Source organism: Nicotiana attenuata, unplaced genomic scaffold, assembly GCF_001879085.1.
Source record: "Nicotiana attenuata strain UT unplaced genomic scaffold, NIATTr2, whole genome shotgun sequence".
In the NCBI taxonomy this organism is placed as follows: Eukaryota; Viridiplantae; Streptophyta; class Magnoliopsida; order Solanales; family Solanaceae; genus Nicotiana; species Nicotiana attenuata.
The window spans coordinates 54,739-126,827 of record NW_017670587.1 but is presented as its reverse complement, the minus strand read 5'-3'; the positions used below and the strand labels follow the sequence as shown (position 1 = coordinate 126,827).

The 72,089-nt window shown below is 40.1% G+C and overlaps 1 protein-coding gene across 1 annotated transcript; it reads left to right on the top strand.

The window, feature by feature from the left end:
* Positions 1 to 30,068: 30,068 nt before the first annotated feature.
* LOC109241280 lies at positions 30,069 to 32,542 on the top strand. Its single transcript, XM_019408005.1, has 2 exons — positions 30,069 to 30,817; positions 31,508 to 32,542. Exons 1-2 carry the CDS (start codon positions 30,292 to 30,294, stop codon positions 31,993 to 31,995), a joined length of 1,014 nt encoding a protein of 337 aa, XP_019263550.1. The 5' UTR covers positions 30,069 to 30,291; the 3' UTR covers positions 31,996 to 32,542.
* The last annotated feature ends 39,547 nt before the right edge of the window (positions 32,543 to 72,089 follow it).

Below are 72,089 nucleotides of genomic sequence, written 5' to 3'. Positions count from 1 at the left end.
TACAGAGGCAGGTGATGACTTGGGGACACGAATTAGACTGGGCGGAAAGACATTACAAAGGAAGGAGTCTTAAAGCAGAAGTATACAGAATGGCACTAGCTGGTAGTATATACTATATATGGAAAGAGAGGAATGCACGAATATTTCAAGGAAGACAGAGGAACGCTGAAACAATTACTCGACAACTAGTTCAAGAAATTCACTGTCGAGGGAGCATGAAGCAAAGATTGAAGGGGAGGCTATTAGAATCAAAATACTACCCTACTGTTCATATGGATATGTAAATAGGTATAGTAGTTAGAAGGAACAAGAATGAGATGTTAAGCTGAATCTGGGACTAATGTGTAGATCAGGCTAAAGAGAGAAATACTGTGTAAATATTACTTGGTAAATAAAAAAATTTTAATTACCAAAAAAAAAAGATTTTTTCTATTATACGAGCTCTACACTTATAATCCTACGGGAAACGGCTCAAGGGCCAAAGCACAAATGTAACCCCGAAATACTCGGGGACTGTCATCGACAGTCAACTCGCCCGAGCCATCAAAAACTCGGACTCATAAGACCTCAAAGAGGCGTCCCCCCGAAACAAAGGCCAAGGACAATATACTCGGGGACTAACTTTTCGAACAAGTTTGAAAAGTTATCAGGGAACAAGTCCAAGGGACACCCCCGAAGGCTACGGCCAAATTAAAGGCTACGACCATACTAAATACTACGGTCATATAAAAGGCTACGGCCGAAATAATGCGGCTCGGAGACGTCCGACTTCCGCCATAAATTAAAGGCCTTCAAACACTTTGAAAAAACCGGTTAAATCAGGCTACCTTCGGCAAAAGCAAAAGGGCTTCGATAAATTCAGCCCTCGAATAATCTAAAGGCTTCGATAAATTCAGCCCTCGAATAATCTAAAGGCTTCGATAACATCAGCCTCTGAAAAAACCTCAAGAGGTGTTCGAATATATTTATACAAACAAACTATTAATAAGGTTCCGATTCATCGAACCTCCAAAAAACCCAATGGCTACAACAAACAAATGCTAAGGCATGATTAAAATTTTCACTAAGTCTTTTAGCCGAGAAGAGGGAAAAATTATATTGCCATCCTAGATGCCGAATCAGCCCAACTTAAAGAGCCTAAGGGCCAACCTAAAAGAGCCTAAGGGCCAACTTCGAAAGGCTTAAGGGCCAAAAACGCATAGTTCGAGACTCCGTTCTCACTCGACTTGGACTCAAGAGTCATGATATCCTGAGCACACATCGGATCAGTTTAAACTTAGCTTGAGGATTATTATATCTATCGATAAAGACCTAAGGGTTTATTATGTCCCGAGTCCAAACCAATTCTCGGACCAATCATTCAAGTTATACAATCGAAGTATTCTATAAATAAAGACAAAATGAAATCCAGCACAAGTCAAAAATGATAAAAAGTTCCTCTTGTATTTCCAAAAGATGATTACAAAAGATATTTACACAAGGGATACTTGCACGAAACCTAAATCTACTTCGGGGTCACATCTTCGGCAACTGCATCTTCAAGAGCCGCATCTTCGAGAGCCTCACCCTCAGGGACTTCATCTTCGTCTTCTCCACTCTCGGAGCCACTAGCTGAACCATTCTCATCAGAAAGCAGAGCGGAAACCTCTTCTTCCAAAATCTTCGCCCTTTCAATATCGACTGAGAGATCAAAGCCGCGAGCATGTACCTCCTCGAGGGTTACCATCCGGGACTGTCACCTAGCGTGGTCAAGTGCACTTGATAACTTAACTTCGGCCGTAGAAGAGATCTCCTTTGCCCGACCATTAGCCGCTTCAGCGTCGACTCGATACGAGGATATAATTACCTCAGCATCAGATTTTGCCTTGGCCAGCTCAGCAGCAGACTCAGCTTTAAGCTCCTCAATTTTGCAGCCTCGAGCAAGGCTCTCCTCCTTCACACTTTGAAGCTGATGTTCGCGTGAAGCCAGCTGCTCCCGAAGAGTTTCTTTCTCGGAGGCAAGAATGTCCATGCCTTGCCTCCACCCCAGGGTCTCGGCCTCCTTCATCTTGAGCTCTTCACGAAGCTGCTCCACCAGCTCCCCCTTTTATTGAAACTGCAAAGCAGAAGTGTTAGAAGACCGATCGGGCAAGTCCATAACAAAACTTCAGAGGGAATATTACCTCTTCGGTAAGCTCGGTCTGTTGTTGGCAAGCCTTTGCCAATTCGGCTCGAATATCGCTGATTTCCTCCTCTTTCTTGACATAGAGGGTTTTAAGACTATCCATCTCTTCCGAGATCTTCTTAAGCTCAGCCTCGCATCGAGCAAGATCAGCTCGAGACTTGGAAAACACCCTTTTATAGAGCACCACATCCTTCATAAAAAGGGGAAAAGTTAGACTTAGAATAGCAAAGCACAGGCGTAAAGGACGGAAAACTCACTTGTTTGAAGAGTCGACGAGCCTCATCAAAGATGAAAGAAGCATCTGGGTCGGGGTCATCTTTAATCCCTGTGAGGCATTCTCGAAAGATGTCATGCCCTTCGTGGCTCGCCCCCACTTCAGAAGATCTCATGTTCTGAGCATCTCGGATTTTCCCCTCGGAGAACTCGGGACCAGGCGGTGCGTCATCCACATTGATTACCCCTAGTGATCCACTCGGGGCATTCTCTTCTATTTGAAGGGGCTCGGGATCGGGCCCCTCGGCCTCGCCCTCCAAATGGCCTCCTAGGTGAGGTGCCTTTTTGCTGCCTAATGGCTCGGGACTTTGCTTAATCTCCCCTCGAAGATCTCTTCGGCTCTAGAGTGAACCACATCAGCCACTACCAGTTCAACAAACTTCGAAGCACCGGTGTTTCCTCTTTTACGAGCTACCAACAGGCAGTCGTCATCTTCTTCTTCCTTCTGATCCCGAAGGCGTTGGGCTGTTTCCGGGGATAAGGACACCGTATCGGCCTTGGACTTTTGAGCCGCACTTTTCTTGGGCTTCGAGGAATCTGCAGGCGATCCCCTTTTTCTTTTCTTTTCTTTAGAAGGCTTTGGGATCTCTTCTTCCCTAGCTGGGGCCGATCGCACAACAACGACGTCTCCGAGACCTGCATAAAAACGAAGTAAGTATTCCACTAAAGAAGTACAAGAAAGCAAACAAGAAGACTCACCATGATTTTTAGCCTCCCATCGGCCTTTGTCCAAATCTTGCCAGCAACGCTCCGATATGAGGTAGTGGAAGCCAGTTTTCGGCCCTAGCCTTCGAGGTCCGGGACCGCACCAGGAAACCAAGCAGTAGCTGCGCCATCGAAAAGGGGTTAGACCAAGGAAAAGATAAAGTTGAGGAAAAGAAGAGAAAGCAGGGCATAAAATAATCATCGACAAATATGTACTTACGTTTCATGTTCCACTTCTCAGGGAACGGCATCCAATCAGCAGGAATTAGGTCGGAGGTCCTGACTCGGACGAACGGCTCATCCACCCTCGGTCTTTATCCTCATTAATATTAGAGAAGAGATATTTGAAGGATCAGCGTTGCAGTTTTATCAAGCCACCTCGATAAAGTCGAGGACTGTATAGTCTAATCAGATGGTCGAGAGTGAAAGGCATCCCCTCGACCTAACTCGAAAAGAACCTGATCAAATGAACGATTCGCCAGAATGAAGGGTAAATCTGGCCAAACGTCACTTGGTATCGTTGGCAAAAGTCAAGAATAACTGGATCTATGGGACCCTGAGCTGGGATTGCGGCGCCCAGCGTAAATGGGTAGGTATACACGCTTAAGTATCTCACTTTGTATGTAGTGATATCCTTCTCGGGGGAAGGGATCACTACTTCTTTGTTCTCCCACTTGCAGTCCTTCTTTACTTGCACAAGCTCGTCCTCGGTTATCAAACAGACGTAACGAGACATGGGCTCGTATCAGCCTGGTGTCGATACAGGTTTCTCGATCTGGAAATCGGATATTATTTCACATGGTGGGGGAATACATTCCTCAATACGAGGGGGCACTACCGCTTTACTCTTGGTCGGTCGAGAAGATGAAGAAGCTTTATCTTTTTGGGGAACCGATTTAGATGTCTTAGCCATTATAATGCGGAAATTCAAGAAAATAGAGAATGTTGATAATGAGGTAAGAGCTAATAGAAGAGAAGGGAAAATTGAGGGAAGTTGAAAGAACTAATGAGACTGTGAGAACAATATGATAATAAAGTTTGCAAGATTGTGAAGTTAATCCATTTATGGAGGTCATTTCAGCGAACTGAGGAAGCCAAAAAGCCGACCATCAGTCGCCTCCAATTAATGACTTTGGGAACCGCACGAAAAAGCAACCTTTCAGTCACTTTAGCCACTGACATCACGAGATTGACATCAGGATCTAGACATCGAAGATCAATTCGTTTCTTATCGACCTACTCTGAGAAACGCGGGGACTATTTGTATACGGTCAAAATTAGAGGCCTTCGATTTACAAGCTCGAAGGTCCATCTTAGGCCCAAATCTGGGCGAGGGCGAGTTCGAGCCCGGTGGACCAGATTCGAGTTCGAAGACAGAATGCAATACTCGAGAGATAGGAGTATGAAGAGTTCCAAGGCTGAGTATGCTCGACCCCGAAATTATACCGTTATGGATTTACAACAGATAGATTCCTACCACGTCCCCAAAGTCATGGCGCAAATCCCGGAGTAGGATCGTACTATTCCGTACTAGGCGGTTAGACATCTGTATCAAGAATATTCCCTACTATAAATAGAAATATTCCTTATTTAGGGTTCCTCTATTATATAAAGGGGACCCCAATCATTTGTAACACCATCCAATCATTGAGAAAAGAATATACTATCTACTTTTTGCCTACTGTTCATCAGAATTGTCTTTTAGCTCTATAGCTCTTACTTTACTTTTCTTGCTCAATTGTTCTTATTGTCCTAAACCCACCTCGAGGTCACTAAGCTCGAGGTCATTGCTGCTGAGTTATATTGGTTTCATACATTTATCTCCTTCATTTCTACTTCATACTTCTTAATTATTAATTGGTATTGAATCTAACAACGTATTTTTAAAACCACAAATCAAATTTAATTGTTACTAAAACAGATTTTCAATGCATCATTGCCAAAAAGTCCAGCCAATTTATGGTCATAAAAAGTTATTCTCACTTATTTAACAAGAGCTAATCTAAAATCAAGAAATCGTGATTCGAATGGTGATTCTTTGACTATCATACATTGAGATCTAAACTCGTGAAATTGCGATCCAAATTGTGATATTTTCCTTAGAGACAAATCTTAGAAATGAATTGGCATAAATGGCCAACAGGAGGAATCAAACAGGTGCCAGCAAAGAATTTTCTTCTTTCTACCATTTGTTCCTTTTCTGTCATATATCCAATTAGTCAAATGTTATATTTCTGTCTTTGGTCTCTGCACGTCTATTTTCATGTTTGAAATTAATTAATCTAAACTTTGCACAACTCTATAATTGTCTGTCTGGTTCCCAGTCCAGTGGAAACATTGCGACAGAGGACAGGTTCGCATTCTTGACTTAACTAAGCTATAGAAATTTCATTGGTACCCGTATTATTGGAGCTCCAATTAATTCGGATTCTTACTGCATTAATCTCATCAACAGGAAAAATGTTTCGTAGCAAGAACTTTTTCATCAAAGACTCGAACTCAGGTGGATAGATCCTATCCATCTAATCGTGATTTTTGGTGGTTGAATTTCACTTATATGCAGTTTCATGCAAAGGTCAGATCTACAATTTGTAGAAAACGGGTTCCGTGGCATGTGTGAGTGTAGTCAAAGGCGGACACACATAATTATAGGGAAAGGTGTCATTGACATCCAAAAACTTCAACAAAAATTTCATGTATACTTGCAAATGTCTTCAAGAAATATGTAGATAATAGCATAGGTCCTCCTACCAATCTTTGTGACCACTGGTCTATTTATATTGAATGTCATAGTGTCCCCGGGAGCCGGGATTGCCGAATCCTAGGTCTGCCTTTGGGTGCAGTGGTGGAGACAACTTGGTAAAAAGGATGTCTTTTACCATTTCATTAATTTCTTTTTCTAAAACCACAAGTATATATGTAAAATAGTTTGATAATTTTCTAAAACCAAATTCAGATACAGGTCGAATTGGGATAACAGGCAACAACGAACACTACTTGCACAAATTTCGTGTAAGCAGAGGCGGATCCAGAATTTAAATTCTATGGGTTTAATTTTTAATATTTTTAGCATTGGCCCCATTATACTTTTAAAGTTATGGGTTCATATCTACTATTTTTGCGATTTTAATGAATTTTTACATATAAATTTTTACTCCGCGTCGAAATTATGGATTCAATTGAACCCGTAGATAATACACTACATCCGCCTTGGTATGCACGTGCATGTGAGAGCGATTCGTGCAGGAAACAACCGGCGAAATACTGCAATCGCGCCAACTATTAAGAACGATATTTAGATGGTCCATGCTCGTATGAAACAGCTAGCTGTTGTTTTGAGTGTCAGATTCATGTACATATTATACTAGTGTAATTAAACATATAGGACAAACAAGATGATTAAAAAATGGTTTTATATACACGTTAAAAAAAGGCAGTACGGTGCACGAAGTATCCTACTTTCACTCAGGGGCATGCATGGGCGAAGCCACACTTTCCTTAGGGTGGTCAATTGACCACCCTTTGTCGGAAAATTACATTGTGTGTATAGGTAAAATATTAGGTTTTAGAGGTACATAACATATATTGAACACCCTTTGTCGGATTTTTTTTTACTTATTTCAAGTTTGAACACCCTTGAGGAAATTCCTACCTTTGCCACTGCTAGGGGGGTGTGATGTACAAAGGCATATCCAGGATTCAAGAGCATGAATACACCATGAGCGCTAGAAATCCGAGTTTCCGAGACGGTGTCTAAGAGATATTTTTGGTTTAGGAATTTTAAAAGTCAAAATAAAGACTAAAAAAGAGAAGGATAAAAAATAAAAATGTGTAACCAATAAAAAAGGTAAAAAGAAACAAAAAAGTGTGTTTAATTAGAAAAAACGGCGGGGACATGGGGTTTTAACCCTATTTATTAATTAAAATATAATTTAAAAGAAGAAAGTGTAGGGGGATCGAATCCCCGACTAAAAGGCAGAAGGTGCACCTCCTTACCAATGTACTAAAGTGCTCACTTGAGCTTGGGTTCACCGGTGTTAATTTAAGTATTTGAGCTGAAATTCACTAGTGATATACATGATTTAGGGAGAGGAGGATGGGTTCACGTGAACCCACCCACTCCCATTTGCATCCGCCCCTGACGATGTAGACAGTGCGGAGACAGTTTTACCGTTACTCCAAGGCTCCTCTTTATATGTACATACACGTTATGATAGAAGAAACTTTTCTAAATCATAGAGTTATGGTAGATGTATAAGATATTCCTCCACCCTTAATCAGAATCTCGGGTTCGAGCCAAGAAAATAGATTTTTTTTAGAAAGAATTACAAGAAAATACACATGACTTCACACCATAACAAAAAATAGCCCATGTTTTTAAGTTTTACCCCACCTAGCCCACATTGTACATATTTTGAAAGCACTTGCAAATTCAAAATATATGTTTTTACAACAATTGCTTCTAAAAGCTATGGAGTTAATTCTTTGTTCTCACAACTATTGCTTTCACTCTCTCTTCTTCTCACATCTTTTACATATGCTTCAAAGGACCGTGTATTTTCTGCTTCTCCTCTTGTGTCACCTGCTTGCAATGAAAGAAAATTGAAGAGTAGAAGTCCACCATTGAAGATCATTCAAAGCTTTGCTTTTGAAAATGGGTTGTTTTGAATTTGTTAGTTGTTTGGATTGGGTATTGTTCCAATTGATTGAAAATATCAAAAGGAGTACAAAATTTAAATTTGAAGTGATTTGGAGTAGATTTGAGCAAGATTTGAATTAAATTTCAGACAAGACGCAAGAAAGAAGACGAAGTCAGTCTTTTGTATAATTATGTATAATCTTGTATAATATTGTATATGAGTGTAGAAACACACCTTATACACTGTTATACACTTTTATACACCTTTATACAAGCGTCTGTAGACGAACTTCTTTCACGATTTTCAGTTGCAATTCTTATTCAAAACCAGTCCAAATCTCCATTAAATGACTTCAAATTTTATGTACAACCTCCTTATACTATTTCTAACAAGTCTAGATAACACTCACTCCAAATTTCTCATAAAATCAAATTCGAAATTTAAACCCACATATTTAAGCTTGTTAAAAATCTAATTTTAACCACCCAAATGAAGTTGGTTTGTTGAATTAATATTTGAGTCACAATTACTGATTCGAAAAGTAATTTTAAAAAGCTTTAGAGGTAAATCTTTTTTTTAAAAAAATTTAAAATTAAGTAAATTTTTAGAGTAAACCTATTGGAGTTGGATGTTAAATCTTAGCCTATTATTTATGGGCTAGTTGGTTGTAAATTGAAATATGGGCTATAAAATTGAAAAGTATGGAGCCCAGTTGTTCTAATGTGAAATTTTTCCTTTTTTTTTTTATAGGAATCATTTTTTCAATGAACCTTATGCAATGTAAATCAGAACTATCGAAGCTTCAATACGAGTACCAGACATGAATGAGAATCATCCCGGAGAGAGAAGAAAGTGGTCCATAGGAGAGGAGCATCCTGGAGCAGCCAAATGTTCCTGTGAGCACATGCTTCCTAGCTAGGTTTCAAATATACTAATTAAGTCCAATCTGATGCACTTAATTTTAATTAATTACAAACAGGTCACTAAACTCTGAACCAAGAATATCGTGAGAGAGGGTATTCACACGGCCAGAAAATTGATCCGACATGATGCAGTTTCTCTTTGTGAATTTAGCTTATACTATACATTTGTATACTTAATTTTATAAAACTTACCGGTATATTTAGGAGGTAATATATCTTATTTTTAAATCACTAATTCTATTATTTATAGTCAATTACTTTAAATTACTATTTTTATGAGTTGATATTGTAAAAATATTTTGCATTGTATAGAGTTAGACTTTTGTTTTTCATTAAAGAGTTTAATATTTCAAGAAAAAACAAAACTTTTTTTTTCCTCATATATTTAATATAGAGTAAAGACGATTCAATTTATACCATATAGTGAACTAAAACGCTAGACGTTGGATATGTCGCTTTAGACGTATACAAGACTGACAATTAATAAAAATAATAAAGGGATCCTATGGTTTCATAGTCATTATATGCTCTCTCCAATATTTTTATGCTATTGCTATTTATGGAATCACATATATAGTAGTAGTTTTTTCTTGAAATAGATTTTTTCAAATATTAATTATTTTAATCCTAATAATTATAAGTTATACGTATTACTTTTATTTTATTTGAAAAACTTAAGAAAGCAATCTTCATATTTAAAGATAATATTAGGTACTTTAATTCACGTATTTCAATGTTCAAACTCTTTCATCTCTTAATACATCTCTTAATTCACGTATATATAGGCTTAAATTTGCCTTTTCACTATTTGAAATTAAAAACTTTTACCTTCTATTAGGCTATTAGTCTAATATTATCGGGAGAAATTCAAAAATAGCTGGATTTACAAATGGTTATTAAAAAATAGCCATAATTTTAAAAGTAATCGAAATTTAGCCACTTTTTATGTAAAGATAAATCTGAACGAAAACACTGTTCAAAATCCGGAAAAATACTCCAGTATAATATACTGATATTCCAGTATAATATACTGGAACTCCAATATATTATACTGGAGTTCCAGTATATTATACTGAAACTTTCAGCGTGGTGGAGTTCCAGCATAATATGCTGGAAGTTCATACACATGTGCAGCGATCTCCAGTATATTATGCTAGAACTTTCCGTGTTGCAGCAATATAGTGGCTATTTTTCAATGACTTTGCAAACGTTGGCTATTTTTGAATGAGCAGTCCGAAAACTGGCTAGCCCGTGCTATTTTAACAATATTATCTCGTTGCTGGAAAAAAGTCTTATTTTTGTTTTCGATCTTAACGTAGCTCCACCACAAAAATGCCTTAAAAGTTTCTTTAATGACAAGGGCAATTATAAAAAGAATATGAACAAATCATAAATAAACTGAATGAAAAAATTAAACAATTTCGAATATGATATTTTTTTACGTGGCATAACGAAAAAGTGTAGTATTACATTGCAGAGAAAAATATGAGCATATATGCTTTACTCACTGCTACTAAATATTCTTTTCTCTTTAAATCCCTTTTTGCGGCCTCTTCTTTATTTGTACAAGTGGCCGAGGCATTCGTATCGAATAAAAATTTAAGCAAATACTAGAGTCGGAATCAAATTCCAGACAACACGGTCAAAGTCAAGCTGTGCCTTCTAAATTGACCAATGCAACTATTTAAGATCTAAATTTTAAAGTACCAATTAAAATATATACTCGTACAAGTTATTTAAGATATAGCTATTGCTTTAATCCTGGTTAACTTTGTGATTTCTTAGCAATAGCTACGAGTCTACGACAATGTAGTGCTTTAATTTGCTCTAACCCTGGTTAATTTGAAAATTTGTTATAATTTCATATTCTTTAAAAGATAACCATGTTGAGCTTTGCAAGTGTTAATTTAGCCAAACTTTTGAAATTATAGACATAGGTCATGTCCTTCCTAAAAACTTAAATTACTTAAGAAAGTACTACATAGGTTGAGGTTTGCATTTTAAAACTAGAAATTAAACATTCTTGTAAGAAATGTGTTCTTTTGAATCTCGAGAAGTAAAAATATGCAGTAGTACTTATTATTAATAAAACTGGATTAATTTAATACTAGTTGACAATATAGTGCGTAGAGATAAATCAGAAGAGGTGTACAAGTGTGGCCATTAAGTATAATATACTCCTCTCTCTCTCACTATATATATATATATATATATATATATATATATATATATATATATATATATATATATATATATATATATATATATATATATGCATCTATACTGAAATTATAATTACACAAATATATATGTATATGTACTATCAAAAAATGTGATGAGATTAATGAGATATTCAATCATTAATTAGACTTTATAGATCATGGTTTCGTGTCTTGAAAAATTTGAAAGTTTCCTGATACGAAGCATTTCCCCCATAAACTTGGGAATTCACAGCTGCTATCATTTAGGTAAACTCCGCTCCAGTTCAATAACTTCAGAGGCGGAGCCAGGATTTGAACATTATGGGATCGGAATTGTAATATTATTGGGTTTTGAATTAATAAATTATACATATTCATCTGTTATTTCTTTTCTTTTTCTTGAGCCGAGAGTCTTTCGGAAACAACCTCTCTACCCCTTGGAGTAGGTGTAAGGTCTACGTACACTCTACCCTCCCCAGACTCTACTTGTGGGATTTTTACTGGGTTATTGTTGTTGTTGTTGTTGTTATAAGTTATACATATTCAATGGATATCTTAAGACAAATACATAGTTTGAACAAAAGCTATTGGGTTAGGCCGAAGCTGCATTCCGCACTCTGCCTCCGCCCCTGAATAGCTCAAAATCAACACTAGAGAGGTAAACCATACTAGTCAAACCCCATGCGACGAGCTCAACCGAGAAAGCATGGGAGGAGGGGTTTGAAGCTGCGCCTGCCGTTTGGGGATCTCATGCTCAATCACTCGGCCACCCTTATGGGTTACGTTGTGTGAGCACGTGATTTTTGCCACGCATAAATTACTCCTATAAAATTCCTTAGAATTAAGATTTTTCTTTTATTATTTGAATTTTAGGAATTAACCGCATGATTTTGTGTCTTGTTTGCATTTTTGTATGCATTTTAATGGATATAATTTCAAAAATACAAAATAGTGTGCAAAAATGGTTCTTAGCATTTCTACTTTCAATTTCTAGAATTTGTCTTAAGTTTTATTTTAAATTAGAAATTAGTTAATTTTGAAAATTAATTAGTATAATTTTAGAGTCAATTTGGGTCTTTTATTTTTGATCTTACAAAAAATAAATAAATAAAATAAAAAAAATACAAAAGAAAAGAAGAGAAAACAAATAAATGAAATTAAAATAAAAAGGGGCAAAGGGCTGGCCATGATGGGCCAACATCAAGCAGCCCAAACAAATCCACCCTCCCCCCATATCCCAAATCCCGGACTCAACCCAGGCCCAATCCCATAAAATACCTGGTCCAGCCCCCCTATATACAAACGACGTTGTTTTGGCTCGAGTGATCCAGGCCATCCATCATCCCCAATCCAACGGTCCAGATTTGTTCCATCATTTTAAATAAAAGTGTAATAACACACTTTACAAATTCAGAGACCAAACCCTCCATCCTCGTACTCACCGTCTCCCACTGCCGCCCACCGTCAGACCACCATGTCTCCGCCGTCCTCCGCCAGACGGAAATCGCCTCCGTCGGCGGCGAAGCTCCAATGCCTCCCAAAAATACACCATCGACTCGTCTTCCCCTCCTCTTTCCAACCCCCAAAACCATCTCCTTCAATTCATCACCAATCTTTTCGAATTTTAGATCGAAATCTCGGCCAAAATTTTACCTCTTCCAAATCCGACCAAACTTACACCCTACAACCTCCTTGACCTCCTCATTCCGAAACCCAAGCCAAAACCTTTCAAATCTAAGTAAAACTCCACAAATTTCGGATCTAGGGTTGCTTCGAATTTCTGGAGAAAAAGGGATTTCAAATTGGTCTTAAGGTGATGCTATGTGTTTGTTCTTACCAAGAACAAACACATAACATTACTTGGGGGCCAAATTCGAGGAGGGGCCAGTTATTTTAAAATCAGTAAGTTCTTTTAATTTTCTGATTTTTCATTAGTTTAATTTTGTTTAATCTTGATTTGATTTCTGTTTTGTTTCTGTTAGTTTAAGTGTTAGCTTAATTTTGATTAGTTTAAGCGTTTAAGTGTTAGTTTAGTCGGATTTTCTGTTAGTTTTTGATTTTGATATGTTTGCTTCGAATAATGATTATTTTTCATTATTATTGTTCTGCTTGTGTTTGTTTAGAATGTGATTTCTTATTTTTTTTTAGCTTTGATTAATTAGTGCTTTGCCTTTTGTTCAATTTGGCCTGATTAGATTCCAATTTCTTGCATTTTTATCTTTGTAATCCCTCTGCTTGGGCTTGATTGATACTGGAATTAATTCTCCAGTTAATTGGATTTGTGATGGTTTTTAGTCTAATTGTTAGGTTTTCTAATTGGTAGTGTGGTTATAGTTGATAAATTCAACCATAGTCAACTGAGACTAAGGGCCAGGGTTAGTGTGACCCAAGTTAGTAATTGCAGGGGTATTTTGGGCACTTAAAATGGGTTAGAATGCTGTAGGCTAAACTAGAACACCCTAGAAGCTTCTAAAATAGGGCCTCAATTAGTTTCAGGAACTTAGGGTAATAACTTAGGCAACAAGTCAAAACTTTAGGATTAGTGAATAAAATCTGAAAATAAAAAGGGGGGAAATTGAGTGAAGGAATTCCAGAACCTTCCTGCCCTGTTCCTGTCTATAAAAGGCAGCCTACCTGCCTTCATTTGCAAGTTACACACACCTGAAAAAATTTCCAAAAAAGTTCCAGCTTCTAAAATTCCCCCCAAAACATTTTCTTCAAGTTCTAGCATCTAAAAATTTGAATTTCAAATTCAAATACTAAAAATTTGAACTCAAAAGTTTAAAATTTCATCTCAGATTTCGTTTTTCTTCAGAAAACCAAAAAAAAAAGAGTAAAAGCAATAGAAACTCCAAAAAACACTGTTCTATTGGAATTTCCTAGGTCAATCTCAAAATATTTTGGCTGTTAATTCACATCCATAGCATATGAAGGATAAAAATGGCTTGAAGGTCCTGGTACTTGGCTACTGAAGTCGCAGAAGTAATCCTGGGTTAAATTTCAAGTTTGTTAGGCTCTATCGGGTCTATTTTGGGATTTTGTTGGTGTTGTTTCTCCTTCATTCATTCCTGGACTTGGTGATGCTGTTTTGGATTCAAAACTGATCCTACATTGTTGATTTCATTGCTGATTCATGTTGCTGTACTGCTGAGAAATTGCTGACCATACCTTTTTCTCTTGTTTGCTGTAATTTCAGGTACACTCCCTGTAGATCTCAAGTGTTGGAGATGAAAGAATGAAATGTTGTTTATTTGCTTTCCCTTGTTCAAACTCATACTATAGTTAGCTAGATTCAGAATTTTACTATATTTTTCGTGCGTAATCAATTAAGGACTGCCTAGAAGTATGATATGGTGACTGTAACGCTAAAGATTCATTCGTCAGTACATTGTGGTTATTTGTATTGGACTGTTGAAACAGGATGGACTTGTAAGAGTATTATAATATAGTACTAACTGTAATGTAGTAAACGTCGGTCGAGTTACTAGATTAATTCGAGGTTCGAATTTAGATTAGGGTATTATTTGGTTGAAGAAGCTGCGCTTCAGGTTTGTAAATCTGCTATTAGCCATAGTGCATTTAAATCCAGTACAGCTACTAGTTCTAGTTGAGTTATAGTAATTGATAAAAAAACAAGTATCAAAATGAGTAAAATTTGTAGTTCAATTTGAATCCCAGTTACAGTAGTTCAGTTTTCACATTTTCATTTTGAATCAAAGTAGCATTTCAGTATAAACACTTCAGTTATCTACTTCTTCGAATATGTGTAGGAATTTGTTAATGCAAATTAGAGCAAAATTTAAAAAAAAAAGTTAATTTAATAGTTATTTGACCAACTGATTTGAAATTTCCCTCTCCTTGATATTCCCAACTACTGAATACGTTTGGGCCTCAGTATCACATAGGCATGGCCCAGTTCCAATCTTCCCCATCTCACTAATTGGGCCTGCGTTGAGGCCCAGAGGTGGTAACAGCTCAACAAAATGACAGACTGTGTTTATAATATGTTGGGCCAAGTTCAAGATTCGAAGGCCTGAATGAACATTAAATCTGAGATTAATTTTGGCAACATAGGTTTTGGGCCTTCTAGTTAAGTAGCATACTTGAATTAAGAGGTTTACCTCTTGTTCAAGTGTGGACTTGAACCGGAGCCCAAATTCCTTGATCACTTTAAATAAATAGTTTTAATAATATCAACTTATTAGTACCCTTTAGAGACAAACCCAGTGGAAAATCATAGTTTGCTCTAGGACGGCCTTTAAATAATTAAATGAGGTGAGCCACGCCAAATAAAACCCATAAATTGCGGGGCCCTCATTAAATGCTTAATTAAATATGCTTAGAATTTGGGCGTGCCGTTTAGCGAATTCCATGGCCTCCCGCAAAGTTAATAACACGTTAGTCACTATAGGCGCGCTTTTAAATAATCTTACCTTCCTAAATACGGGTGTGCATTTCATGTAACCCAAATCCAAATCCCAAATCGTTGAATAAGAATGTGTCGAGGATCCGGGTGCATTTCATGTGACGTGATCCGAAAACACGTTCTTAAACGACGTTCACTTTCTTAAAAAATTTAATTAAAAGCGGTAAATAATCTCTAAAATTTCACTATAGGATAACATGTATAAAAATCAGATTTCAGCCATTTATAATAATTTAAGCGACCGTGCTAGAACCACGGGATCCGGGGGTGCCTAACACCTTCCCTCGGGTCAACAGAATTCCTTATTCAGAATTTCTGGTTCGCAGACTCCAATTGGGAAGTCGAAATTTTCCTCGATTTGGGATTCAAGTTAAACCGGTGACTTGGGACACCAAAAGCCAATCCTATTCCAAGTGGCGACTCTAAAAACAAATAAATAATCCCATTTCGAATAATGTCACTTTAAATGGAAAAACTCCCTTATACATTATCCTTCGGGGTATGTGTGTAAAAAGGAGGTGTGACAGCTCTGGCGACTCTACTGGGGATACGAACCCAGAATTTCGATGCAGGGTTCAAGAATTCGAGCTTAGTGCAATTGTTATATTTGGCTTTATCTGATTTTTCTACATGTTCCATGCTATATGTGCTAAATGTTTTACCGTTTTGATATTTGTTGAAATTGTATATAAACTGCCGCGAATCCCTTCCTCTCTCTGAGTCTTCTATATCATGGAGAAGGGTGCACTTCGTGTAGCTTCTCTTGTGTTTAGAGTCTTTCCCTATTTAGAACGAGGTTTGGATAAGTTGCTAAGCCGGCGGAGCTTCTGTATCCCCGGTACGCTGCCTCCCCCTCGGCTCGAGTTGTCCGCTCGGGTAAGCCAGGTCTAGACCAATAAACCTAGGATTTAAACCTAGAAGAATAAAAACTCATGCCGGATCCCTAGTAGGACGCTTGTTTGCATCATGTGCATTTGACTTAGGGGACTCAACACAGGGGTTGGGTCCGTCTAGGACAGGTGACCTGAAATGAATTGACCATCTTGATGCATCTTACGTGCTACTTGCGCATTTATTTGCTCGGCTTTGCATGTTGACTGGCTTGTCTAAAGGAGTGAATTATGAAAAATAAGCAGTGTAAGGGTGACCATTTGTTTTGAAAAAAACCCAATGCCCAAATAGTACCGAAATGCTACCGAATTTGTGAAAAATGAAAAAAAAGAGAAAAAGAGAAAAATATTTGAAAAATAGGAGGAAAATTATTGTTCAAAATAATTTTGATTTTGGCAAGTTTGCCCGAACTACGCTGGTTTGATTCTCACCGGATGTGAGATACGTAGGCAACCCTCATCGGGTCCAACCACCCTTTTGCAAAATAGTCAAAAATGTCAAACTTTTAATTTTTGTCATAAATAAGTCGGGTGATGCCATTCTTGTCTAAAATAAGCCGAATGTCCCTAAAAGGACGCCGGAAGGCCGTTTTTGCAAGAACAGCCACCCTGAGTCATTTTTAAATAGTTTGCGGGCACAGCCTTAAAATCTTCCTCCCAGAAGTGCTGAAAGGCCGTATTTGCAAATCCAAGTCCTTGTTTTCTAAATAAAGAATTTTTGCACAAATAGCCATTTTTCAAAAAAAATCATTGAATTCCCCTAAAATAAATGTGCAGGATGAATTCAAGTAACATCGAAACCTTCTCAGTCCTGAGCGAGATTCCTTTGAAACTCCATATGTGGTGGCACGATTTGGGAAAAGGAAGCAGAGATACCGCGGTCAAAAGTTTGGGCGGTCTCATAGATTTATTGAACATCAAACCAAGGAAGGATATCATTGAGGCACTAGTACCATTTTGGGACCCGACCCGTAATGTATTCCGGTTTTTAGATTTTGAACTGACACCTACATTAGAAGAGATTGCAGGATACGCGGGTCTTAACGGAACCTCCGAGGTAGATACCCATTGGCCCCACGACCGGTAACCCTTCATAGGTTCTTGGATTTGTTGAACATCAGCCGGGATATTCAAGACCCGCACCTGGCGGAAGGGTGTTGTACATTGCATTTCTTATATCACCGGTATGGTAACCCCAAAGGTTTCGAGGAACCCAACACAGGATTGACACATGCCGGAAATAAAGACAAATGGGAAGCCCGATGGGGATTAGCCTTCATGGTAGCCTTTTTGGGAGTGGTGATTTGTCCGAGAAAAGATGGTCACATAGACCTCGGCCTGGTAGGGATGCTAGATGTTGCCATGAAAAAACCTACTAGCACAGTGGTTTCCCTGATTGTAGCAGAAATGTACCGAGCTTTGACCAAATGTCGGGAAGGTGTGAAATTCTTTCAAGGTTGCAATTTGCTCTTGCAGTTGTGGATACAGGAACACCTCTGTCACCGCACAGGCTATATGAACTACGGTTTAACCGGATTGAGTTGTATTGCAGAATTTGAGACCCGAGTGACAGGTATTGAGTTCCCTGAGGGTACTGAGGCCTGGTCGTCATGCTTAAGATCCCTGACCGCGGATAAAGTTGAATGGGCTTATGGATGGCTTCCTGCTACTGAAGCTGTATACACATCAGCAGAGGTCTCTTATATTCTTTTGATGGGTATTCGAAGCGTACAACCGTATGCTCCTTTCCGAGTCTTGCGACAATTTGGAAGATTCCAAACAGTGCACAATGATGAAGACCTGAGTGGGCAAGTCATCGAGTTAGGCCCGAAGGCTACATTCCCTGAAGGCAGAATCCGAAAGATATGGAATGAGTGCAGGTATCTTGAGCCTAAAACTATAGTACAGGACCGAGCCAGAGGCGAGGTAGATCCCAAGTACTTGGTCTGGTTTGGTAAAAGATTTCAAATTCCTGAGAGACCCGCCAAAAGGCCACATGTACAACAATTCACTAACGAGGCCCAGGTGCAATGGGATTGGTTAGCCAAGGAAAAGGAGTACAGGGCCCGAGTAGGAGCATTGGAAAAACAGGTTTAGGAGCTCCGATTTGAAAACAGCTTGCAAGCCGCAGCTGATGAAGGTGATAAAAAGAAATTGGCCCAGGAGAATGAAGCTCTCAAGGCCCTAATTCAACAAATGAAAATAGATGCCAGGAATCAAGAAAGAAGTCTATCCGACGAGAGATTGATAAAAGGGTTAAAGAAGCAAGTCTTGGACTGTCGGGAAGAATTGGAGAAATCCGAGGGGAACATGGCAAGACTTCGGGCACAATGGGCAAAGAAGACTGAGGAAAGAGCCCAGTTTGTACAACAAATGAAGAGAAACTACGAGGGAACCATTGCTAACATGAAAAGAAAAATGAATGCTCTTGAAGAAAAGGCAGCTCGGCGGGACAAAGAATTTCAGGCCGAGAGGGAACAATGCTATGGGTTAATCGCTGAGATGGAAAAGGAAATAAAATTATTACAAGACCTTCACTTCCAGGATGCTCAGGTGCTAGAGGCTCGTACCCAACAGATAAGTCGACTAACTCCGAAGAAAACGGGCCAAAAGTCCAGGGGAAAGAACGTCAAAAAGCAATTGCCAACTATATTGTCATGAAGTGTCAGGCCGGTGAGCGGATGGGTCGTACCACGTTCTTTGCCTCCGTGATGATATTTGTTTCGCAGGTCTATGTAATGAGTCTAGTATACGAGTTAACGAAAGGGTACTGCGACGCGACGCCCGGCGGTCCGAGTCGCCGAGGTGACGTGCCCCGGCGGCCCGGCGACGTGTAACGGTCGTAAGGTTCGTAGGTCTTACGTTTCGTTAAACGTTTCGTAAACGGTTACGTTTCGGAACGTTTTTTGGTTACGGTTTTTTCGTTTTAGGGTTACGTTTTCGGTTTTCGGGGTTTTTACCGTTTACGGGTTTTACCCTTTTTTACGGTTTTTTCCCCGTTAAAGGGTTTTAAAAACCGAAAAAAAGTTTAAACCGGTAAACGTAACCCGGTTAAAAGGTCCGTTTAAACGTTTTTACCGTTAACGGTTCTTTAACGGGTTTCGTTAAAGTTTTTACGAAAGTTTTAAAGTTAAACGGTTTAAAACTAAACCGTTTTAACTTTAACGTTTTACTTTTTACGTTTTTAACCGTTTTATAACGTTTTTACGTTACGTTTACGTTTTTAACTTTAAACGTAAACTAAAACGGTAACCGTTACGGTTACGTTCGGTAGTTACGTACTAGCACGGGTACGACGTAGAGTACGTAGGACGAGACTCACTAGAGTCGACGTACCTAAAAAAACGAAGAAGAGAGAGAGAAATACGAGGAAGGAAATAAAGGAAAAACAAAGAAGAGGAAAAGAAAGGACAGAAAGAGAAATAAGGAATAGAGAGAAAAACCATAGGCAAAAGAAAAGGGAAAAGCAGAAAATGAAAAACAGAGGGAAAAGAAAAATGAGAGAAAAATAGAAAGAGAAAGAAAAAGCAAGAAAAACCAAGAGTGGAAATCAAAAGAAGAGAAAATAGAAAAGAAAAGCCGGGATAACGCATGCAACCAGTGCAAACATGTAGATTCATAGGTGCATCACACTCCAATGTGCAGTTACCTATCTGTTATTTGTTCACACTAACTGTTGTTGCTGTCAATACCAGCTTAGCTTTTAGAAACGGTGGTTGGTTGTGGTACACTGGCATCACATCAATACTTCACCAGATCAAGAGGTAGCATAGAAATGTCTACAGATATGACCCCGCCTGCAATTCCCATATCCGAAGACAGCCCCATCTCGGGGGTCCCGGCCTCTGAGTCCCTTACAGCTGAGGAAAATCGGGTATTGCGCCTGCGACTCATGGAAACGTGGGATGCGTGGAACAATGGAAAGGAACCCCCAAGCACCATCCCTGGATTCCCGGAGTTATTCCCTAGATCTGGAGGTGCTACTACTGTCCCCATCAGCCACCCAAACACTCCTTTGGGGCAACCTACCATAACTGCTCATTTCTTCGGAACACCTTCTGAGGTTCGCCCCCAGGTGTACCCGTCTGGACCTGCTCCCAACATCTTCACGGCTCCACCCTGCTCCGCGACCATACAACCATCACTACCCAAGCATGTTGTTGACTCTTCAGTCTTCACTTTCCAAAATCCCGTCTTTCAGGCTGACCCTCCTCATTATACTCAATATACCTACTCTCAGCAGCCACCATACGAGCTTACATCAGGGCAGGACAAAACCCCCAAAGCCCCAGAGCAGGATGAGATGGCAAAGAGAATGAGAAGCCTCGAGCAGAGCTTAAAAAATATGCAAGGCTTGAGCGGGCAAAAGAGTGTCTCCTATACAGACCTATGTATGTTCCCGCATGTACACTTGCCGTCAGGGTTCAAAACACCAAAATTTGAGAAATATGACGGACACGGTGACCCCATTGCTCACCTGAAGAAGTATTGTAATCAGTTACGGGGAGCCGGTGGCAAAGAAGAATTGTTGATGGCATATTTCGGGGAAAGCTTAATTGGCATCGCTTCAGAGTGGTATATGGACCAAGATGTCTCGCGTTGGCATATTCGGGACGATCTGGCCCGAGACTTTGTTCGACAACTTCAGTACAACATAGACATCGCGCCAGACAAGAACTCCTTGGCGAATCTAAAGAAAAAGCCTTCAGAAAGTTTCCGTGAATATGAAATTAAGTGGCGCGAACAGGAGTCAAGAGTGAAGCCTCCGATGGATGAGGTAGAGATGGTCACTGTTTTTCTTCAGGCCCAGGAAGCGGACTATTTTCAGAACATGATGTCGGCCATGGGCAAACCTTTTGCAGAGGCGATTAAGATTGGTGAAATGGTGGAGAATGGTCTGAAGACAGGAAGAATCTTGAGTCAGTCGGCCATTAGGGCAACCTCCCAAGCCATCCAAGGCGGGTCTGGAGGAATGGCCAAAGGTAATAAGAAAGAAGAAACGGTTATGGAAGCCTCAGGGGCAAGGAGACACCGGGCTGCTAGACCTATGTTTTCTGAGAGAGCCTCTCAACACTACTACCCTCATCCTGACATGGCTTATGCCCCACAACCATATGCGGTCATGAATGCTCAACCCTTTGCCCGACCGCAGCCACATGCCAACAGAAATCAACCTCCATTCCCAAGAGATCAGCCTCCCCACCAGAACCACTATAATCCCCGACCTCCGCAGAATAACTTCCGTCCTCGAGAACCACCCAGGAGACCAAACTTTACCCCAATTGGTGAATCTTAGTCTATTCCCGAAGCTTGTCCAAATGGGTCTGCTGCAGTCGATCCCTCAGAACAGACAAAATCCGGCATCGCCTGCCTACAGAGCTGGTGTCAGGTGTGCATACCATTCAGGGGCAGAAGGCCATCATACAGATGACTGTTGGACTCTGAAACAAGCGGTGGAGAACTTAATAGAGCAAGGGAAAGTTGTGTTGAGGGATGAGGATGTCCCAAATGTGACCAATAATCCGTTGCCCGCCCACAACAACGGGCCAGTAATCGGGATGATCTGTGAGGACAGAGAATTCGATCCAGCCTTAAAAGCTATAATTGCTATCGCCGATGCAGAAAGAAAGCCCAAGGTGGCCCCGAAGTAAGAGAAAGGGGAAAAGAAGAGCCAAATCACCAAGACAAAACTAGAAAAGGAAGTTGATTTGAAAAAAGAAACACAAATGTACTTACCCAAGCAAGCCTATGTGGTGCGGGGGACAATCAAACCACCTCGGCTGAGTGAGCCAGTGGTTATTGGACGCGTACCACAGAAGCCTATGACGAGCCCTGCTGCGGTACCATGGAATCATCATCAGACGGTGGTTACGTACAAGGGTAAAGAGATTTTGGGTGAGCTGGAAAAAAAACCCCTTGTTGAGAAATATTCAAATGTAGAGGAGATAAACAATGCCACCAGAAGGCGTTTCCCGCCTAAGAAGCCTGTGAGTGCTGAGGAAGCAGAAGTATTCTTTCAAAAAATGAAAATGGCCGATTATAAGGTGGTACATTCGTATGAAACTTTTGTCAAGCCTAAGTACAGTAAAGAGGAAGATGATAAGGTTTTCACGGCTGAAGAAATTGAGGAGCTACGTGGGGCAATGAGGAAAATGCTCTACGAAACCCACATGGTCCAGCCAGGAGAGGGCACTAGCACCGCTGAGGTGTTATACGTGGGACCAAGTGCCAAGCTTTAAAACTGGAAGGCTACACCATTCCTGATCAGGCGGGAGTCACAGTAGACCCGTCCTGCTACTTTTTCTGCATCCCGAGTTATTTCAGGGTGTAACTCGGATGTTTCCTGTAGTTTCTTGTCTTTAAATTCCCGAACGTGAACCCTGTTATCTTCAAAATTCCAAGAAATGAAATCAATATTTCATCGTTCATTTTTCTTTATTCTTTCTGATTTTGCTATTTCTCTCCTTCATTTCTTCTCTTCAGTTGTAATAATGCAGCTTTAAATAACATGACATGCTTGCGGACTTCATGCCTAGATCCCAGAATGCTGTCAGACTTCGAAATAATGAATCAAAAGTCGAAATGCAAAGAAGGTAACCTTGAGGAAATAAAACAAAAGAATTGGAACAATTGAAGGAAAATTGGTTCGCGGGTTGGAAAGGTCCGTACATTACAACAAAAGAGTGTGCTGTACTCAGGGAACATCCGGGCAGTTGTACCAACAAAGAATGGCCCATGCTTACAACAAGAAAGTGCGGCCCAGGAATCTTGAAATAGGATAGCTGGTGTTAAGACGCATTCTTCCTCATCACCAGGAAGCAAAAGGAAAATTTGCTCTTAATTGAAAGGGAACACACATCATCCGAAAATACTGCCAAGAGGAGCAGTGGATCTGGGAGACATTGAAGGAGATGATCCCGAAGCAGCAGCCAATACAGATGCAATAAAAAGGTACTATGTCTAGGCCTCCTGCGATGATGGCTTTTGTGCAATTGAGATGACGAAGGCTTTCCTTCTCGCTACCCAAACACTATCAACCCTTCGTAAACCCTTTGAGCCGGTTACGCTTCTTTGGTCACCCTTTTGGAACCCGGAAGTACAAGAAGGAAAGAAAAAGAAAAGAAAAGAAAAGAGAAAGAAAAGAAAAAATACAAAAAAAAAGAAGAGAAAAGAAAAGAAAAACAAAAACAAAAACAAAACAAAAATTATTCCCCTGAACTACGTTTGACTTGATTCCGAAAGGATACGTAGGCAGCCTCTCCCTGAGGTTTAGTCACACCAAAAAAAAAATCCCAATTCCCCAAAAATGAAACTGGGGCAGATGATATAATGGCTCGTCAATGAGCCCACCAAAATGGTTCCAAAGTTGTAAATTCCATCCAAGATTCTTTTTACCAAAAAAACCTTGTCCAAGTCCTTCCGATCAATTGACAAGGGCGTGGGAATTGAAAACATCATTGTTGGAATCTGATGCAATCAAATTGAGAGAAATAAAATAAGAGAGTCTTATCGGTGATAACCTACGGGCACCATAAGGCGACGGTGAGTAGAGAAATTAAAAATGAGAGAGTCCGTTTAGTGAAACTCGCAAAGAGCACTATCGGGCGACGGTAAGAAGAGAAATGAGAGAGGTCGATTGGCGAAAACCCGCAAAAGGCGCTGTCGGCCGACAAGAAGACATCTCATCACTAAAAGAGTCCTGGCAAGGTTCCCTGGTTTTGAAATGCGGATCAATGGGTCCACGGGAAGTTGGAAAGTTTGTGTGGGTCGGGCGTCCAGTCCAAGAAGCATGTCATGTTCATTTGAAGCCAGCATGCACCCCAGATAAGTCCTCCTTTTCCCCCGAAAGGGACGCTTCTCTTTAAAATCATATGCTTGCCTTTTGCATACTTTTTCTTCGAATCCCTTTCGGTTTAACTCTGATTCTGTAACTAGTACAAAGAAAAGGTGGCAGGACCGGCTTCACAGGGCTCCGCCTGGTCAGAGTCGAAGAAAATACCCAGCCTCAGCGAGTGCGTCAGGCCAATCCCGACTGACCATGGTGGTTGATGCTTTCAAAGCAAAAACGTTGGAAAAGAAAGGAAGTCAAAGGCAAAGGTCCCAAGGGCAGAATAAAGTGAAAAGGCTAGAGCCCACACGGGCGAGTCATCATAAAGTCCTAAGGCTGAACCCGCTCGGTTTGAAAAGAGATTCACCCTCAAGGCAAACGAGCAGCAAAGTTCTCAACGGAAATGGGGCCGGGATCAAGCAATTGAGATGATCAAGGCCACAAAACCAACCACTGTTTCAAACTAACAAATTGTTCTTTGTTGAAAACAGGTCTAATTCAAAGAAACCGTGCAAGAAGCAGGTGCAATCCAAAAGGAAATGAAAGGCGCAAGCGCTGAAACAGCTTCGCAGCAGGAAAACGACCAAAAAGGAAGTTTCCCCCCCAAATTCTTTCATGTGTTTCGCTAAATAAAAAGGAAAACATAAAAAGAGGAAAACAAGAGAAAAAGAAAGAAGAAAAGAAATAAAAATGAAAATCCCAAAAGAAAAACAGATCATGGTAGCATAGGATCCCATTCCTTAAATATCCCGGCCAAAAACCGAGGAGCTTTTTCTTTCCAAATCCCGGCCAAAAAACCGAGGATCTCCCGGCCAAAAACCGAGGAGCCTTTTCTTTCCAAATCCCGGCCAAAAAACCGAGGATCTCCCGGCCAAAAACCGTGAGCTTTTTCTTTTCAAATCCCGGCCAAAAAACCGAGGAGCTTTTTCTTTCCAAATCCCGGCCAAAAAAACCGAGGATCTCCCGGCCAAAAAATCGAGGAGCTTTTTCTTTCCAAATCCCGGCCAAAAAACCGAGGATCTCCCGGCCAAAAAATCGAGGAGCTTTTTCTTTCCCGGCCAAAAAATCGAGGACTCTCGGCCCAAAAACCGAGGAGCCTTTTTCTTTCCAAATCCCGGCCAAAAAACCGAGGATCTCCCGGCCGATCTCAAATGTGAAGCAAACAAGGGTGCAGATTGCTCAAAATCTGATTGAAGTCACCAACTCCGCCGATCCTGTTTTCGACCCAATGCTGCATGAAGAAGTAAACACCTACAACTTGCGAGCATCAAGATTCAGATCGAAGTCCACAGCAAAATCAGCTAAGACTCAAGATCAAGTTTGCAGAGAATCATAGATAGGAATCTTGTAACTCATAGTTGATAGGCATAGCTAGCTTAGCTTTGATTTTCCTTTTGGTGTAATAAGGAGGTCAGCAGGCAGTAGCAGCAGCAACAACAGTGAAATCACAGCTCCTGGTAGTCCCAGCTACCAGACCTTCCAGAACTACACTGACCTGATTCCTTTATAGCCAAGGATATGTAGGCAACCTTTGAAGCAGGGTTTGGTCAGACGGTTTTCAAAATGCTTCTCAGGGAGTGCTGAGCAGGCAAAAATCCTTCATGGTGCTCATTTATCTTTGCCCGAAAATCCTTCGTGTCTTCGAGTAAAGAGGGGCAGCTGTGAGCACGTGATTTTTGCCACACTTAAATTACTCCTATAAAATTCCTTAGAATTAAGATTTTTCTTTTATTATTTGAATTTTAGGAATTAACCGCATGATTTTGTGTCTTGTTTGCATTTTTGTATGCATTTTAATGGATATAATTTTAAAAATACAAAATAGTGTGCAAAAATGGTTCTTAGCATTTCTACTTTCAATTTCTAGAATTTGTCTTAAGTTTTATTTTAAATTAGAAATTAGTTAATTTTGAAAATTAATTAGTATAATTTTAGAGTCAATTTGGGTCTTTTATTTTTGATCTTACAAAAAATAAATAAATAAAATACAAAAAAAAAATACAAAAGAAAAGAAGAGAAAACAAATAAATGAAATTAAAATAAAAAGGGGCAAAGGGCTGGCCATGATGGGCCAACATCAAGCAGCCCAAACAAATCCACCCTCCCCCCATATCCCAAATTCCAGACTCAACCCAGGCCCAATCCCATAAAATACCTGGTCCAGCCCTCTATATACAAATGACGTCGTTTTGGCTCGAGTGATCCAGGCCGTCCATCATCCCCAATCCAACAGTCCAGATTTGTTCCATCATTTTAAATAAAAGTGTAATAACACACTTTACAAATTCAGAGACCAAACCCTCCATCCTCGTACTCATCGTCTCCCACCGCCGCCCACCGTCAGACCACCATGTCTCCGCCGTCCGCCGCCGGCCGGAAATCGCCTCCGCCGGCGGCTAAGCTCCAATCCCTCCCAAAAATACACCATCGACTCGTCTTCCCCTCCTCTTTCCAACCCCCAAAACCATCTCCTTCAATTCATCACCAATCTTTTCGAATTTCAGATCGAAATCTCGGCCAAAATTTTACCTCTTCCAAATCCGACCAAACTTACACCCTACAACCTCCTTGACCTCCTTATTCCGAAACCCAAGCCAAAACCTTTCAAATCTAAGTAAAACTCCACAAATTTCGGATCTAGGGTTGCTTCGAATTTCTGGAGAAAAAGGGATTTCAAATTGGTCCTAAGGTGATGCTATGTGTTTGTTCTTACCAAGAACAAACACATAACATTACTTGGGGGCAAAATTCGAGGAGGGGCCAGTTATTTTAAAATCAGTAAGTTCTTTTAATTTTCTGATTTTTCATTAGTTTAATTTTGTTTAATCTTGATTTGATTTCTGTTTTGTTTCTGTTAGTTTAAGTGTTAGCTTAATTTTGATTAGTTTAAGCGTTTAAGTGTTAGTTTAGTCGGATTTTCTGTTTGTTTTTGATTTTGATATGTTTGCTTCGAATAATGATTGTTTTTCATTATTATTGTTCTGCTTGTGTTTGTTTAGAATGTGATTTCTTATTTTTTTTTAGCTTTGATTAATTAGTGCTTTGCCTTTTTTTCAATTTGGCCTGATTAGATTCCAATTTCTTGCATTTTTATCTTTGTAATCCCTCTGTTTGGGCTTGATTGATACTGGAATTAATTCTCCAGTTAATTGGATTTGTGATGGTTCTTAGTCTAATTGTTAGGTTTTTTAATTGGTAGTGTTGTTATAGCTGATAAATTCAACCATAGTCAACTGAGACTAAGGGCCAGGGTTAGTGTGACCCAGGTTAGTATTTCAGGGTATTTAGGGGTATTTTGGGCACTTAAAATGGGTTAGAATGCTGTAAGCTAAACTAGAACACCCTAGAAGCTTCTAAAATAGGGCCTCAATTGTAGTTTCAGGAACTTAGGGTAATAACTTAGGCAACAAGTCAAAACTTTAGGATTAGTGAATAAAATCTGAAAATAAAAAGGGGGGAAATTGAGTGAAGGAATTCCAGAACCTTCCTGCCCTGTTCCTGTCTATAAAAGGCAGCCTACCTGCCTTCATTTGCAAGTTACACACACCTGAAAAAATTTCCAAAAAAGTTCCAGCTTCTAAAATTCCCCCCAAAATATTTTCTGCAAGTTCTAGCATCTAAAAATTTGAATTTCAAATTCAAATACTAAAAATCTGAACTCAAAAGTTCAAAATTTCATCTCAGATTCAGTTTTTCTTCAGAAAACCAAAAAAAAAAAGAGTAAAAGCAATAGAAACTCCAAAAAACACTGTTATATTGGAATTCCTAGGTCAATCTCAAAATATTTTGGCTGTTAATTCACATCCATAGCATAGGAAGGATAAAAATGGCTTGAAGGTCCTGGTACTTGGCTACTGAAGTCGCAGAAGTAATCCTGGGTTAAATTTCAAGTTTGTTAGGCTCTATCGGGTCTATTTTGGGTTTTTGTTGGTGTTGTTTCTCCTTCATTCATTCCTGGACTTGGTGATGCTGTTTTGGATTCAAAACTGATCCTACATTGTTGATTTCATTGCTGATTCCTGTTGCTGTACTGCTGAGAAATTGCTGACCATACCTTCTTCTCTTGTTTGCTTTAATTCCAGGACACTCCCTGTAGATCTCAAGTGTTGGAAATGAAAGAATGAAATGCTGTTTATTTGCTTTCCCTTGTTCAAACTCATACTATAGTTAGCTAGATTCAGAATTTTACTATATTTTTCGTGCGTAACCAATTAAGGACTGCCTAGAATTATGATGTGGTGACTGTTACGCTAGAGATTCATTCGTCAGTACATTGTGGTTATTTGTATTGGACTGTTGAAACAGGATGGACTTGTAGGAGTATTATAATGTAGTACTAACTGTAATGTAGTAAACGTCAGTCGAGTTACTAGATTAATTCGAGGTTCGAATTTAGATTAGGGTATTATTTGGTTGAAGAAGCTGTGCTTCAGGTTTGTAAATCTGCTATTAGCCATAGTGCATTTAAATCCAGTACAACTACTAGTTCTAGTTGAGTTATAGTAATTGATAAAAAAACAAGTATCAAAATGAGTAAAATTTGTAGTTCAATTTGAATCCCAGTTACAGTAGTTCAGTTTTCACATTTTTATTTTGAATCAAAGTTGCATTTCAGTATAAACACTTTAGTTATCTACTTCTTCGAATATGTGTAGGAATTTGTTAATGAAATTAGAGCAAAATTTAAAAAAAAAAAGTTAATTTAATAGTTATTTGACCAACTGATTTGAATTTTCCCTCTCCTTGATATTCCCAACTACTGAATACGTTTGGGCCTCAGTATCACATAGGCATGGCCCAGTTCCAATCTTCCCCATCTCACTAATTGGGCCTGCGTTGAGGCCCAGAGGTGGTAACAGCTCAACAAAATGACAGACTGTGTTTATAATATGTTGGGCCAAGTTCAAGATTCGAAGGCCTGAATGAACACTAAATCTGAGATTAATTTTGGCAACATAGGTTTTGGGCCTTCTAGTTAAGTAGCATACTTGAATTAAGAGGTTTACCTCTTGTTCAAGTGTGGACTTGAACTGGAGCCTAAATTCCTTGATCACTTTAAATAAATAGTTTTAGTAATATCAACTTATTAGTACCCTTTAGAGACAAACCTAGTGGAAAATCATAGTTTGCTCTAGGACGGCCTTTAAATAATTAAATGAGGTGAGCCACGCCAAATAAAACCCATAAATTGCGGGGCCCTCATTAAATGCTTAATTAAAAATGCTTAGAATTTGGGCGTGCCGTTTAGCGAATTCCACGGCCTCCCGCAAAGTTAATAACACGTTAGTCGCTATAGGCGCGCTTTTAAACAATCTTACCTTCCTAAATACGGGTGTGCATTTCATGTAACCCAAATCCAAATCCCAAAATGTTGAATAAGAATGTGTCGAGGATCCAGGTGCATTTCATGTGACGTGATCCAAAAACACGTTCTTAAACGACGTTCACTTTCTTAAAAAATTTAATTAAAAGCGGTAAATAATCTCTAAAATTGCACTATAGGATAACATGTATAAAAATCAGATTTCAGCCATTTATAATAATTTAAGCGACCATGCTAGAACCACGGGATCCGGGGGTGCCTAACACCTTCCCTCGGGTCAACAGAATTCCTTATTCAGAATTTCTGGTTCGCAGACTCCAATTGGGAAGTCGAAATTTTCCTCGATTTGGGATTCAAGTTAAACCGGTGACTTGAGACACCAAAAGCCAATCCTATCCCAAGTGGCGAATCTAAAAACAAATAAATAATCTCATTTCGAATAATGTCACTTTAAATGGAAAAACTCCCTTATACATTATCCTTCGGGGTATGTGTGTAAAAAGGAGGTATGACACGTTGAAGCATTTCTTTTTTAATAGACTTTACACGATGCAAATCCAGATTAATCGAACCAATAAACATCAAATACCTATAAAAAAAAATCATTTTTAAATTATACAACGTATAGCTTAGTCAGGTTTCCACGTGCTCCTAGGGGACAACAAATTTCTCCTTACTTCAATACCACAAACTCTCTATTTTTTTGCACTGCACTTTACACCACCTTTGCCCCTTTGACCATTTTTCCCTAGCTTACTGCTTCTCCACTTCTCTCCATCTTTTCTTCTTACACTATCTTAAATCCTTTTCATTTCCTCAACCCATTCAACGTAAGCTCTAGTAGTTGTCCTCCTCAAACAAAATAAAATTAAAGCATATAACAAGTGTGTTTTTTTCCTTCATTTTTTGGTCTGAAAAATGGTAATGGAAGGGATTCAAGAAGATATAGGTGAAGGAAATATACAATGTATAAACCATCCTTATAAAAACAGTTCACCAGGTGGAATCTGTGCATTTTGCCTTCAAGAAAAACTAGGAAAACTTGTTTCTTCCTCTTTTTCCTCTACCATTTTTCCTTCTTCTACTTCATCTGTTTCAACTCCTTCTTTTAGATCTGAATTTAATGGAACTTCAACTACAACTTCAGCCTTACAAATCCCAACAAATAACAAAACTACTACTGATGGTAATACTAACTATCATCCATATGACAACAACAATATGAGGAAATCAAGAATTCAGTTTTTGTTGAGTCAGAAAAAGAAGAATAGTAGTAATATTATGGCAAGTTCTGGTTCAGATTCTGGTATTGTTTTTAAGAGAAGTAAGTCAACTACAACCCCTAGAAATCATTTGCATTTCTTGGAAGCTGAAGATTATGGTATTCATAGAAAAGGGTTTTGGTCATTTCTTCATTACTCATCCTCGAAGCATTATTCTTCAGGTAAAGAAACTTAATCCTAGTTTAAAGACTATCTTTATCGATTAAATAAGTTAGAGACAGTACATTTTTATTTACTTGAGCATATCTTAACATTGGGTTTATCTTTTTTTATGGTCAAGCATGTGAAAATTTCTTTTTTTCATAAATGTATGACGGCGAGACTTGAATCCAGGTCGTCTTGTCTGACTGACATTGCAAGCCGAGCATCTATTTCTCGTGTATCGTTCCACACCGAGAATCTATTCTGATACCATATTGAAATGTATGACCATTTTATTGAAATGTCGTATGCCTCCTAGAATATATTGAAATCATTTGCATTTTATTGAATAATTAACCTAAATAGCGGTCTGTCCAACCGCTTGAGCTTAAAATAGCTGGTGGATATATGATTTATGTATAATTTATGTATAATCGATGTATAAGTGTTTATTAGTGTATAATTTATGTATACTGGCTAGAAAAATAAATAGTAAAACCAAACGGCTATTTGCGTAAAAATCCCTTTAATTATGTCTTCAACATGCTGCTCAAGCGCTGTTTGTTTTTCTTTACCATGGGCCAATGATGTGGAAATATTTTTTAATAAGGGGTGACGGTGAGACTTAACCTAGTACTTTTATTTGTCATCTAAACGCTTAAGTGTTACAAGTAATACGTTTTTATTTACTTAATTATGTTTTTTAACAGAGTCATCTCAGAATGGTTCCATAAAATCAAGGGAGAAAAAGAAAGAAGAGATTGTAGAAGTGGAAGAAAATGAGAGTCCTAATGAGTCAACATTTGACAGAAAAGTAGCAAGATCCAGATCAGTTGGTTGTGGAAGCAGAAGTTTTTCAGGTGATTTATTTGAGAAAATCTCAACTGGTTTTGGAGAATGTACTTTAAGAAGAATTGAGTCACAAAGAGAAGGAAAACCAAGATTTTCATCTGTTAATCATAAAGAAAGAGTCAATTGTGGAGGAATATTATCTTATTTGGTTTCTTCTGAAGAAAATTTGCATGGAAAATCTCATAATATTTCTAATGGAAGAAGTAAGAATTGGGGTTGGGCATTAGCAAGTCCAATGAGAGCTTTTAGTAAAACATCATCAAGTGGAAAAAGAGAAGACTCAAATAATAAGAATGCTACTCCTAATTTGGCTGCAATTCCTTCTTTGTTGACTGTGAGCAGCTAGTGAGAGACCAATGTCGTGCGGACTTTCCAAAATGCTGCCGCACTTGCGTCGGATCCTAAAAAAATACATTACTTTTGCAGGATTCGACACGCATCCAACGACATTTTCGTAGAGTCCGAGTAACATAGATTTTCCTACGTTGCACGGGACTCTCCAAATTGTTGCCGCACCCGTATCGGATGCTCCAAAAATACACTAGTTTTGCAGGATCCGACATGCATACAGCGACATTTTCGGAAAGTTTAAGTGACATGGATTTTCACTAAGTAACTACTGATATTATTACACAAATTTGCATTATTCTTGTCTAGAAACTCTGTTTGTTTATCAGGTTATATTAACTAATTTCTTTGTTATTAGAGCTCTCTTTTTTTGTCCCTTTGTAAGGTTGATGTTGAGTCCTGATGATTTTGCTGCCAATTGATTTGCTTTGGTTGGAGATTTTTCCTGTTGTTGGATGCAAGTTTTTTAAGTTTTGTAGGGAGAAATTCCCAAACTAAAAGGAGTTAATACTATTATTTATTTATTTATTTCTTTATGCTTCTTATTATGAGTTGAAACAATTGTAAGTATTTTCCAATAGAAAATTGTTGGATTTTGATTGAGAATGATGGAGCATCCCTGTAGAAAATTACAATCAATATTTTTTTGATAGTGGATGTGGAAATAATCTTTTACAACAATAGTGGATGGCCTATTTTAAATGTCCTTCTAACATATGGACATTCCTTCTAAAAAAAAATGGAAGAGTCAATTTCTTTCTCTTCGACGATACAATGCCTCACCTACTTTCTGCTACACATCTCTTTCGTTCGCTCTAGACTCACCCGTTCGTACCTCGACAATTTCATCGATATTTTTTATAACTTTGCTAACCAAAAATTAGATAAATAAAAAGAAATTACCTAGCGTCTTGTCGTACCTATCAAGATTTGAACTTAGTTATCTCTGTTAAAATTTGAATCATAATCTTTTATGATTTTCACTCACTCTATTAACTAAATAAAATCATAATATTTTATGATTTTTGCTCTTTTTATTGATTGTTAGGTCACACCATCGATTGTTGAATTATAGAAGCATTTTATCTCTAGTTGTCTCCATCCAGGAGTCTCACTAATTTATATGCATATCCTTTTTAGTTGGCCAAAAGCTAAAAGCTAAGCAAAAAAATTCATAAGAAACAAGTTGCTAATTAAGAGTATCTTCTAGCTATTTCACGTGCAAAGATTGGCAGAGACAACTAATCATTGTTAAACAAAAGGGGGATTTAGAATCATTTTCAAGTCTCAAGCTCCAAGTCAAAATACTATCACATGTTTGGTAGATGGAGACACATGCAAAAAGGTCTAAATCCAGTGGGCATATGACCCCAAAACTCTAGCTAGCTTAACTAATGCACACGAAAAAAATGCATATAATGACAAATTCGTGATATATAATCCTAAAATACCAAAAAATAAACTCGAAAGTCATGACGAATCGATGAGTATTGATCACCACGCCATTTCTTGTGGACCTAAAAGAATTCAGGTCAATTGGTGTCTGTATTAAAAAATAATACAAAGTCAATATGTTCGTGTTGCATGACCATGAAACGCCATAAAATGAATCCCAAAGTCATGGAAAAATAGTGAGTATCAGTCACTAGGCCATTTTCTATGGACCTATGAAATTTTAGGCCAATCTGAGTTAGTCAAAAGTATTTTACAAAATCAACATATACTAATTCATACGAAAAATGGATATAATCACAAATTCATGTTGCATCACCCTGAAAGGCCATAAAATCAACCTAAAACTCATGACAAAGCAATAAGTATTGGTCACTAGGCTAAGCAATAAGTACTTATACATATGAAAAAGTGGATATAATAACAAATTCATGTTGTATGACCCCGAAACGCCATAAAATAAAACCGAAAGTCATGGCGTAGCAATAAGTATTTGTCACTAGGCCGTTTTCTATGGACCTACAAAATTTCAAGCCTATTGAAGTCTGTCAAAAAAAAATCTACAAAAATCGGCATGTACAAATACACACGAAAAATTAATATAATCATAAATTCGTATTACATGACCCCGAAATGCCATAAAATAAACCCGAAATTTATGGCAAAATAATAAATATTGGTCAGTAGGTTGTTTTTTATGGTCCTAAATCACAAATTCGTGTTGCATGACCCGGAAACGCGATAAATGAACCCGAAATACAAAAAAGCGACGTTAGTCATGGCAAAGCAATGAGTATTGATCACTAGATATTTTCTATGAACCTACAAAATTTCGATCCAATCGGAGTAAACAAAAAGAAACTCTACATAATCAACATGTACTAATACATATGAAAAAATGGATATAATCACAAATTCGTGTTGCATGACCTTTAAACGCTATAAAATAAATCCGAAGAAGGCCCATAAAATGTTACGCGATTCGGAACTCGTCGTCCGAATTTATGAAGATGGCGTAGGCATTAGCACAAAAAAAAATTGAAAATCATCATAAATTCTTGTTTTATGGCTCTAAAATGCTAAAAAATGAGGTTTTGTCATGGCGAATCAATAAATATTGTTCATTAGGTCGTTTTTGGTGGGTCCACAAAATTTAGGAATTCAGATCCCGTCGCACGAATTTATGAAGATGGCATGGATATTAGCACACGAAAAATTTAAATCGTCTTGAATTCCTGTTTTATATCTCTAAAACGCCAAAAAATGAGGAAGGGTCATGGAGAAGCGATGACTACTGTTCGTTAGATCATTTTTGATGGTCCCGAAAATTTTTAGGAGATTCGAGGCCAGTTGCCTGAATTCATGTAAATGGCGTGGACTATATCACACGAAAATCTAGGAAGCGTCCTGAATTCCTATTTTATGGCCCTAAAATGCCAAAAAAAAGAGAAACACTCATGGTATATCGATGACTATTGTTCCTCAGGTCATTTTTAATGGGCCGACAAAATATTAGGTCATCCGGGTCCGGTCGCTGGGCCCAAGCAGATAGCGTGGGCTATAGCACACGAAAATCTGTGAATCGGGCGAAATTCTAGTTTATGGCCCTAAACCGCCAAAATATGAGGAACGATCATGGCGAGGCAATGACTATTGTTCCTTAGGTCGTTTTTGATGGTCCAACAAAGTTTTAGGCAATCCGGGTCCAATCGCTTCGGCCCATGTAGATGGCTTGGGTTATAGCATACAAGAATTTAGAAAAAGGGCGGAATTTCAGTTTTATGGTCCTAAAATGCCAAAAAATAAGGAACGCTGATGGAGAGGCGATGACTATTGTTCTTTAGGTCGTTTTTGATGGGCCGACAAAATTTTAGGCGATCCGGGTCAGGTCGCCCGGGCCCATGCAGATGGCGTGGGCTATAGCACACGAAAATTCGGGAATCAGGCGAGATTCCAGTTTTATGTCCCTAAAACGCTAAAAGATGAGGAGCGGTCATGGCGAGGCAACGACTATTATTCTTTAGGTCATTTTTGATGGGTCGACAAAACTTTAGGCGATTCGCGTCCGGTTGTCTAGGCCCAATCAGATGGCGTGGACTATAGCAGATGGGCGAAATCCAGTTTTATATCTATAAAATGCTAAAAACGAGTAACGGTCATGGTGAGGCAATGACTATTGTTTATTAGGTCATTTTTGATGGCCCAACAAAATTTTGGGCGATCCAGGTCCGAGCGCCCGGGCCTATTCAAGAGGCGTGGGCTATAGCACACGAGAATTTGAAAATCGGGCAAAATTCTAGTTTTATGACCCTAACACGCCAAAAGAGTAACAGTAATGGCAAGGCGGAGACTATTATTCCTTAGGTTGTTATTGATGGGCTGAAAAAAATTTAGGTGATCCGGGTCCGGGAGCCCGGACCCATGCAGTAGGCGTGGGATATAGCACATGAAAATCCGAAGTCGGGCGAAATTCAACTTTTATGGCCCTAAAACTAGGGGTGTTCAAAACCGAACCGAAACCGAAAACTGAACCAAAACCAAAGCTTAATGGCTTATTGGTATCGGGTTAACTGTTTAACGGATTGAAATTTTTTGATTAACGGCTTATCGGTTTGGGGGCGGATTATTCAATTTTCTTAACGGATAATCCGTTAACCCGTTAAGAATATATTAAATAATCAAAAACCCTTCTTCCTCTAGTACTCTATCAAAGTGAATTGGAATAAAAGAAAGCCAAATAAAAGGAGTCATCTAACTGTTACAAAAGACAGAATTTGTTGTCTGAAACAAGATAACAACACCAGTTACACTACTGCTTCATCAACTTTGCCAGGGTTTTAAGGCATCCTAGAATTCTAAGCATGACGAACATTTGTTTTAACAACGGCTAATTGGAAATCTTTTACCTGGACTAAGGCCAATGTGCATAAACATAAATAAGGTTCTAGACAGATGATTTACCCATCACGGTGTCTCTTTTGCTTCGTCCCTCTTAGTACGTCGACCACCTATTTAAACATATAGAGACTAAATTTTATTTTATTTTGATTGAATTAGGCCGATAAACCGCCCGATAAGAGCTAAACCGATACCAATCCGCCCGATATCTAATCGGATGGCTAGCGGATTAATACATTTAAAAGCCAATAACCGATAAGCTAAACTGTTAAGAGTAAATAACCGCCCAATCCGCCCGATAAGTATCCCTACCTAAAATGCCAGAAAATGACTAACAGTCATGGCAAGGCGGTGACTATTGTTCCTTAGACCGTTTTTGATAGGCCGACAAAATTTTAGGCGATCCGGGTCCGATCGCCTGAGCCCATGCAGGAGGCGTGGGCTATATCATATGAAATTTGACAACCAGGCAGAATTCCAGTTTTTTGCCATAAAACGCCAAACAATGAGTAACGGTCATGGCGAGGCAGCGACTTTTTTTCATAAGACGTTTTTGATGGGCTGGCAAAATTTTAGGTGATCCGGGTCTGGACGCTCGGACCCACACAGGAGGTGTGGCTATAGCACACAAAATTTGGGTATCAGGCAGAATTCTAGTTTTATGGCCCTAAAACGCCAAAAAATGAGTAACAGTCATAGTGAGGCGGTGACTATTGATCCTTAAGTCATTTTTGATGGGCCGGTAAAATTTTAGCTAATCCAGATCCGAGCGCCCGGGCCCATAAAGTAGGCGTGGCCTATTGCATACAAAAATATAGGACTCGGACGGAATTCCAGTTTTATGGCGCTAAAACGCAAAAAAAAAAAAAAAACGAGTAACGGTCATGGCGAGGCAGTGATTATTATTCCTTAGGTCGTTTTTTATGGGCCGGAAAAATTTTAGGCAATTCGGGTCCAAGCGCCTGGGCCCATGCAGGAGGTGTGGGTTATAGCACACGAAAATCTGAGAATCGAGTGGAATTCCAGTTTTATGACCCTAAAATGCAAAAAAACGAGTAACGGTCATAGCGAGACGGTGACTATTGTTCCTTCGATCTTTTTTTATGGGGCGAAAAAATTTTAGGTTGTCCGGGCCCATGCAAGAGGCGTGGGCTATAGCTCACGAATATTTAAATTTTGGCGGTATTCCAGTTTTATGGTCCCAAAATGCCAAAAACGAGTAACGATCACGGCGAGGCGGTAAAAATTGTTCCTTAGGTCATTTTTTATGTGCCGAAATTTTTTTAGGCGGTCCAGGTCCGGACGACCGACACATAACACACGAAAATCTAAGAATCTAGTGGATTTCCAGTTTTATGGCCCTAAAATGCCGAAAAACGAGTAACGCTCATGGCGAGGTGATGACTATTATTTCTTAGGTCATTTTTATGGGCTGAAAAAATTTTAGGCGATCCGGGTCCGGACGCCCGAGCCCATGCAGGAGGCTAGGGCTGTAACACATGAAAATCTGAAAATCAGGCGGAATTCCAGTTTTATGGCCCTAAAACGTCAAAAAACGAGTAACAGTCCTAACACGGTGACTATTCTTCCTTAGGTCATTTTTGATGGGCCAAAAATTTTTTAGGCGATCCGGGTCCGGAGGTCCGGGCTGTCACGACCCAATTTCTCCTATAGACTGTGATGACACCCAACGTTGCCGCTAGGCAAGCCTATAGTGAACTAACTCTGTGATCCTTTCTTTTAAAGATTTGAAATAGTTGATTTTTAGTTTTTGCATAAATAAGAAGTAAGAATTTAATAAAAAATGAGATATCAAGATTTTTAAAGCAGTGAGATAAATAAGATAACCCAAAAACCAACAAGTGTCTACTATCTTAAACCTCCAAGACCTAGTGTCACAAGTGTATGAGCAACTAGTAGAATATATAAAAGAATACTACACTACTTTGTGAAGTGAAATAGACAAAAAACACAAGCAAAAGAAAGACTTCGGCTACAGCAGAACGGGCTCAGAAGGCAGCTCACCGCGAAGTCTTGTAGTAGTAGTCAAGGATGCGCGTCGGACTGATATCCAGATGTACCTGCCTCAGATCCTGCACATTTATTGTAGAAGTGTAGCGTGAGTACATAAACAACATATACCCAGTAAGTATCCAGTATAACCTCGAAGACGTAGTGACAAGGGGTCGACTTTGACACTTACTATAGGCTAATAATAAAATGTCAAAATTATAACTAAGCATGAATTACATAAATATAGCTGAAAACCCAACAACAGGAAACAATAGGCAATCCTTTCACTAATAGTAAATCCCAAATTTATTTCCATCATTTGACAATTTATATCTCAAGCCAATGAAGCAATATCAATTATAATTGGTTCCAAAGATTTATTACGTGCAATTTATGCCAAGGTTGTACGGTCCGATCCAAGATAAAATATTTAAACTGTGCACTACCGGGGGTCGAACGACACGAATCATAGATGCATCTATCTGCTACCGAGGCGTTTGGCCCGCTCCACGAAAAGAGAAAATACTTTATAACAACCGATTCAAGATTTATTAAGAGGATAATATTTAAAGAAAAACCAATTCTCAATAACAGTCAAGTGAGCCGTCCAAGAATTCAAGTAAGTGAAATTTAACCTTTTACAATTTCTTTTATCAATTTTCAATATGATTTAAGCAATTAAGTTTACAAGTAGGGTGCACACATCTTAAGTATAACATGGTATGGGTCCTAGAATACCCAGACATAAGCATAATTAGTAGATATGTACGGACTCTCGTCACCTCGTGCGTGCGTATCCCCCACAAATAGAAGCACATATTAATTGATTCACCTATGGGGTTAATTCCCTCTTACAAGGTTAGAAAAGAGACTTACCTCATCTCATAGCTTACTTTGCGACCTCAAATTCGCTCTAAAGCCTCAACTCGGTGTCGAACAATCCCATACTAATCAAATGGTATATAAATTAATCAATATATGTTCAAAAGTTCATATTCCAACTATTGAAGTGATCACCCAACCCCAAATGTAGGATTCCTAAAATTTACCCCTGGGCCCACGTGCCAGGATTCCGGAAATTTTTGAAGAAAGTTATTCCCCATAACTTTATGAACCCAAATATATGATTTTCACTAAGTTCCATAACAAATTTCATGGGTTGATTCTATTTTTATGAAAAATCTAGGTTTTCTTATCTAACCCATAAATCTCACAAATTTATATATTAAAATCTACCCATAATATATGTATTAAACTCACATTAGGTAGAAATTACTTACCCTCAATCTAGGTCGAAATCCCCCATTTTGAAGCTCCAAAATAGCCCAAGAGCAAAATAAATGAACCCAAAAATGGCTAAGTCCCAATTTTAAAACTCTTTGCCCAGCTGCCTTCTTCTTCGCGAACGCGGAACAGGCCTCGCATTCGCGAAGGCAACGGCCCAGGCCCATGAAGACTTGGCCTACGCAAACGCGACCAGGTCCTCGCGAACGCGAAGGCTTACCAGCCCTGTCCTTCGCTAACGCGAAGAGAACTGACCTTGACCCCTCCCAGGTCCCTCCCTTCTACGCGAACGCGATGGGGCTTATGCAAACGCGTAGGCCTGGGGACCTCAAGGCTCCGCGAACGCGATCGCGAAGGGAAAATTTCCTCACTGCCCAAATCCTTCTCTGCGAATGCGATGGTCCTTCCGCGTTCGCGAAGAAGGAAACCAGAATTGGAAAATTTGGTTTCCTCAACTTAGCTCCGGGCGGTCCAAAACACCCCCGAGCCCCTCGGTACCCCGTCCAACTACACCAACAAATCTATAAACATAATACGGACCTGCTCGAACTCTCGAAATGCGTAAAACAACAACAAAACCAAGAATCACACCCAAAACCAAATTGAATCAAAATATGAACTTCAAGTTTCGAAATCGCTTCAAACGCGCCGAATCATACTTAGACTACTCGGAATGATACCAAATTTTATGTGAAAGTCTTAAATCACCATACGGAACTATTCATGGTCTCATAATCTCATTTGGACCTCGATATCACAAAAACCTACTCCAAACTAAATTTAAGGAACTTCAAAACCTTCAAAGAACCAACTTTCACTATTAGGCGCCGAAACACTCCCGGGTCATTCTAAACCTGATTCGAACATATGCCCAAGTCTGAAATCATCATACGAATTTATTGGAACTGTCTAATCCTGATTCTGAGGTAGTTTACTCAAAACATGGACCGAAGTCAAACTTAGCCTTTTTAGCTAACCTTAAGGAACCAAGTGTTCCGATTTTAACCTGAACCCTTCCAAATCCCGAACTAACCATCCCCGCAAGTTAAAAAACAGTAAAAGCACGTACAGGGAGTCTTATTTATGGGAACGGGGTTCTAGAAAGCAAAACGACCGATCGGGTCGTTATATTCTCCACCTCTTAAACAATCGTTCGTCCTCGAACGGGTCTAGAATCATACCTGGACTGCTAAATATGTGTGGATATCTGCTCCGCATGTTCTCTTCAGACTCCCAAGTCGCCTCCTCGAATGATTGGCCCCTCCACTGAACCTTTACTGTGGAAATCCTCTTGTATCTCAACTGGCGAACCTGCCTATCAACAATGGCAACTGGCACCTCCTCATAACCCAGACACTCATATAACTAAATCGTGCTGAAGTCTAATACATGTGACAAGTTGGCATGATACCTCCAGAGCATAGACACTTGGAAAACTGAATGAACTCCTGATAGACTGGGAGGCAATGCAAGCTCATAAGTAACCTCTCCAACTCGTCTTAACACCTCAAATGGGCCTATAAACCTTGGGATCAACTTGCCCTTATTCCCGAACTTTATAATCCCCTTCATCGGTGAAACTTTCAAGAGAACCTTCTCTCCCACCATAAATGATACATCACGCGCCTTCTGATCCACGTAACTCTTTTGTCTGGACTGTGCTGTGCGAAGTCGCTCCCGAATCAACTTTAACTTTTCCAAGGCATCCTTCACCAAATTAGTACCATATAACTTAGCCTCGCCGAGCTCAAACCACCTGATGGGAGAACAACATCGCCGACCATATAAAGCCTCAAATGGATGCATCTCAATGCTGGACTAATAACTGTTGTTGTAAGTAAACTCGGCCAAAGGCAAGAATCGATCCCACTGCCCTCCAAAGTCAATCACACATGCTCTGAGCATGTCCTCCAAGATCTGAACTGTCCGCTCCGACTGCCCGTCGTTCTGTGGATGAAATGCTGTGCTGAGCTCTACACGGGTCCCCAACTCTTTCTGTACTGCTCTCCAAAAATGCGAAGTAAACTGAGGGCCTCTATCTAATATATGGAAACAGGCACACCATGCAACCGAACTATCTCTTAAATATAAATATGGGCCAACCTCTCTGAAGTATACGTAGTCACAACTGAATGAAGTGTGCCGACTAGGTCAACTTGTCGACAATGAACCAAACTACATCAAACTTCCGCAAGGTTCGCGGCAACCCAACTACGAAGTCCATAGTAATGCGCTCCCATTTTCACTCCGGTATAGTCATCTGGTGGAGTAGGCCACCTGGCCTCTAGTGCTCATACTTAACATGTTGGAAATTTAAGCATCTAGCTGCATACTCAACTATGCCCTTCTTCATCCGCCGCCACCAATAATGTTGCCTCAGGTCGCGATACATCTTCGTAGCACCTAGATGAATGGAATACCGAGAACTGTGTGCCTCCTCTAGAATCCTCCCCCTCAAGCCATCAACATTAGGAACACATAGACGTCCCTAGAGTCGCAGAACACCATCCACGCTAATAGTAACCTCCTTGGCACCACCCTGTAGTACCGTCTCTCTGAGAACCAACAAGTGCGGATCATCAAACTGTCAAGCCTTGATCTGTTCCAATTGTGAAGACCGGGCAACGACGCATGCAAGAACTCGGCTGGGCTTTGAAATATTGATAACTAGGGATTTTGACGCATTTTATACTCCTTCTTGCTTATGCTTTGAGTAGAAATTCATACAAAATAGTCCCAAACGACTCACAAGTTGTGCTCGATTGCAGGTTTGATCATCAAAGTGACGAGATGTCAAAGATCAGCTCAAAAAGAGTGAAACTTGCACAAGTTCCAAAGACAAGACAAGCTCAGGCAAAACAGGCCCAGTGCGGCCGCACACCACTTTGTGTGGTCCGCACTAGGAGATTCAGAGAGGCTAACTTCCAGGCTAAGAGGCAGTGCGGCCGCACTAGGTTTTGTGCGATCCGCACTGAAGGCAATGCGGCCGCAGTCGATTGAGTGCGGTCCGCAGAGCCAAGAATCAGAGAAGTTGCAATTTGGAGTTTTCAAGCCAATACGGTCCGCAGTCCATTTTATGCGGATCGCACTAGAAGCCTCCGCGGCCGCAGTCCATTCTCTGCGGTCCGCGATGCCAAGATTCAGAGAGCTATTTTTCAAGGCCAAAGCCCTAGTGCGGACCGCGGTCCATTTTGTGCGGTCTGCACAAACCCCGCAGGGCCATTTTTGTCTAGATTTTTCAGCCTAGTATAAATAGCTTCTTTTTCCATTTTTAGGGTATCAGAGATTGTAATTAAGCAGCTGCACTCGTGGGTTCGAGATTCTTAGCTATTTTGGGCACTTTTTGCTACTTTTAATCATTGAATCTTTGTGTTTAACTTAGTGATTAATTAATATGAGTTTATCTTCATCTATTTCTTGTTTTTCTTCTTTAATTATGAGCAGCTAGACCCATAGGCTAGGGTTGTGGCTCAACCCTAGTGTTGGTAATTGATGGGTCTTGTAATTTAGGGCTAAATTGAATATGGGTGTTTGTTATTTGGGCCAATTTCATGGTAAATTTCTGAATTAGTGGTTGCAAACACCAGTTTATGTTGAGTTGACTTGAGCTCTTCTTGAGAGAGAGAGCCTAAGTCTCCGAAATTGGTCCAACAATGAATTGGGGCGTACTCAAGAGATTGATAGCCCCAATTAAAGGGTTAAACCTCGAGAGAGTAATACCCGAATTGAACCCTAGTTGCTTGTGCAAATTTGCATACCCAATTGGTCTTGAGAAAGCCAATTCGGGCAAAATCACTTGAACCACCGAGAGGTGTAGAGTGGGTAAAGTCGTGCAACGATTATAACATACTCCCCAAACGTGTCAAATGTGCCTTAGATTCAAGTACCCGTCAATTAACCACCTAGGCGGTAGTCACTACCCTAGTGCCTTTTAAACCTATTTGAACAACTCGTAGCATTATAACTCTTAGCATAATTTAGTTGCAATTACCATTTGTAGATTGATAATAGTAGAAGTAAACAAAAACCCCAAAAATGAATAGAAGTGTAATTAAGAACACATACACAATTCTACACTAGATAGATACTCAATTCCAAATTCTAGCTCTCTGTGGATTCAATCCCGACCCTAAATCGGGTAAAAGCTGCTCCGACCCTCTCTCGCTACTTAAGTAGTAGTGCGGAGCAGGCCGCGATCAAATATCCAACCTCACAAGTCTGTTATCCAAGGACTGAATGTCCAAAGCTAGTGGCCTCTCTTCTGCTGAAATGAATGCCAATCTACCCATACTCTCTGCCTTTCTGCTCAAGGCATCCGCAACTACATTCGCCTTGCCTGGATGATAAATAATGGTGATATCATAATCCTTCAGTAACTCAATCCATCTGCGCTACCTCAAATTGAGATCCCTTTGCTTGAACAAATACTGCAAGTTGTGATGATCAGTGTAAACCTCACGGGACACCCCATAAAGATAATGCCTCCAGATCTTAAGAGCATGAACAATCGCGGCTAACTCTAAATCGTGCACGGGGTAATTCTTCTTATGGGTCTTTAACTGATGTGAAGCATATGCAACAACTCATCCCTCATGCATCAATACACAACCCAAACCAATGCATGAAGTGTCACAATACACAGTATACATCCCCGAATCGGAAGGCAACACTAGAATTGGTGTTGTAGTCAGAGCTGTCATGAGCTTCTGGAAGCTCGGCTCACAATATCGGACCAACGGAACGGAGCACCCTTCTAGGTCAATCTAGTCAAAGGTGCTGCAATAGATGAGAATCCCTCCACAAACCGGTGATAATAACCTTCTAACCCCCAAGAAACTCCTGATCTTAGTCGCCGAAGTAGGACGAGGCCAACTCTGAACTACCTCAATCTTCTTGGGATCCACCTTAATACCCTCGCCTAATACAACATGCCCTAAGAATGCTACAAAATGTAGCCAAAACTCACAATTGGAGAACTTAGCATATAACTTCTGTTCCCGCAATGTCTGAAGCACCACTCTTAAATGTTGCTCGTACTCCTCCATGCTACGCAAGTAGATCAAAATGTCATCAATGAAAACAATGACAAGCGAATCAATGTATGGCCTTAACACCCTGTTCATCAAATCCATAAACGCCGCTAGGGCGTTGGTGAAAACGAAAGATATCACTAGAAACTCGTAATGGCCATATCTAGTCCGAAAGGCATTCATCGGAACATCTGAGTCCTGAATCGTCAACTGATGGTACCCCGATCTCAAGATAATCTTAGAGAACACCCTAGCATCATGCAGCTGGTCAAACAAATCATCAATGCATGACAACGAGTACTTATTCTTAGTGGTAACTTTGTTCAACTAGCAGTAATCAATGCACATCCGCGTAGTCCCATCTTTCTTCTTCACAAATAACACTGGTGCACCCCAAGGTGACACACTTGGTCTGACGAATCCCTTTTCTAGCAACTTCTCAAGCTGTTCCTTTAACTCTTTCAGGGCCATACGGTACGGTAGGATAGATATAGGCTAGGTACCTGGAGCCAAATCAATACAAAAATCAATATCACCATCTGGTGGCATGCCTGGGAAATCAGAAGGAAACACATCGGAGAACACTCAGACTACGGCCACTAAATCAATCGCCGGAGCCTCTGCGGTAGTATCCCGAACATAATCTAGATAAGCCAAAAAACCCTTCTCGACCATATGTTGAGCCTTCAGAAAAGAGATAACCCGACTAGATGCACTGACAGACGAACCCTTCCACTCCAATCTAGGCAACTCTAGCATCGCTAAGGTAACAGTCTTGGCATGGAAATCAAGGATGGCGTGATATAAGTACAGCCAGTCCATGCCCAGGATGACCTCAAAGTCGGTCATATCAAGCAACAAACGATCCGCTCTAGTCTCATAACCACAGAATGTGATAATACAGGAACGATAAATCCGATCTACAATAACAGAATCGCCCACATGAGTGGACACATAAACAGGAGCGCCCAAGGACTCACGAGGAACATCCAGGAAATGAGAAAATAGATATGACACGTATGAATAGGTAGACCCGGATCAAATAATACCGAAGCATCTCTACCGCAAACAGAAATAATACCTGTGATCACGACATCTGAGGCCACTGCATCTGGTCTGGCTGGAAAAGTATAAACCTAGCTGGAGCACCGACTGCAGGCCTCCGCCTGACTAAACTGTAGTTGGTTGACCTCCCCCTGCCTGGCCTCCACCTCTTGGACGACCCCTACCCGCTTGCCCTCCGCTTCTAGGCGGCCGAATGGCCGGTGCTGTAATTATGGGCTGATGGCCCTGCTGTACTGCCTTGCCCCGAAGCCTGGGGAAGAACCTCCGCACATGAATGAGATCTCCACACTCGAAACAACCTCTCGGTACGATGATCTACTGACCTGAAGTCAGACCCTGATGGCCTGAATACCCACTGGAAGAACCCTGAATAGCTGGTGGATGGTAAGAACTCTCTGGCATGGCACTGAAATAGGGTCACACTGGAGCACCCCGAGGAGACGGCGATGCTGGATATGTGGGCCTGCTAGGATGATCTCTCCCAAACTGACCTCTGCCCCCATCTGGGGCACCTCTAAACTCTCTAGAATAACGAACCCGCTTGTCCCGCTGCATCTGCTCTAAACCTCTCTGATAGTAACCCTCAATCCTCCGAGCTATATCCACTACTAGCTGATAAGAAGTCCCCATCTCAACCTCCCGAGCCATAGTAGCCTGAATATCTGAGTGCAATCCGGCAACAAACCTTCGTAATCTCTCCGCGTCACTAGGAAGTATCATAAGTGCATGGCGAGACAACTCAGAGAATCTCGCCTCATAATCGGTCACTGACATCTGACCCTGTTGGAGCTGCTCAAACTGAAACTGTAACTCTTCCGTCTGGGAGGGTGGAATATACCTATCCAAGAAAAGGCGTGTAAACTGATCCCAAGTCATGGGAGGAGAACCTGCTGGTCTGCAGAGAAGATGTGACTGCCACCATCTACGGGCCCTGCCCTCAAGCTGGAAAGTAGTGAAATCCACCCCATGGGACTCCAATATCCTCATGTTGTGCAGTCTGGCCCTGCACCGATCAATGAAGTCCAGGGGATCCTCTTGTCGCTCACCCCCGAAGACATGAGGGTGTAGCCTAGTCCATCTGTCCAATAGCTTCTGCTGCTCGCCAATCGCAGCTGATCTGGGCTCAGGTACGACTGCTGCTACTGGCTTTGCCCCGCCCATGGGTAGTGTGCCCAGGGTTTGATATACAGCAGCTGCATGCCTAGGAGCCTGAGCAGTAGGTGTCTGTGCTCCCCCTCCCGCCTGAGATGTTGCTGGGTTTGCTGGAAATAAACCAGCCTGGGTCATAGTATCCATGAACCGCAGCATACGGCCCATAACCACCTGAAAGACCGGTGCTAACATGAAATCTACCGGAGCTAGCTCTGCTTCAGGCACCTCGCCCTGCTCCTCAATAGTGGTATCCACTAGTGGTATAGTGTTGATACCCAATTTTGCCCTCATATTTTTTAAAAATGTATATATACTTTCATAATATCATTTTTCACTATTATTTAATTTACAAGATTTATGCAAACATTTTCCCATAATTTTTATAATTATAAAACTTCAAAATCAATTTTCCTTGCATTTAAATCATTCAATATTTATAAATTATCCTTTAAATTATTTTTATAATGACTCAATCAACTAGATTATTATTCTGCATCCATATATATACTTCATAATATTTTACTTTATTTTATATAATTATGTTTGCATTTCTAAGCTATTTACACAATTTTACAAGGAATAGCCTATATTCTATACATAATTACATTTTATTGTATTATTTGTGCTAAGAACATTTTTTTAATATTTTTTTTATAATGTCAAGCTAATATTCTAAATTATTTTGCTGCATAATGATGTTTTTATTATTATTAATCTCTTTTATAAATTATTTTTTTAAATAAATTCGCATATTAATTTTATAGCCCAATATAAGGCTATTTCTGGACCAAATTAGGCCCAAATCTTTGGCCCACCCCACTTTACTCATAAGAAGCCCAAACCAAACACCCCTTTAATAAACCCGGCCGCGACCTGATTCAAATGACCCGCCCCAGCCCCTTTTTAATCCTGGCCGTTGATCTTAAGAGATCAACGACCCACAATCGATCCCCCCTTTTAATTATCCAACCCAGAAACCCTAATCCCCATTACCTCTGAGACGCCGCCCCTGTATACTCTCCTCTCCTCTTCGCGAAAACCTATTCGCCTTCCTAAAACTCTCCAAATCTGTCTCAAACATGGAATCAATCCATGATTTATTTACCTAGTTTGTGATACTCCGCTATTATATGCATGCCTATGGTGTTACTTAGTTCTTGCCCTATTTTTGGCAAGAACTACTTCTCAAGAACAGGGCCGATTTACATTGATTCTATGAAGATTTGGACGATCTTTCGTATATATACACGCTATAATGAACGATTATTACATTATTGGTTCGATTTAAGGCCGTTAGTCCCAACTAGGATTTCAGATTTCTCCTTTTCCTATACTGATTCTCGATTGCATGTGAAATTCTTCCCTTTCTTGTGTTCGCCTGATGAGTTTTTCCTTGTTTTCTGTTTAATCTACTTTACTTCCTTATATTATGTGTTATTTGCCCTAAAGTTGATTCTAATTGATTTTGCATGCTATATTTTCCTAATTTTGTGTTTAATTTACTGTATTTCCTTATTTTATGTGTTGAATCTGCTACTATATAAACCCTCCCCTAAATCCCCTTCAAGAGACTTTTGAATCGCCTAATCACTGCTATTATTCTCACTACTCTCCTCTCTCACTCACTCAAACTGTTACACTCGAACACTCTCAAAAATCATTGAATTATGGGCCGGCTAAAAGCCAAGGCCATTGAACAACCTCCTCCGGTGCAAGCGCTGCTCGGAGCCCATTCTCGAGGCTCTTGTGAACTCTGAAGCATCGGAGACCTGGATTTTTTGCTATTACGCTCTTTACTCTTTTGATTCTGCTACTGGTTAGTGTTTTAAACCTTTGCAATGTTCAATTTCCTTATTTCTTTATGCATACCTATATGTGTTTGAATTGCATGAGCATGATTTAACTATGATAATACTCGATACTCTTTGTCATTCTGTGATAATTGAACGCATCATATAGTTTACTATTTGATTTGCACTTCTTTGATTCCTTGTTTTTCTGGAATGAGTTCTTGTACCTCTAGCATCTGAATATGTTCAGTTTTGAGCTTCAATGCAAGTCTATTTTGATATGAATCTGACTACTGTGGCTATATGTTATTAGTTATAGAATTTCTTCATGTTTAGCTTTAGATATCACTAGAACTCGATAGAAACCACCCCCACCTTGAATGAATCCTTTAAGTGATGAGTCCTGTGTCCGCTTGACTGACCTTTGTGTATTAATCCCAACTCTATAGAATACTGTTTTAAAATTTGCTCTAAACATATTTCCTTGATGTCCTGATTTTTAAGATAAACCCTCTATTTTTCTATCAACTATGACTTTGCTCCTATGTTAATGTGTTTTGGTTCATTTGCTACCCTGTCCCTTCAGTGATTATCACCATGCGTGTCCCCCATCATGTCCAAATACTAATTAACATAGCTCTAGGATGTATAATTGGGATCTTTAGGTTTTAACTAGTTTAACTCCATGCATCTGTACATGACAATTTACGTATGTTTGTATACCTATTTCTTCTCCTAATTCCTTCAATATAAGGTTGTCTATGTGGTACTTTGCTATGTATACTTTGCTGAATCTATCGGCCTACTTGACTAGTTGCTCTGTATGCTCAATTTGGTGTATTACATGATTCCTGTTCCTCTATCACTATCCACTCTCCTTGCTTGTTACTCTGCTATTCTGAATTCTCATTCTTAGCTGGCTGAAAGTCAAGGCTATCTAGGTTCTATTGTTGGCCTCCCTAGTGTGAGCGGGTCCAATTGAGGCCCTTGTGAATTCTGACACACTGGGGCTTGGTCCTAGTCACTCCCTCAACCTCCAAAACTGTTCCTACTATCCTATTTCCCTGTCATGTACTGTTTATCTACATTGGTTGTTCTAAGTGGTGCAACACTATGTGGTTAAGTAAATTGGTTTGGACTCTTCTATGAACCTTTCGATTGTGTATTGAACGTGGATTTTTGTTGAAGTCCTGGGTAGGCCGTGTAAGAGATATGGAAAGCCCTGAAATGCTGGGTATTTATTTATTTTATTTGGGCCTATTGTGGTCCTATTCACTGTTAGGTAATATTGCTACTTCACTCATTATTGGGCCTGTAATAATCCTTGTATGAACAATTGGGGTTGTTAGTGAAAAGGGAATGGGTAGAATTCTATGTCTACATGTCATGGGTAGATAACCTGCCTATAGGACTAGACAATGTGTTTGTTATATGTGTTGTTCGATTACATGAGCACTGTAGAAATCATGATATTAGGAGAAGCACACACACACACATTACTTGTTTACTATTAATCATGAGTTCGAATGCTATGTCTACTGTTGTGTGTTTATAGATAGCATGCCTATAGGGAGTGATCACTCTGCATAACTACTTTCGAATACATTAGAAACTTGCCTCTAGAAATTAATTATCATGCATGTTTTTTTCAATTCTCATTGTCTACTAGAAGTCATTCCTATAAGATTCCCAATTATTCTACTTGGTGTTATTCACCTAGAAGTTATGCCTATAGGATTAAGATATGACGATAAAATAAGCTCTAAAGTGCTATGCGTTAGAAATCCCGCCTATAGGAAATAATTGCTTGCTATATTGGCTAATGTTGGACCATTCAAACACTGCTTCATGTACGTCGTATGAATAATTCTAGGATTTTTCCCAGCAGATTAGATTATGCTCAACTACATAGATCACCTAGGCATAATACATATAGGATTGGTAACTTAAAATTGATAATAATCAGCTTGTAATCCTGCATAATTCCGCTTATAAACAATATCCTTCATACAAAATTTACCTGCATACTTTGATCGCCTAGAAAGCATGTCCAAAGGCTTAAAGTTCTGGATTCTGCCAATGCCTAATTGATATGTGTTTGCGTGCACTTGCTGCTTAAGTGTGGAGGTCAATGTGAGCCATTATTGCTTTTTTTTTTTATGTGAAGTCTTTACATGTTTTGATTGTCGCCTAGCTTTTTTGCATTTTTGAGCAGCCTAAGTGAGGTCTAGAACCACCCAAATAGAGGTCCAATACCTTATGGACCATAGGTGTGGGACAGGTAGTGCACGCATAGGGTACGACCTATAATTGGATTAGAATGCTTTTAGCTGACAACTTTAACATAGTAATCGGGTAGCAGGAGATGATAGCCTTGCCCGCTGAATAATATGAGTAACACCCCATCTTGAGGGAGTTATGAAGTATTATTTATGTTGCACGGGGTGATCCTTTAGGCTAAAAAACTTAGGACCCCCCATCTTATTTCTCTTCTGTTTGAATCAAGTCGATGTACCTTTTTATAATAAAATTCCCAAACTTTGTGCTCTCCCTTTGTTTATTTGATTACATAGACTAATCTATATAACTCAAGTTCGGCCGGGACCCACAGTTGTGGCCTCGAAGAGTGTCTAACACCTTCTCTTTTAGGTAATTTGAGCCCTTACCCGATCTTTGGTGACGTTGACTAGTTAAAACTAAGTTACTTGTAAAAAGGTGCCCTAACGCACCTTAAAAGTCGTTAGGTAGAGACTTTTCTCTTTTAACCCTTCCTTCAAAAGAGTTGTCAATGTCGAAACCCGCTTTCGCGAGAAAACGGGGAGCGACAGCATGGCAACTCTGCTAGGGATACACTTAGGCTTTTACCATAGCGAATTTGGCTTGTATGGATTAGTTTTCTTTGATAAAACGTGCTTCCCTCTTCCGTTTTTATTTGCTGCTACATGCACACCCCTCTCCCATTTTCCTTTTATTTGTCTAATTGACTGTTACATGCACCTCCCTCTTCCATTTTCCTTTTACTTGTTACCTGCACATCCCTCTTCTATTTTCCCTTTACTTGTTTAAATTCATTGTAATATGCAAATCCCTTCCCTTCTCCACCTTTCCTTGCTTAAATTGGTTATAACATGTATATCCCTTTCCTATTCACCTTTATCTGCTAAACTACTTTTCATTTGTTTAAAGATTGCTACATCATGTCTCTCCCTCCCCTACTTCCTTGCTTACTTTATTACGTTCCCTATATTATATGAACTAACTTCCTCTTTTGTCTTTCTTTTTATGTCTTTTATGTTTTATCTTAATACTGAGTTTGTTGCTTTCACATGTTTATTTTGCAAATACTTGGCAACGTGTTATTATCTTTGCATAAAGCATGCTCCACATCATATTCCACTCGTGCCAATTATCAACATAGCGGCGCTTGATTAGTGTCTGCGCTATTCCAAAATTACCTTTTTTAAATCGGAAAGGCTTACTTGCGGTAGACTAGTTGATCAGTGGTGCAGTCGACGGTCCCGTGCCTTTCCATCTCAAGTTGTCCACTTGAGCGTACCATTATAGTCTATTCTAGAAACCCTACTCCAATATCATATATACATGCATCACGTTAAACCTGGTACGGGTTATGATGGTTTTCAACGTAATATCCCGCTAAGATAAGCCTTGTCCAAAGTCCGATGGGATTTCCATAATCCCAATGGACACCATCACGTTATGTGCATTACTTGGAGAAGATATTCCAATATGTTGAATATTAGTGTGTAAATAGTCGAATCTGGAGGGGGAAAGGGCTAACTCTATTTGTTTGCAGAAAATGAAGCACGAAGTCCCCAGGTTCGGCATGGTCCAAAACATCCCACCTTTCCTACTGGATTGGTGGAATAATCTCGCGCCTTGCTACAAGAATCATATGAGAAGGGTCCTTGGTAATTTGCCGTCTCTGTTAGATATCCGACCAAATAGAGCATTGATTGAGGCCGCTACTATATTTTGGGATGAGAACGGGGCTGTCTTTCGCTTCGGCGACATAGAAATGACTCCTCTCTTGGAGGAAATAGGAGGTTTCGCTAAGCTGCCATAGGATAGTCCCGGACCATTGGTACCAGAGAATCGCACCCTTCGCGGTTTTCTGAAAATGCTAGGTTTTAAGAAAAATGTGAATTGCTTTGTTTGAAGAAGTCGTACATCCCTTTGAATTCCTTTATGAGCGTTATGGGCATAGCAAGTCATACCGCCTTCATCATGATGAACTCGCCATTACTTCTTTGGGTTGGACGCACCGTCAAGTCTACGTATTCATTGTCTGCTTTTTGGGGTTGCTGATATTTTCGATGAAAGAGGGAAGGATCCACACTCGTCTAGCCATGGTCGCCAGGACCTTAATGGAAGGCATTGAGGGACAAACCTACACTATCATCCCCATGATCTTGGTCGAAATGTATCGCGCTTTAGATCGATGCAAGCAAGGGTTCGGTCATTTCGAGGGCTGTAATCTGCTACTGCAAGTTTGATTATTAGAACATTTCCAGAGAGGTGAAGAACATCAATATCTTCTGCAACGGCCATTGAATGACCACATAGCTTACCATCACCCAAAGAGAATGACATTTATCCCAGACAGGTTTGCACAACCTGGAAATGCTGTGAGTTGGGTGCGCTTCTTCAGCAATCTGACGGATGAGCAAGTACATTGGATATTCGAATGGTTTCCTAGCAGTGAGTTCATCATCAGGTCAAGAGAGACTACTCATCTAGTACTGATCGGGTTGAGGGGAATTTATCCTTATGCTCCTATAAGTGTAATGAGACAAGCGGGAAGAAAACAGGTTATACCTCGGGTTCTCAACATGGTCCAGTACAAAGCATATTTTAAAGGGGATGTTATACCATTCAAGTTCGAGGCACAGCATATGTGGAATCAAAAGGTTATTGTGGAGAAGGATGCTATTGAGTCAGACAGATATTATGCCGGTCATGTGTACTTCTACCCATCATGGCTAGTGGATGATATAGCAGGGACGTCAAGCCGGGAGTTAATCTAAAAAAAAGGATCATAGATGACGCTGTTGAAGCACAAGTCAAGTATAGGAGGTTACGCAAGAGGGTCTTTGAATTTGAAGCTAGGCATCTAGAGCAACACGAATTTTATATGGAAGCATTCAATGAATGGAGGGTAATTGCCACCAAATCAACAGAGAGATTGGAATATCTGGAGCAAGGGTTGATGGAACTTGAAGGGAAAATGAGAAAGAGGGTTGCGGGTTGTCGAAACATGGATGGCAATGAAGGAGGGCTCCTAGCAAAGGCTTATCTATTGCTGGATATGTGCGACATGTGGAATATGATCGATGGAGTCAAAAGAGCCAAGCACGGGGAAGGTCCTTTTAAGACAGAGTAGATTAGGGGAATGTTGTTTTACAGCTTTCTAGTTTAGTTTAGATTTCGATTGTAATAAGGCAAATTCCATTAGTAACTTTCTTATTATTGTCGTTTTAGTAAAGATTTGATTCATTTTCACATTAATGAAATGATGCAATTAGTGGCATCAATTTTCTCCAAGTCTATGTGTCGCTAGGCCTACCTCGGGCACAACGAGGTCCCCCAAATTAGGACGCAAATTTATTTTTGCAAGGCATGTTCAATATTGCAAGCATTCTTTCAATACCCCTTTGTTTTTCTTTTCTTTTGTTTATTCATATTCCCCAAGGTTGGTTCGTGCATACTGGCATCGTCCGCATATCATACTAGAGGTCCTCCACCTCTTCTTCCACCATATGATCCTAAAGGCAAAAGCAAAGGGAAAGGAAAGATGGACGATTTAAGTGGTATCAGAAAAGACAATGCAGAAAACGTTGAGACTTCAGATGGCCGGAGCATTCCAACACAGAATGAATTAGTCCTGCGCCTGGAACAGAAAATACTGGAGTTACAAGGAGAACTTGGGCAGGTCCGGAATTTGGCAAACCTTTCCCTCACCCTAAATGTCCCCGACATCAACCAGCAAAACACAAATGCCCAAAACCCGACAAACATACAGAATCAAAACCCACCACCAAATCCTCCCGCACCACATCAATACGCCACAACTCCTCAAAACCAAAATCCTCCACTGGTACCTACTCCTCAACAACACCATCACCATCCGACTCAATACCCCCAAATGACCACATACCACACTCCCAGAATGCATCACAACCTACTCCTGATCCACAAAACTCAACCAATGACCACCATTATGCCCAGATTCCCAGAGTCCACCAAAGCAATCCCATATACGTGGAAACTTTACCCCACAACAGGCCCTATACATACCCGAATCCGCCGAGAAAGACTTGCTCATCAAGAATATGGCGGAAGAACTCAAGAAGCTTACTCGCAGAGTTCAAAGCGTCGAATGTGGCAGAGGCATTGAGGGTTTGAATTATGAGGATTTGTGTATTCGGCCAGATGTAGAACTTCTTGAGGGTTACAAAAAGTTGGAAATGTTTGACGGAATAGGGATCCAAAGGTGCATTTGAGAACGTATTGTGACAAGCTTGTAGGGGTTGGCAAGGACGAACGGATCCGTATGAAGCTATTCATGAGGAGCCTCACCGGAGATGCCTTGTCTTGGTACATCAGTCACAACCCAAAGAAGTGGGTTAATAGGGTGAGCATGGCGTCCGACTTCATGGACCGATTCAGGTTCAACACAGAAAACACACCAGACGTTTTCTACATTCAAAATCTCAAGAAGAAAACAACAGAAACCTTCTGCGAGTATGCTACTCGATGGAGGTCTGAAGCTGCGAAGGTAAGACCGGTATTTGAAGAAGAACAGATGAATAAGTTCTTCGTTAGAGCTCAACATCCACAATACTATGAAATATTGATGGTTATTGAAAACCATAAGTTCTCTAACATCATCAAACTGGGAGAAAGAATATAAGAAGGAATTAAGAGCGGAATGGTGACAAATTTCAAAGCACTCCAAGCCATAAATAAAGCTCTGCAGTCGGAAGGTATCTCTAAGAAGAAAGAAGTTGGTGCAGTAATGGTAGCCCAAGGTCCGAAGTCTCATCTCACATAGCAAACACCTCCACCCATATACCAGCCTTAACCCCCAGATACCAATAACCTTCGACTACTTACCATACTTATAACACTCAACTAGCATATTATCAATAACCACCACTCGCCCGCCAAAATTACCAAAAACCAAGACCAAATTTTAACTGCAGACCACCCAGACAATACACTCCGATCGCTGAACCCATAGACCAACTTTACGAGAGACCGAAGGCTGCCGATTATGTCACTCCCATCCCTGTTGTTGCTATGGAAAACTCTTCCGGTGAATTAACCCAAACAAGACATGTGCCTATCACTCGGGCATGAAGGGTCACATTATTGATGAATGTCGCACTCTGAAGGACAAGATCCAGACATTAATCAACACTAAAGTCATACAGGCGAAGGAGACTGCACCTAATTTTCGTAACAATCCTCTCCCAGATCACAAAGGTGAGGGAGTAAATGTGATAGAGACCGATGAAGAGTGGGATCCAGAAGGGTTAATTGGACTCATTTGGGAGGGGGGTGATCCTAAAATATCTCCAGTAACCCTCACACCCATTGTAGTGCAAACTTAGGCACCGATTGAATTTGAGGTAGCCGGAGGTTGAGGTAACAACACCCTTCACCGTGATGGTAGCACCTATGCCGTCTTATAAGTCTAACGCTATACCATGGGATTATTTTGCGGAGGCAAGAAGGAAAGGAAAGGCAAAAATGGAAGAAACAGGTGCAGCACAAGGCATGACCCAAACCGGTAGGGTTTATACACCCGCGCATTTAGGAGGAACTAGCAAAGAAGCTTCCTTTAAGCCGCCTGTCATTGAAACTGGCCTGGATAATCTTTGGAGAAAGGTGCAAGCGAGAGAATACTCTATGGTTGATCATCTGAACAAAACCCTCGCTCAAATATCCATTTTATCGCTACTGCAAAACTCCCAGGCACATAGGAATGCCCTGATGAAGGTATTGAATGAAGCCTATGCACCCAATAACATCACTAGTGGAGAAATGGCCAACATGGTAGGACAAGTGTTGAAAAGCCACAAGATCACTTTTCACGAAGATGAGCTACCGCCGGAAGGACTGGGTCACAATAGGGCACTACATATCACAGTGCAATTTGAGGACAAATTCATCGCCACTGTCCTGATAGATGGGGGTTCGAGTCTCAACATATGTCCGCCGACTACTCTGAATAGGTTGGGTTAGGGTTTGCATGAGATATGAGCAGGGAGTATGAATGTGAAAGCATTTGATGGGTCGAAAAGGGCCACAATTGGAGAGATCAACCTCAGCCTACAGATGGGCCCAACCTAGTTTGATGCCGAGTTTCAAGTGTTGGATATATCTATAACCTACAATCTACTATTGGGACGACCCTGGATACATACCGCTGGGGCCGTAGCTTCTACTCTGCATCAGGCTGTGAAGTTTGAATGGAATCATCAGGAAGTGATCATCCATGGAGACGGGAGTAATCCCATTTACACCAATCAGACTGTTTCGGTCGTCGAGAATAGAAGGAAGTTGGGTGGAGAAACATACCATTGCATCGAGCGCATCAACACAATTGAGAAAGACAAATGGTGGAGCAACAAGATAGAAAGCATATTGTTATGGACAGGGTATGAACTAGGCAAGGGTCTCGGCAAGAATCTCCATGGGATCACCAAGCCGGTACAGTTAAAGCGTCATGGTACAACTTTTGGGCTTGGGTATGAATACACTTGGCAAGAGTATCAGGATTGGTCGCGACCATGGCTTGGTCCTTATTATCTGCTGGAACAACCAGTGCCGCATTTACACCAGACATTTCAACAAGCTGACGTGATATGGGGGTCCGAAAAAAATGAAGCTTTAGCTGGCATAATGAATCTATTTCTGGATGTTGAAGACATGGATTGTAGTGTGATAGTTGAGGAGGAGGAGGAGGAAGACCTTACCATTCAGATTGTGGAGAAAGGAGCTGTACTCAAGAACTGGACCGCTGCAACATCCCGGGCCCGTCGAGTTCCTGGGTAGCCTGGCAATTAGCATCATTTATTTTGAAAGCAATTTTATGAGCATCTAAGACATTTTTCAGTATTTTGTTTTGAACGTATTCTGTTTTGAAATAATTGCTCGAGTCATCGAGCTGTACTTGTTTTGATGTTTTCAAGATTTATTTAATGAACTGCTATTTTTTGTATTTATTATTATCCTTCACGTTTTTCTCTACACTGTTATTATTACTTATACCGATGAACCTTTGACTGTGACATGTAATGAGACAACGCAGCATAAGGATAGTGATTCAGAGGATCTGGAAGACGATGTACTACCTAAGGAAATTGTCACAGAAGTGGAAAATTTTGAGAACAAGCCTAAATCCAATTTGGATGAGACTGAAACAGTTAACTTAGGGGATTCTGAAACAGTCAAGGAAACCCATATAAGCATTCACCTATCACCATCAGGGAAGGAAGAGTACATCCAGTTCCTGAAAGAATATGAAGACATTTTTGCATGGTCTTACGATGACATGACCGGCCTGAGCACATCCATAGTGGCTCGCAAGTTACCCACCGATCCCGCGTGTCCACCAGTGAAACAGAAGCTCAGAAAATTCAAACCACATATGAGTTTGAGGATAAAAGAGGAGGTCACTAAGCAAATCAAAGCCAAGGTTCTCAGAGTGGTTGAATATCCAACCTGGTTAGCCAACATCATGCCGGTTTCGAAGAAGGATGGGAAGTTCAAAGTGTGTGTCGATTATCGGGATTTAAACAGAGCAAGTCCCAAAGATGATTTCCCCATACCCAATATACACATACTGATCGACAACTGTGCCAAGCATGAGCTCCAGTCTTTTGTGGATTGCTTCGCAGAGTATCATCAAATCTGGATGGATGAAGAGGATGCGGAAAAAGACAACCTTTATCACTCCATGGGGGATGTATTGCTATAAATGATGTCGTTTGGCCTAAAGAATGCTGGAGCCACTTACATGAGAGACATGACAACCATTTTCCACGATATTATACACAAGGAAATAAAGGTGTACGTGGATGATGTCATCATCAAATCCAGAAAAAGCACAGATCATATAGCAGACTTGGGAAATTCTTTAATAGGCTTTGAAGGTACAATCTAAAACTGAATCCTGCGAAGTGTTCCTTCAGAGTCCCTGCCTAAAAATTTCTAGGTTTCATCGTCAGTCGCCGAGGGATTGAATTAGACCCATCAAAGGTCAAATCTATCCAAGACTTGCCACCTCCAAAGAGTAAGAAAGATGTGATGAGTCTCTTAGGGCGTCTCAACTATATCAGCCATTTCATAGCACAATCAACTGTGATCTGTGAACCGATTTTCAAAATGCTGAATAAAGATGTTGCAACAAGCTAAACTGAAGAATGCCAGAAAGCCTTTGACAAAATCAAGGAATATTTGTCCAAACCACTGATCCTGGTCCCACTGGAACGTGGGAGACCTCTGCTACTCTACTTATCTGTACTAGATGGGGCTTTCGGTAGTGTCTTGGGACAACACGATGAGACGGGAAGAAGGGAGCAGGCCATATACTATCTGAGTAAGAAGTTCACACCCTACGAAGCACGGTATTCTTTGCTGGAACGCACCTGTTGTGCTTTAACATGGATAGCTCAAAAGTTGAGGCATTACTTATGTGCCTACACCACATATCTCATATTAAGAATGGATCCTCTAAAATATATCTTCCAGAAACCCATGCCTACGGGGAAGTTAGCAAAATGGAAGATACTACCGAGTGAGTTCGGCATCATCTACGTAACTCAGAAGGCGGTCAAAGGGCAAGCGTTGGCAGATCATCTTGCAGAAAATCCTGTAGGTGGAGAATACGAACAACTGAAAATGTATTTTCCCGATGAAGAGGTATCATTCGTAGGAGAAGATATCACCGAAACATATGATGGTTGGAGAATGTTCTTCGATGGAGCTGCAAACTTCAAAGAGGTGGTATTGGAGTTGTCTTAGTATCAGAAACAGGTCAAAACTATCCAGTATTCGCAAAGCTCAGGTTCCCGTGTACCAACAACATGGCAGAATACGAGGCCTCCATCTTAGGACTTAGGTTAGCCATCGACATGAACGTTCAGGAATTGTTGGTAATTGAAGATTCAGACCTTTTGGTACATCAGGTTCTAGTAGAATGGGCTACAAAGAATACCAAGATATTGCCATATTTGCACTATGTACAAGAGTTCATGAAGAGATTCACAAAGATAGAATTCAAACATGTTCTGAGGATTCAGAATGAGTTCGCCGATGCATTGCCTACTTTATCTTCCATGATACAACACTCAGACAAGAATTTCATCGACCCTATCCCAGTAGGGATTCAAAATCAGTCGGCTTATTGTGCTCGTGTTGAAGAAGAAACTGATGGAAATCCATGGTTCCACGACATCAAAGAATATTTGACAAAAAGAGAATAACCGAAGCACGCAAATCATACTCAGAAATACACACTCCGAAGGTTATCCAACCATTTCTTCCAAAGCAGAGGAATTCTCTACAGTAGGACTGCCGACCTGGGGTTACTACGATGTGTCGATGCCAAGGAAGCATCCAAATTGCTCGGAGAGATACATGCCGGAACTTGCAGACCACACATGAATGGCTTCGTCTTAGCTAAGAAGATATTAAGAGCAGGATATGTTTGGATGACTATGGAAACAGAATGCATCAGGTATGTCCGAAAGTGCCATCAATGCCAAGTACATGTTGATATTATACGAGTGCCACCCAATGAACATAACGCAACGAGTGCGTTGTGGCCTTTATCCTCTTGGGGGGATGGATGTCATTGGTCCAATAGAAACTGCCGCTTCAAATAGGTGCAGGTTCATTCTAGTGGCCATAGAATATTTCACAAAATGGGTTGAAGCCGCATCCTACAAAGCTGTAACTAAGAAGGTCATCGCAGATTTTGTTAGGGACCGTATTATTTGTTGATTCGGGATACCGGAATCAATCATCAACGATAATGCCGCCAACCTTAACAGTGATTTGATGAGATCCATGTGCGAAACCTTCAAGATCAAGCATAAGAATTCCACGGTATACAGGCCACAAATGAATAGAGCTGTGGAAACCGCCAATAAGAATATCAAGAAGATATTAAGGAAGATGGTAGATAATAAAAAATAATGGCACGAGAAGTTTTTGTTCTCCCTACTTGGATATCATACCACGGTTCGCACATCAACCGGGGCAACTCCTTATTTGCTAGTCTATGATACTGAAGCCGCCATTTCCGCCGAAGTAGAAATTCCTTCTTTGAGAATCATACAAGAGGCCGAACTCAGTGATGAGAATAGATATAAAGTCGTTATGAAAAACTAGCTCTCATTGATGGAAAAAGAATGAATGCGGTATGTCACGGTCAACTTTACCAGAACAGAATGTCCAGAGCTTTCAACAAAAGGGTCCGGCCTAGACAATTCACACCAGGGCAGATAGTGCTAAAGCAAATCTTCCCACATCAGGATGAAGCCAAAGGGAAGTTTTCACCCAACTGGAAAGGTCCTTACATGGTTCATCGAGTACTAACAGGAGAAGCACTCATACTTGTAGAAATGGATGGAGAGATTTGGCCAAAACCTATCAACTCAAACACAGTCAAGAGATACTATGTTTAGGATTGTTTACATTTCTTCACTTGATGTAACTGAACTACGCTTGACCTAGTTCCTATTTAAGAATATGTAGGCAGCCCTATGGGTTCGGTCATATCTTAATAAAATCTTCATTTTGCCATGGTCAGAAACTGGGGTAGAATTTTTAGGAGGAGCAAGTCCAGCCAATTTCGTCATACGCAGAACAGTCAGAGAATTGCTTTCAAACTGGGGCAGAATTCTAAAGCAAGGAGGTCGCGATGTCTCTAAAATGTGTCACAGTCATTGGTTCATCTAACTTACTTGATATCGCATAATACTATGTTTTAAAAAAACAGCTATATTTATCAAAGGCATGCACATTTTTCGAAAACTTTATTTCTATGGCAGCCAAATGTTACCCAGGGTAACTCAAACAGGATCTTAGGTTAGGAGCACAGGCAAGGCAGAAGAAAAAAGCGCGAACCAACCTTCCCCATAGAACTCACAATTTTTCTTTGAATGCAGATACAATAAGATAACGATACTCGCAGATACATCAAGACACTGCCTTCAAGACAACAAATTATCTAGCACAAATATCTTCAGCTAAGGAATACTTTTCACTTGCCTCCTATTCTTTGCATGAGGCTAAGCATTGCCTCCCTAATTGCATAAGGCTAAGCACTGCCTGTCTTTGCATGAGACTAAGCATTGTTTTCTCTTTGCATAAGACTAAGCGTTGCCTCCCTAATTGCATAAGGCTAAGCACTGCCTTTCTTTGCATGAGACTAAGCATTGTCTCCTATTTGCATGAGGCTAAGCCCTGCCTCCCTAGTTTCATAAAGGCTAAGCATTGCCTTTCCTATTTGCATAAGGCTAAGCTCTGCCTCCCTAATTGCATAAGGCTAAGCACTGCCTTTACCTGCATGAGACTAAGCATTGTCTCCTATTCCTGCATGAGGCTAAGCATTGCCTGCCAAATTGCGTAAGGCTAAGCACTGCCTTTCCTCGCATCGAGACTAAGCACCGTCTCCTATTCCTACATGAGGCTAAGCATTGATCCCAAATTGCATAAGGTTAAGTGTTGCCTTCCCTTGCATTGAGACTAAGCACTGTCTCTTCTTCTTGTATGAGACTAAGTATTATCTCCTCTTTGCATGAGGCTAATCATTGTCTCCCTAATTGCACAAGGCTAAGCACTACCTTTCCCTGTATGAGACTAAGCATTGTCTCCTATTCCTGCATGAGGCCAAGCATTGTCTCCCTAATTGCATAAGGCTAAGCACCACCTTTCTTACATGAGACTAAACATTGTCTCCTATTCTTGCATGAGGCTAAGCATTGCCTCCCTAATTGCATAAGGCTAAGCACTACCTCCCTAATTGCATAAGGCTAAGCACTGCCTTTCCCTACACGAGACTAAGCATTTTCCCCCTTTTTGCATGAGGCTAAGCATTGCCTTTTCCTTGCATGCTATCTCCACTACACTACCTAAAACCTACGCTATCTCTTTGATTGCCTAGGGCTAAGCACTGCCCTCATCTCATAAGACTAAGACTTGTCTTGACTCGACTTCGGCCAAGCATCATATCTTTTGCATTGCATGGGCTGAAACATCGCCATTTTGCCCGAAGGTGTCATAGTCCGAAGGTATCATCCTCATAGCCAGGAGAAACCATTCCATGGCCTGCGGATCTCTCAGTATTGTACGTCATTATTCAAAGGCATCATCGTCCGGAGGCACCATGTTCATGGCCCGAGGGAATCATTTTATGGCATGTGACCCTTATCATACGCTTCATGGCCTAGGATGTCATGGTCTAGGACATTATCCTCGCCATCCAAAGACAACCTTCATGGTCCAAAGGGAATTTGCATCATGTTTAAATTTCATAATAACCCATATATATTTGCATGCACCGTGTTATAAGTTTTGCAGGTAATCCAGGAAGTAACCGTTCTCCAAATAGGAGCAATCTTCGCTTCGGTTTTCATCCACAACGTTCACATCCTTTAATTGTTCCAAACATAACCGACCACCGGCAATTGCGCACCTTTACACTATGTTTGTTCAGATATTTGATCCGTGATACATCCGTAATATTTCAGATTCACATGCATGACTCCGCATAAATTCATCCGATTCTATCCTACCCAAAAGAACCCTCTCCAAAACATGCGAACATTTCTATAACAACTCTATCGGTTTTGTTCACTGTTGGATCCAGAACTACACACGACTTGACTCCCGTAATACCAAAGATATGTAGGCAACTCAGGAACCAGGGTTCGGCCCCCATTTTTCAAATCACATCATTCCTCACTCAATTCAGCCAAAATTGGTCATTATTTTCTTTACCCGACAACTATTTTATTTTTCCCGGGTAAAGAGGCGCAGCTGTTGATACCCAATTTTGCCCTCATATTTTCTCAAATAATATATATACTTCCAAAATATCATTTTTGCATCATTATTTAATTTACAAGATTTATGCAAGCATTTTCTATAATTTTTCATAATTTTACAGCTTTAAAATTAATTTTCTTGCGTTGAAGATTGTTCAAATATTTATTAATTACTCCTTCAAATTATTTTGTGATGACTTAGTCACCTAAAATTATTATTTGCACCTATAATACATGTTTCAAATNAGTCACTAAGGCTAAGCACTACCTTTCCCTGTATGAGACTAAGCATTGTCTCCTATTCCTGCATGAGGCCAAGCATTGTCTCCCTAATTGCATAAGGCTAAGCACCACCTTTTCCCGCATAAGACCAAATGCTATCTCCATTACGCTATTTAAGACTTAGCATTATCCTCTATTCACCTGGGGCTAAGCACTCCCCTAATCTTACATAAGACTAAGCTCTATCTAATTTCGCATATGACCAAGCATCATAGTCTTGCATCTCATGGGTTGTAACACTGCCATTCTATCCAAAGGCGTCATAGTCCGAAGGCATCATCCTCATAGCCGGAAGACAGCATTCCATGGCCTGAGAATCTCTCAATATTGCACATAATTATTCAAAGGCGTCATGGTTCAGAGGCACCATTCTTATAACCCGAGGACATCATTTCATGGCCTATGAATCCCTTGTCGCATGATTCATGGCCTAGGACGTCATGGTCTAAGGACATCATCCTCACCGTCCAAAGACAATCTTCATGGTCCGAAAGGAATTTACATCATGTTTAAATTCTTGCAATAATCCATATATATCTGCATGAATCGTGTTTTAAGTTTTGCAGGTGACCCAGAAAGTCACTGTTTTTCAAATAGGAGCAATCTTCGCTCCAGTTTCTGTTTATAACATTCACATCCATCAGTCATTTCAAACGCAACCGACCACCAGTAATTGCCCACCTTTTACTCTATGACCATTCAGATATCTGCCCTATGATACATCCATAACGTCTCAAATTCACATTCATAACTTTGCATAAATTCATCCAATACTATCCTACCCAAAAGAACATTTTCCGAAACATACAACCATTCCTACAACAACTTCATCGGTTTCATTCACCGTTGGATCCAGAACTACACACGGCCTAATTTTCATAACACCAGGGATATATACGCAACTCAGGAACCAGGGTTCGGCCCCTATTTTTTCAAAATTACATCCTCCTTCACTCAATTCGGCCAAAATTGGTCATCATTTCTTTACCCGACAACTCTTTCATCATTCCCGGGTAAGGATGGGCAGTTGTTGATACCCAATTTTGCCCTCATATTTTTTAAAATATATATATATATATATATATATATATATATATATATATATATATATATATATATATATATACTTTCAAAATATCATTTTAGACTATTATTTCATTTACAAGATTTATGCAAACATTTTCCCATAATTTTTATAATTTTAAAACTTCAAAATTAATTTTCCTTGCATTTAAATCATTCAATGTTTATAAATTATCCTTTAAATTATTTTTATAATGACTCAATCATCCGGATAATTATTCTGAATCCATATATATGCTTCATAATATTTTACTTTATTTTATATAATTATTTTTGTATTTTTAAGCTATTTACATAATTTTGCAAAGAATAGCCTATATTCTATGCATAATTACATTTTATTGTATTATTTGTGCTAAGAACCTTTTTTTTATATTTTTATAATGTCAAGCTAGTATTCTAAATCATTTTTCTACATAAATGATGTTTTTATTATCTATTAATCTCTTTTATGAATTATTTTTTTAAACAAATTCGCATATTTATTTTATAGCCCAATATAAGGCTATTTCTGGACCAAATTAGGCCCAAATATTTGGCCCACCCCACTTCACTCATCAAAAGCCCAAACCAAACACCCTTTAATAAACCCGATCGTGACCCATTTCAAACGACCCGCCCAATCCCCTTTTTAATCCTGATCGTTGATCTTAAGAGATCAACGGCCCACAATCAGTCCCCCTTTTAATTATCCAGCCTAGAAACCCTAACCCCCATTACCTCTGAGACATCGCCCCTATATACTCTCCTCTCCTCTCCACGAAAACCTAGCCGCCTTCCTAGAACTCTCCAAATCTGTCTCAAACATGGAATCAATCCATGATTTACTTACCTATTTTGTGATACCCCACTATTATATGCATGTCTATGGTGGTACTTAGTTCTTGCCCTATTTTTGGCAAGAACTACATCTCAAGAACATGGCCGATTTACTTTGATTCTGTGAAGATCTGGACGATCTTTCGTCTATATACATGCTATAATGAACGATTCTTGCATTATTGGTTCGATTCAAGGCCGTTAGTCCCAACTAGGGTTTGAGATTTCCCTTTTTCATTTATTCTCGATTGCATGTGATATTATTCCCTTTCTTGTGTTCGACTGATGGATTTTCCTTATTTTCTGTCTAATCTACTGTACTTCCTTATTTTATGTGTTATTTGCCCTAAAGCTGATTCTAACTGATTCTCGCATGCTATATTTTCCTTATTCTATGTTTAATCTACCGTATTTCCTTATTTTATGTGTTGAATCTGCTACTATATAAACCCCTCCCCTAAATTCCCTTCAACAGACTTTTGAATCTCCTATTCACTGCTATTGTTCTCACTATCTCCTCCCTCACTCACCCATTCACTGTTACACTCGAACACTCTCCAAAATCATTGAGTTCTAGGCCGGCTGAAAGCCAAGGTCGTTGAACGATCTCCTCCGGTGCAAGCACTGCTCAGAGCCCATGGTCGAGGCTCTTGTAAACTCTGAAGCATCGGAGACCTGGGGTTTTTGCTATTACGCTATTTACTCTTTTGATTCTGCTACTGGTTAGTGTTTTAAACCTTTGCAATGTTCAATTTTATTCTTTCTTTCTGCATACCTATATGTGTTTAAATTGCTTGAGCATGATTTAACTATGATAATGCTCGATAATCTTTGTCATACTATGATAATGGAACGCTAAGATAATTTACTGTTTGATTTGCACTTCTGTGATTCCTTGTTTTTCTGGAATGAGTTCTGTACCTCTAGCATCTGAATATGTTGAGCTTTGAGCTTTAATGCAAGTCTATTTGGATATGAATCTGACTACTGTGGCTATATGTTATTAGTTATAGAACTTCTTCATGTTTTGCTTTAGATATCAATACAACTCTATAGAAACCACCCCCACCTTGAATAAATCTTAAAGTGCTGAGTCCTATATCCGCTTGACTTACCTTTGTGTATTAATCCCAACTCTATAGAATACTGTTTTAAAATTTACTCTAAACATGTTTCCTTGTTGTCCAGATTTTTAAGATAAACCCTCTATTTTTCTATCAACTATGACTTTGCTCCTATGCTAATGTGTTTTGGTTCATTTGGTACCCTGTCCCTTCAGTGATTATCACCATGTGTGTCCCCCATCATGTCTAAATACTGATTAACATAGCTCTAGGATGTATACTTAGCTTAATTGGGATCTTTAGGTTTCAACTAGTTTTAACTCCGTGCATCTGTACATGACAATTTATGTATGCTTGTAAACCTATTTCTTCTCTTAATTCCTTCAATATAAGGTTGTCTATGTGTTACTTTGCTATGTATACTTTGCTGAATCTATCTGTCTGCTTGACTAGTTGCTCTATATGCTCAATTTGGTATATTACATGATTCCTGTTCCTCTATCACTATCCACTCTCCTTGCTTGCTACCCTGTTATTCTAAATTCTCATTCTTAGTCGGCTGAAAGCTAAGGCTATCTAGGTTCTATTGTTGGCCTCCCTAGTGTGAGCATTGCTCGGGGTCCAATTGAGGCCTTTGTGAACTCTGACACACTGGGGCTTGGTCCTAGTCACTCCCTCAACCTCAAAAAATGTTCCTACTATCCTATTTCTCTGTCATGTACTGTGTATCTATATTGGTTGTTCTAAGTGGTGCAACACTTGGTGATGTGGTTAAGTAAATTGGTTTGGACTCTTCTATGAACCTTTCAGTCGTGTATTGAACGTGGCTTTTTGTTGAAGGCCTGGGTAGGCCGTGTAAGAGATATGAAAAGCCCAGCAATGCTGGGTATTTATTTATTTTATTTGGGCCTATTGTGGTCCTGTTCACTGTTATGTAATATTGCTACTTTACTCATAATTGGGCCTGTAATAATCCTTGTATGAACAATTGGGGTTGTTAGTGAAAAGGGAATGGGTAATTCTATGTCTACATGCCATGGGTAGATAACATGCCTATAGTACTTGACAATGTGTTTGCTATATGAGTTGTTCGATTACATGAGCAATGTAGTAATCATGATATTAGGAGAAGCACACACACACTACTTGTTTACTATTAATCATGAGTTCAAATGCTATGTCTATTGTTGCGTGTTTATAGATAGAATGCATATAGGAAGTGATCACTCGCATAACTACTTTCAAATGCATTAGAAACCTGCCTCTAGAAATAAATTATCATTGATGTTTCTTTCAATTCTCGTCGCCTACTAGAAGTAATGCCTATAGGATTCCCAATTATTCTACTTGGTGTTATTCACCTAGAAGTTATGCCTATAGTATTAAGATATGACGATAAAATAAGCTCTAAAGTGCAATGCGTTAGAGATCCTGCCTATATGAAATAATTTCTTGCTACAATTGGCTAATGCTGGACCATTCAAACAATGTTTCATGTACGTCGTATGAATAATTCTGGGATTTTTCCCAGCAGATTCTATTATGCTCAAATGCATAGATCACCTACGCATAACACATATAGGATTGGTAACTTAAAATTTATAATAATCAGCTTGTAATCATGTATAATTCCGCCTATAAACAATATCATGCATCCGAAATTTACCTGCATACTTTGATCGCCTAGAAAAGCATGTCCATAGGCTTAAAGTTCTGGATTCTGCCAATACCTAATTGATATGTGTTTGCATGCACTTGTTGCTTAAGTGTGGAGGTCAATGTGAGCCCTTACTGCTTTTTTTATGTGAAGTCTTTACATGTTTTGATTCTCGCCTAGTATTTTTGCATTTTTTAGAACCCTAAGTGAGGTCTAGAACCACCCAAATAGAGGTCCAATACCTCCTGGACCATAGGTGTGAGACGGGTAGTGCACGCATAGGGTACGACCTATAATTGAATTAGAATGCTTTTAGGTAGCAACTTTAACATAGTAATCGGGTAGCAGGATATGATAGTCTATGCCCGGTGAATAATATGAGTAACACCCCATCTGGAGGGAGTTATGAAGTATTATTTATGTTACACAGTTTGATCCTTTAGGCTAAAAAACTTAGGATCCCTATCTTAATTCTCTTCTATTTGAATCAAGTCGATGTACCTTTTTATAACAAAATTCCCAAACTTTGTGCTCTCCCTTTGTTTATTTGATTACATAGACTAATCCATATAATTCATGTTCGGTCGGGACCCACAGTTGTGGACCTCGAAGAGTGCCTAACACCTTCTCTTTGAGGTAATTTGAGTCCTTACTCGATCTTTGGTGACATTGACTAGTTAAAACAAAGTTATTTGCGAAAAGGTGCCCTAACGCACCTTAAAAACCGTTAGGTGGTGACTCTTCTCTTTAAACCTTCCTTTAAAAGAGTTGTCAATGTCGAAACCCGTTTTCGCGAGAAAAAGGGGTGCGGCGTTCCTCGACCTCTACCCCGGCCCCCGCCTCTGGCGGCTTTAGCAGGGGGCGTGGGTGCCAGGTCATCTGATCCAGCTGTACGTGCCCTCACCATCTATGATAGAATAGAAGACAGAAGTTTAGATTTTCGAAGTCTACAATTTCGCACGACACAGAAATCAAAGATGTGAAATTTTTCCTAGCAGTTCCATAGCCTCCCGAAGATAAGTACAAACGTCTCCATACCGATCCGCGAGACTCTACTAACCCTGCTTATGACTCACAATGCCTATGAACCTAGGGCTCTGATACCAATTTGTCACGACCCAATCCTCCCTCTGTGAGATGTCGTGAAGGCACCTAGTCTTTACGATTAGGTAAGCCTAACATTTGCGGAAATAACCAAAAATGAAAGCAAAACCTTAACAACTAACAGCAACTGATATTTAAATACTGATAGAAATGCCGCTCGGCATATACAATAACCAACTCTTGAAATATACACAGAAGTTTCCCCAAGACCCGGAACATCATAAGTCACAAGCTTATAAGAATTTGACTAACTGTTTCTATACATCAGTAACTAGAAGAACTAAAGGAGGAACAACATAAAAGGGATAAAGGGGGACTCCGAGGTCTGCGGACGTGGGCAAGTGTACCTTGAAGTCTCCAGAGCAGCAGAAAGTACGCAACTAATAGCGGGGCTGGTAAGACGTACCTAGATCTGCACACGAAAACATGTGCAGAAGAGTAGCATGAGTGCACCACAAAGGTACCCAGTAAGTGCCAAGCCTAACCTCGATCGAGTAGTTGACGAGGTCAGATCAGCGACCTACTGGTGTGTGTGTGTGTGTGTGTGTGTGTGTCTATATATATATATATATATATTAAATAAGGCAAAATAAAAATATCGCAGTAAAATAAGAGACTGAGATTTAATAAAGAGGAAATCAAAGAAGAATAACAGTACAGTACACGGGAGTAACAACAGGGGTCTCCCGAGATACTGTCTCGTAGTCCCAAAAGTAACTGTGCTCAGGGATCTCCCGGGTATCGTCCCGTAGTCCCAAAAGTAAATGTGCAGGGGATCTCTCGGGATACTATCCCGTAGTCCCAAAGTAAATATGCAGAGGGATCTCCCGGGAGAGTATCCCGGAGTCCCAAAGTAAATATGTAAGGGGATCTCCCGGGAAACAATCCTGTAGTCCCAACATAAATATGCATCTCAAAACAATGGAAATAACAGTTACACCAAGAAATCCTAAAGTTTAGGCTAAGTACAAGTCAAGGGAGAAGCAGGAATCCACTAAGCATGTTGCACAGAGTTCAAATAAGCATTTAAGACACGTAAACATCCTATTCTAGGCTTAAAAAGATAACTACACATGCTGGTATAAGTCAATTAAAATGAAACAGGTTATTACTCAGTAAGAATAGGATTTTACAACAAATAGCCCGTGTACGCACTCGTCACCTCACGTACACGGCGCTCACATATCACAACAGTACCAGATCCTAAGGTGAGTTCCCCTACACAAGGTTAGGCAAGCCACTTACCTCGAATCAAGCTCAATCAATCGGTAGCAATGCCTTTTCCATGAATATCCGAATACGAATAGCCCAAATCTAGCCAAAAGCAATTACATACCATAAATACAACTATAAGAAACTAATATAATGAATAAAATCAAGGCTTAAGCAAGAAATTAGAAAATCGCCCCAAAAAGTCGACCCGGGCCTACGTCTCGAAATCAGTTAAACGTCACAAGATATGAATAACCATTCACTCACGTGTTCACTCGTACCAAAATTATCCAAATACGATATCAAAATCCCAATCAAAACTCAAAAACTTAGTTGAAGAACTTCTCCCATTTTTCCCCAAATTTCTCAACCAAATTCCTTAATTAAATGATGAAATCAACTATAGATTAGTGGAATATAATCATAAATGGGTTAAGAATCGCTACCCAAAATCTTCCTCTAAAAATCTCCCAAATTATCGCCCAAATCCGAGCTCTCAAAGTCCCAAAATTGAATGGGATAAAACCCTCGAACTTGGCCTTTTTCTGCCCAACGATTTTGCTTCTGCGGGCTTCCAGTCGCACTTGCGATGCCGCACCTGCGGAAATTCCATCGTGGGTGCAGAAATGACTTAAAATACAGGGTTCGCTTCTGTGACAAAAGGGCCTCACTACGAGTGCGCGCCTGCGGAATTTTGTTCGCTTCTGCGGTCTTCTCCGCTCCTGCGAGTCTTTAAGCGCATCTGCAGGCATCGCAGATGCGGCATTTCCTCGCACATGCGACCCCTGGCAACTCCCTTCCAATTCCGCTTCGGCGTTTGACCTCACGCACGTGCGATCCCGCACATGCGGTCTCCCCACCGCAGGTGCGAAAACACCATAAGTCGAAAACTTCAGCAATAACACAAGTCCAATTTTCGATCCGTTAAGCATCTGAAACTCACTCGAGGCCCTCGGGACCTCAACTAAACATACCAACAAGTCCTAAAACACCATACGAACTTACTTGGGCCCTCAAATCACATCAAACAATGCTAAAAACACGAATCACCCTCCAATTCAAACTTAATGAACTTTGAAACTTCAAACTTCTACATTCGATGCC

What these genes read in the sequence shown, in the direction of transcription:
- LOC109241280 (XM_019408005.1), top strand. Translation starts at nt 30,292, where the DNA reads ATGGTAATGGAAGGGATTCAAGAAGATATAGGTGAAGGAAATATACAA. An exon ending in CTCGAAGCATTATTCTTCAG is followed by an intron (nt 30,818 to 31,507) that starts GTAAAGAAACTT and finishes GTTTTTTAACAG; the next exon opens with AGTCATCTCAGAATGGTTCC.